Raw genomic sequence first — 71,279 nt, forward strand, 5'->3', positions numbered from 1 at the left:
ACAAACCGAATATTTGTAACGAAAATACGGTTATTATTTTAGTCGTATAATATGTAAATGTTGTCATCGTTACTAAATGTTCAGCTACTAATTATTTGAAATGTAAACATGTATGTTGGTTAGGTACTATGGAAAATTTAGTAGTGTACTATTGGAACGTCTTACGCGACGGTCCTTTCGGGGTGGATGTGTCCTTCTACGAGTCGACTACAGTTGTAGTGAGAGACATGGTCAACGTGGGTTACGCAGCAGTTAGAAGGTGCATCCGAGCGGTGTTTGGCCCAGGGATGCAGGGGGAAAAATGACAATGGAGACCTTCGTCGTTGACGGAGGAAATGATGGGACAGTTGCCCGTTGGAGTTTGCGGCCTGTCACAGGTGATCAGTCGTGGGGGTCGTACATGAGGTTTGCAAGCAATCCCAATAACTCAATGTATGGTCAGCTGATGGTGTATGTGGAGTTCATTTCAGTCACTGATGTTGCCGGATGCAGTAGCAGGGGTGGTGAGGTCGAGTTGGCCATCACATCAGCCCCTAGCGTCGGCCCATCGGAACCGACGGGCGGCTAGCCTGTGTATGACACATGATATTGGTCTGCGGCCGAACACGTGGAGGGATTGCCGGAGGCGCTAGATGATGATGATCATTCTTCTGCGTCTTCCGAGTCAAGCAAAGAAGAAGATGTTCCTCCTCAGAGGGCGGTCGCGGCGGCACTGCAACCTGGGTTTTTACAGGATATGAGCATCACCAATTAATTTCACTCTGCTTCTGGCCTAGGAGCGGGGAGCCTGGAGGTTCGGCAAGTTTTCCCAGACAAGAAGTCTGCTTACCAGGCAATGGGTAGCTATGCAATCGGCATCCACCGCCAGCATAGAGTGAAGCAGTCTGATAAAACAGAGTTGAAGGTCATATGCATCCACACCGTGAAAGGTTGCCGCGGAAGAGTTCTCGCTAGACTGAAGCCTGGGGTATGTCAGTCATGGCATATCACAAAAATAGTGGAGCATACCTGTGAGCAAACTGGGACTCTTTCAAATCACTGCAATGTGAAAGCAAGATATGTGGCACAGACGATGGAAACGATTGTGCAGGGAAGTCTCAACATTAGTGTTAGGGCTCTACAAAAAGATGCAGAAGATCAAATTGGCTTCCCTGTCAGCTACAGCAAGGCTAGGCGTGCAAAGGAAAATATATTCAAGAACTTGTATGGTACCTATAAGGAGGCCTATTCTTATGCCCCCAGAATGCTTCATCAGATAGCAAGTGCTAATAGGGGGACTCAAGTTTGGCGGAGAGAACGTCCAAACCCAATGAACCCAGGTGAGCTAATCCTGGACCGCTTATTCTGGGCATTCACCCAGACTATACAAGCCTTTAGGCACTGTCGCCCGGTATTATCAGTTGATGGTACCTTTCTCACTGGAAAGTACAAGGGCACACTATTGGTGGCAATTGCAGCGGATGCAAATAATCAGCTTCTTCCTATTGCATATGCACTGGTCGAGAGCGAGAACAAAGATAGCTGGTTGTGGTTCCTGAGCTGCGTGAAGATGGGTGCCGTGAAAGAGTGTGAAGGTGTTTGCATCATCTCTGATCGCAACACTGAATTATTAAGCGCTCTTGACATAATTAAGGCGTCGGAAGAAGAGTGGGGCTGGCCCGATCTAGAGGGAAGGTGGTGCATGAGGCATTTGGCAGCAAACTTTTACTCCAAATTCAAAAACAAGAATTGGTTCAAGTTATTCAAGAGGATGTGCATGCAAAAAACTGAAGCCAAAATGAATGCGATCTGGGTAGGTATCAATAGTGAGATCGAACGCGCGGCCTTGCCGCAGTGAGAAGACCGGAAGGGTCGTAGGACGCCCATAAATTTGAGCCAGTGGATCTGCAAGAATTACCCTCATTTGGACAAGTGGGCGCAGGCTCACAACACCGGGGCTCGGTATGGAATAATGACTAGCAACATGCCAGAGGTGTACAATGGTGTTCTTAAAGGGGTGCGAGCACTGCCTATCACAACCCTAATTGAAGAAACTTGGAACCGGACCCTGTCATACTTTGCAGATAGGGTCACCGTCGCCAAAGCACAAGTTGAATTGAACAAGCCATAGTCCGAGAAGATGCAAAGACATTTGGACGAGAAAGCAAAGAAGTCCCAAAGTCATGGTTGCAGGAAAGTGGACGCACTTAGGAATAAGTGGGAGGTCAATGTGCGAGCCAAGTACGTTAAGGGTCACAACAGAGGATCAAAAAAGCAAGCTGTCATCCTCGTCCCAACGTCTTGTGAGTGCACTTGTAACAAGCCCAAGCTTGAGGGCTACCCTTGCAGTCATGTGCTCCGGGCGGCTGTTGATCAAAAAATCAGTGTCAAGCCATACATATCGCCGTACTTCAACATGTACAATCTGTACAACACTTGGAACGGTGAGTTCTGGGCTTGGGGCATTGATATGAACTACAAAATGTTGTGGCGAGATGGGCCGAAATAGGTTCCGAACGCCGATTTGATGAGAACCGCAAAGGGACGACGTCAGTCTAGGCGTCATCGCAATGACATGGACCATAGCCAGATGGGAGAACCAAGGCGATGCCGCGTTTGCAAGTGTCCTGGACATTCACGCAGAGAATGCCCGTATCGAGCCAACAACACCGCATGATGTTGATATATCTGTACTCGCTATGGCTATTTATATTTCTACTCGTTATGTGTACTTATATTAAATTTAAATTGAATTTCTTTGTATTATTGTACTCGTGATGTTAACTTCAAATAATTAATGTAAATTGTATCTTTTTGTATTTTTTAAGTTAATTTTGATTTGCATTTGTATTTGTGTCTTTCTCATAATTTATATTTGTATGTTTGTGTGCAGGTTATGGCTGAAGTGCCAGTGCTTTTGCAGGGGCCCCATGACGCCGGCCACCGTTGCCACCTATTTTTGAACCCAAATACTAAGCATGATTATCGGCCTTTCGGACTTTGAACCATAAAGAAAACATGGCCAATACACAATTATTTCCTTGCTCATCTTGACGCTTATGGACTACAAGGTTTTGCTAGGCTCACATCATGCGATGACCAATTACGTTCAGACCCATCCCTTTTGATATCCCTCGTTGACAGGTGGAGACCTGAAACCCACACCTTTCACTTTCGTTTTGGGGAGCTTGCACCTACACTGAAAGATGTTTCTATGATCACTGCTCTACCAATTAGAGGTGAGCCGTTAGTCTCTCCACGAGTGTCTCCATCTTGGGCATTAGATATAACAGCCCGTCTTGGGATGGCAATGCCAGAATCACAACGTTCTGGTGGCCCTCGGGGCATCCCACTCGTCTGGCTTCGTGATAACTTTCGTATTTTATCTAGCTTCGCCAATGAGGAGACGAGAAAAAGACATATGTTTGCGTATTTGTTGTGGCTCCTCAGAACTCTGTTTCCAAATTCACACGGAGACATAGTTCTCCCTGGTCTCATCTACATTGCAGAGAATATGGTAGATGAACCTTTACCCGAGCAGCCAAAATACAGCTTCGATTCTGCCATGCTATGTCATACATATAGAGGCTTGTGTGATGCCACACAAAAAACCTCTTTCGCACAAAAAGCTCCATTACTTTGTGTCGCCTACGAGTTTCTACAGTTGTGGTCCTGAGAATACCTCCCTGTAGGACGACCTCGTATAGTAAATCCCGTACACCCATACGACTTTAGCGAGGGCAGCAGTGCAACTATGGCCACCAGGTGGACAAAGGCACGAAAACGTTGGTCTCCAGATATTGCGAAAAATTGTTACCCTATGTACCACCAGCAGTTTGAGATACTTGATGAGGCAGAAGGCACATGGAACCCGTGGACTCAGGACCAGATACAAATGGTCTTTGATATTCGACCCATCACATCAGGCATCTTGAGCGATAGTGCATTCTGGCTGACTCACTGCAACTTATTGTTCCTGTGGTGTGTTGAGCCTTACAACCCAGAGCGTGTAATGAGACAGTTCGGTCTTTATCAAGAGATTCCACCACCTTTTCCAAGACGTATCGATGAGGAAACCCATAAGTAAGATGTGACCTCCCTAAATAGTTAGCGTCTTTTTTAATTTACTAAACTCACACTTTGTTACATAATTTGCAGGCTGACCAATATGGGCAGGGGTTGGAGTTTATACGATTGGAGGGAACACAACATTCAATGGGTACACAAGTGGGAAAATGAAGCGCTAGCAGATATAGTGCATGAACTTAGGTATATTTTATTTGCATTATTTTATTACGATGATCATACGATGCGTGAAGATGCTTTGCTTTCATCACAACGGTTTATGTAATTATTTAATTTTGCAGACCGTACGATGAAAATACAGATCAAGCGTACAAGCAGTGGTACTGCATCAACACACGTACTAGCCTGGCCAGTCAGCCAGCTACTATACCAACACATCTCACACAGGAGGAGCAGGCACAGAGACATATTGAGCTGCATGCAGCTTACTATCGTGACCAGATGTAATCACTTGTAACTATTTTAGGTCCATCATTTCATAACCATTTGAACCAAATAACATCCAAATATTGTTTAGCTTGAAAGTTGCAACTAAGTAGGGCAGATGGCTGCGGAAAGCATGCCGGCCCAGGGCCCAGCTCGCAAGTCATTCCAGAAATGTTTTCAAGAATACATGGCGACAAAGTTCAGATGCGGTAGAGGCGACGACATTGTCACTGGAGCATACAACATGCCGGTAGCGAGGTCAGCTAGACCGAGTGCGGCGCTGTCGTCTAGACCGAGCGAGGCGCGTACGAGCCATGGGCAGTGGGGGAGGTTCCGAGTACTAGAACGACATTGCCACGACATGACTCATCTGCCACTGCATCGCTCTTCTTCGGTGCAGTTTCGTCAGGGGCAGACATCTCAGGACCATGGCACGGGCTTGGATTCGATGCCCGAGCAGACTCTTTCCCCTAACCATATGCGTACACAGGATATGACGCACACACCCAAGGTGAGGGATCTCAGTCGTATCTCTCCACGCGAGGGATCTCCATGCCCGAGGAGACTCGTGTACCAGATTTAAACCAATACCATGTACAATGGCCAGACAGTACAGGCGAGGGATCTGATCAGGTAGTCATGTTTACATTTTAATGCATTTACAATGATATCATATATTATCCTCTAACATTTTGTTTACAATGTTTCTATGTGCAGGACATACCTGATGTTAATTGGGGCGATGAGGACACCCAACGTGGCCTCAACACAGGCGTCCGGGGAGCATCACATGATCATGGCGACATGGTTACATCATTAGTTACAGAGTTCTTCGGAGCGGACGTTATTGGCCCATCTTTTATCCCCGCGGAGTCACAACCATACGCCTACAATTACGCTTCAGGTTCACAACAAGGATTCCTGACTCCACCACCTACGCAGGAGTCGCAGACACATGAAGCCGGATTGGAGTACGGCCGCGGTCTTCGTGTAACTCAGCCACCTAATCACTTGTCGCTTTCTGGTCATAAGGAAAGGCCAGGTGGTCATCGTTGAAAGATCGTGGATGTCGCCTAGAGGGGGGTGAATAGGCGCTTTAAAATAATTACGGTTGAGGCTTGAACAAATGCGGAATAAACCTAGCGGTTAATTTGTCAACCACAAAACCTACAACTACTAGGCTCACCTATGTGCACCAACAACTTATGCTAAGCAAGAAAAACTACTTAGGTGATAGCAAGATATATGACAAGAAACAATATGGCTATCACAAAGTAAAGTGCATAAGTAAAGGGCTCGGGTAAGAGATAACCGAGGCACGCGGAGACGACGATGTATCCCGAAGTTCACACCCTTGCGGATGCTAATCTCCGTTTGGAGCGGTGTGGAGGCACAATGCTCCCCAAGAAGCCACTAGGGCCACCGTAATCTCCTCACGCCCTCGCACAATGCAAGATGCCGTGATTCCACTAAGGGACCCTTGAGGGCGGTCACCGAACCCGTACAAATGGCAACCCTTGGGGGCGGTCACCGAACCCGTCAAATTGCTCGGGGCGATCTCCACAACCTAATTGGAGACCCCGACGCTTGCCCGGAGCTTTACACCACAATGATTGAGCTCCGAACACCACCAACCGTCTAGGGCGCCCAAGCACCCAAGAGGAACAAGCTCAAGGGTACCAAGCACCCACGAGTAATAAGCTTCTCAACTTGTAACTTCCACGTATCACCGTGGAGAACTCAAACCGATGCATCAAATGCAATGGCAAGGACACACCGAGTGCCCAAGTCCTTCTCTCTCAAATCCCACCGAAGCAACTAATGCTAGGGAGGAAAATGAGAGGAAGAACAAGAAGGAGAACACCAAGAACTTCAAGATCTAGATCCAAGGGGTTCCCCTCACATAGAGGAGAAAGTGATTGGTGGAAATGTGGATCTAGATCTCCTCTCTCTTTTCCCTCAAAAACTAGCAAGAATCCATGGAGGGATTGAGAGTCAGCAAGCTCGAAGAAGGTCAACAATGGGGGAAGAACACGAGCTCAAAGGATAAGGTTCGTTGGGGAAGAAGACCCCCTTTTATAGGAGGGGGGAAATCCAACCGTTATGTGCTCAGCCCGCACACGAGCGGTACTACCGCTCCACGAGCGGTACTACCGCTCGGGCGGAAGAAGCAGGGAAACAGATCAACAAAACATGAACCTTGGGGCGGTAGTACCGCTTATAAGTGGTACTACCGCTCACCCCAGCGGTACTACCGCTCGACCGGAGCGGTACTACCGCTTATAGGCGGAACTACCGTGTCTTACTGCCGCGCGACTACCGCTGAACCCGACACGAAAAATGACCCCTCGAGTCGACGCGGTAGGGGCCTGGTACCGTAGCGGTACTACTGCTGAGGACCCACCAGCGGTACTACCGCTGCGGAGCGGTACTGCCGCTTGTGACCCCTAAGCGGTACTACCGCTGGGTACCGCGGTACTACCGCTGGGACCATCCTAAAGCCACTTCCACGAAAACAAGAATACTCCACGGGAAACCAAAACTGCCATAACTTCTGCATATGAGCTCCGAATTGAGCAAACTCAAGCTTGTTGGATACAAGACGATGAGTAGCATCAAAACAGCGAAGGTATGCCAACAAAATAGAGGAGTGAAACCTCCAACCGAGAAGAACCGGCATAACCTTCCAACATCGAAAACATCATAGAAGATGCGAGTGAACTCCGCTTTCGATGAACTCGAGCTTGTCATCAAGCTGACCATAAGCTCCAAAACTCACAAAGAGAAAAACCAAACAAGAACCAAGAAAGATGATGCAAGGATGCAATGGTTTGAGATCTCTACGAATGATACGATCAAGCTACTCATCGAGAGCCCCCCTTGATAGTACGGCAATCGATCCTATAACTCGGTCTCCCAACTACCATCATGAGACCGGTAAAATAGAAAACCTATCAAGGGCAAACCTTTGCCTTGCACATGGTCCACTTGAGCTAGATGATGACGATCTTGACTCCCTCAAGTTGGACCACCTTTCTTGGTTGCGTTGGCTCGATGAAGACTAGTTGATTGCTCCCCCATACTCCACTATGGGTGAGCCACTCTTCTGCACATCTTCACAAGTCCATTGTCACCACAATGGACGGCAAGCTTCAAGCATTTGATCTCTTCATGATGCTTCACTTGAACTTGCACACCGCAACATCTTCACAAGTCCATTGTCACCACAATGGACGGCAAGCTTCAAGCATTTGATTTCTTCATGATGCTTCACTTGAACTTGCACACCGCAACCTAACCCCACAAAGAACTCTCACGAAGATCATGGGTTAGTACACAAAGCGTAATTGACAACGCTTACCACACCATGGGATCGCTTGATCCCTCTCGGTACATCTTCTACGCTTTGTGAGTTGATCAAGTTGATTCACTCTTGACTTAGTCTTGATCAACCTTGAATCTTTTCAACTCTCTTCATTTGGATGATGTCTTGAAGATATACATGAATGATCACACAATCTTCTTCTCCAAGACATGCTTGCAATAAGCTCAACTCTCACATGACCAATCTTTGGATAATTCCTTAATAACACCTTGGTCACCACATAAACTCCTTGAAACCAACACATGAACTTCAAGAAATGCCTATGGACAAATCCTTCAAATATAACTCAAGGCAACCATTAGTCCATAGAGATTGTCATCAATTACCAAAACCAAACATGGGGGCACCGCATGTTCTTTCAGTCGTAAACTAGGGTGATTCATCTATCCACGTGCGCGACCCATTGTATCTACATATGTCAGTATCAGACTTTTCGATTTAAACATCTATGTATGCTGGAAAAAAAATGCACCAGTGAGCAATTTTCCCGCCTATATCTCCCGCCATACTATCCCGCTTCACTCTTCGGCTTATGTTAGGCTGAAATGATTTTTTTTAATTTTGGCTGATGAATATTGTGAAACCATTGCCCATCTTAGACATTGAAAAAAAATATTTTTGCGCAACCCTTTCCCCTTAATATTTTCCCGCCAACGCTTTCCCTTCATATGTTCCCGCCACCCGTTTCCCGCCAACCCCTTCCCACCATATCTTCCCGCCAACCCCTTCCCGCCATATGTTCCTGCCAACCCTTTCCCGCCATACCGCAGTCGTTCTTTCCCACCATTTTCTCCTCTCTACCTATAAAACCCCCTTCAAACGGAGGTGGATAAGCATTCGAGTGTAGTGTAGTCGAGATGTCCCATTATCCTTTCGATCGTAGTTTTCACCCTGAGATGAGCAGGACTCTTCTGAGGCTAGCTACCGATTTCAGGATGGACAATAGGATAATTCCATGGGACGAACTCACCGGTAGTGACACCATAATGAATGAGTTGGCTCACGAATTACGTAGGTCTGGGTGGCCTGAAAGGACCTATGAGGAGGAACGTAAAGAACTTCTTAGGTTGCATGCAAGGTGGAAGAAGGTAGTGGAGCCGAAGAGTGAAACTTTCAGAAGGACTGCAGAAAAGCATCCATTTTTATGGACTGAGGAGAGCGAGGACGAAGATGGTATCTTCATGCCGCCGCTTCCGGGTTCTGCATCGTCCAAGGGCAAGAGTTCTGCATCGTCCAAGGGCAAGAGTACTGCATCCTCGAAGGGCAAGAGTTCTGCATCGTCCAAGGGTAAGAGTTCTGCATCCTCGAAGGGCAAGAGTTCTGCATCGACGGAGGATGACGATGATGCCTTCATGTAGTTTTTAAGCTGTATTCCAGTTCTACCATTTAATTCAGATGTACTTGCATTATTAGTTTGTACTCTCTTATTGTAGGGCATTATGTTCTATCTTAATTTTATTTTGTAGTTGTTGCACGATGTTCGATAATTAATGGAGGGAAAGAAAATGCCACTACTTTATTCTAAAACTATACATTTTTTCCATTACGACACGGTACAACTGAAAATAAGATACATCGTAGAATTGAAATAAAGCTACATTTAACTACTGAAATAAAGCTACATTAAACTGCAGAAATAAAGATACAAATGATTGCGAAATTTAAAATACTACCACAGGAATCTACTGAGTCCATCGTGGATATTTTCCTTTTCCATCGCCAGCTTCTTCTGCTGCCTTGGCCCGACGAGCCCTTTCTTTCTTTCTCTGTCTCTCCGCCTCACGAGCCTCCTTTCGCTGTCGTGCCTGCTCCTCCATGCGATGAGCCTCTTCCCTGTTTTTCTTTCCTAAATCCTGAAAAAAACGGTGTTGCTCCGCATAGTATTCTTTTAACTCTCTCTCTCTCTTGCTCTGCTTTCTCCTCAGCTTCCGCCTTCTCACGCCGCTCTTCCGCATAGAAACTATTCCACGCACGGCGACTTCTTTCATGAATCTCAGTCACTGCCCAAGCCGGCATCTCCGTGTCAATCCAACGATAGTACATGCACAGAGGCAGAGGAGACTACAACAAGAAACAAGAATGTTATTAAAGAATCAATCAAAATACCAACAATATCTATTCGTGATGGTTAAAGCATACCGGAGGCTTGTCGTACTCTGAAATAGCTACGGGTGGATCTTCTTCATAATTGGCGCACATGAAAAACTTCATGCCCAACCAATCTGAAAAATCCGTAACCTCCTTCACCTTGCAAAGATCGCCACACCAACACCCAGGACTGCCACCCCCGGAGGCAAACTTGCATTCTTCATTTTCCTCGGCCTAATGCTTTGATCCGAGCAAGGCAAACTCATACCGACTGAAAAAATGTGTTACACACTTTGCGCAGTGGCGATTTCGAGGATGGCTGGACGAGAGCCTCATAGGCTCAGACGATAAATGATGGCGAGAAAATAAGCGCGAACAGACGAAATTAGGCGGGAAATTTTAGGATCCCTGTAGTGTCGGCACAACAGGTTCCCGCAGCGAGTGACTGATTACCGCAGTGCGTCGCATCCGCTCAAGCAATAGCCAGAGCGATTCTCGCAGTGCCGTCGCATCCTATGATGCAAAAGTAGCAAAAGCAGGACTGGTTCCCGGGCGAAAGAACCAAAAGCAGGCATCAGCGTCCATATTCCCGCGCGTGGGAATCACCGCCGTCAGCGTCACTGTCGAGCCTGGGAATCAGGGCCGTCAGCGTGGTGTCGCTGTCGCGCCAGAGAGGCCGCCTGGAGCAGTGGCGGCGTGGCCCATCGGCTGGGCCCGCAAGCAGCAGGGCTTGTCGGCCAGGGAGGGGCAGCCGCAGCGCTCGCCGCCTCGCCCGGTGACGGCATGGCCCACCAGGCCTGGCCCGTTACGTCCCGGCTGCTGCCGCTGTACCTAATCCGTTATACCCCGCCCGGCCGCCTCCTGCTGTGGCGGCAGGTGCCACGTGTCGCCTGCTGCGCCTGCCGCCACGGCGCAGGAGGTCCTTTTTGTCAAATATATTCATGGGTAGTCCTTTTTGACAATTCTATTGGTCAGGGGGTTTTTTTGGACAAAAAATCCGGCAGACGCCTCTCGGACGGACCACGACGACGATGGCCATGGGCATGTGAGCTCGACGGAGTAACTGCGATGGTATTGTGTGGTGTGTGCATGAATATGTGGTTGTCGTTGCTCGATACTGCAACAGGTATTGTGCTGCACAACATATGCTTGCAACAACGCCTATGTTGCAAAACGGCTGGTCAAGTCGAATTGCGTTGCCCGCCGTACGATCGTGCACGAGTCATCATCCTGCAGGGTGGAATCATTTCCCTATATATTTTGGCTACACCAAACGTACCCAAAGTTTTCATGAACGCTGATGCATCCTGCCAAAATGCCACGTTACGTATTGGCCTCGGATGGATTCAGGACGGGAATTTTTGCTCTGTTTGCTCTTAGAATTGTTGAATCCGACCCGGATTCCTCAGAGACCGATGCGGCTATATCCAACGTTCCTGTACTCCCTGATCAGCGGGCCGGGGAAGAAGGCCCGCGATGCCTCCGCCGTTGTGGGACATGCTGCCGCTGGCCGCGGCGGCGTCCGAGTGCTGGCTCACCGGATCAGGCACGATCAAGAGACGCACCAACCAAAGCAAACGCCACCCGTGCACAGTGCGCGTGCACGGCCACCTCACCGTCGTCTACGGGCTGCTGGAGCTGGGGGGTTCTTCATGCACCAGCCAGCCCCTCCACCGCCTCCAGGCCCAGCACGACGAGGACGCGCCCCGGAGCTTCGACCGCACGTTCCTGCTCGACGGCCCCAGGGCCTTCTTCCGGAGCCGCTCGGCCTGCCGCGACGAGATCCACCGGATGCTCACGCGGACGCCGGCCCTCCGCGACTTCGACCTCGCCGCCGCCCACTGGGACGGCGGCTTCCTGCCCGACGACCTCGCCGGAACAATCACGGAGAGGGCCCGGCTCGGCGAGGAGGATCACGGCGGCGACGCGCCGCGCTTCACCCTCGAGTTTTCCCTGGCCGTCTTCGTGCGGGCCGTCTGCAGCGAGGCCAGGCTGCTGGCGCTCGCGTGCCGGGAGGCCACCGCCCAGTGTGGGCTGTCCGTGGCGGACCGCTGTTGCTGCTGCATATGTCAGGAACTCAGGATCAGGATATCGCGGCTGCTGAGGGCGGCGGCGACGACGACGGCACCGTGAGGCTGCCATGCTCACACACCTTCCTCGTCCGCTGCCTTGCGCGGTGGTTCGAGACGGTGACGACGTGCCCCCTGTGCCGCCGCGACATGGGCGTCCACCTTGAGGCCGTCTACACACACGATCGAGAGCAAGGCCGTAACCGGGAAACTAAAGGCCCTATACAAGTATCAAATTAGGCCCTGATTACTACAAGAACAAGTAATAAGTTTTTGTTCATTCAGCATATAGACATTTCAGTTAAAAAAAGCATATAGATATCACAGTTTTCTCTTAGTAACGGGGAAATGGCAATATAATCATATACTTATAAAAGAAACTTTTTCATGTACATTTGCTTGGTTTCATTCCATCATCTGCCAAACTAACCAGCCAATATTTCCAGCATCTCTCTTCGAGTGTGTATGACGCTTCTGTTCACACACAAAAGAACAATGACAAAATCAAGAAGAAAAAAAAGGCCTGCACCAGACATAGCCGGAGGGGCTCAGTCGGAGTCGTCGCGGTCGTGCCAGCAGAGGAGCATGGACACGCACCGCCCGAGGATGTACAGCCTCGTCTTGTGCTGCTTCAGCATGGCGCAGCACCTGCCCTGCCGCGGGCGCGGCGGCGGCCGCCGCGTGCGCCGATGCTGCGCCGCCGCCGCCGTCGTCGTGACGAGGTTGCTGTACGCCGTGCAGACGGAGTGGGGGACGGAGGCGGCCGGGAGCTCCATGTTTTCAGACGAGCGGGCGTCGCGGCCTAACGAACGCGGGGATGCTTCGACACGTGTAGAGAGTTTTGAGAGGCACTGGCACGGGGAGTCTTGGTCTGGAGGAGAGCGATGAAGAAAGATCGATGCCGGTAGTTAAATAGGCCCGGTCGGGTGGATGGATCAGCTGGTCCAGGGCCGGGCCCTAGTGAGGTGGGGTGCATGTCAGCACGTGGCGGTGGGCCGGATTCGGTGGACTGGATGGTTACTGGGCACTGACGATTTTGCCCTCTCGCATGTTGTTTTTCTCTCATATAAAAATCTCTCGCCCCCTAAAAAAGAAAATCTCTCGCAAGGGGGTACTATTATTTTTAGTGTCATGCAACCTTATGCAATGGCAACTAAACGTAATGTTACCATCACATGACATTAATTGAGAGAAGATGGGCTACTACAGATTATTCAAAACAATAAATAAGGTCATGTAAAATACTAACAGTTTTTCATGGAAAGATACTGAAATATTACTATGAATTATAGAGCCAGGTATTGTATACATACATTACTCTTATGTGCATGATACTAGTATATGATACGCCCTACTATGAGCAACCTAACACGTGAGCCTAACTATAAACACTATCTGATAACCAGGCCCCAAACCCTGTCTGATCTAGAGAAACTTATTCGACTTTGCTACGTGATGTTGTTGGTTATTTGCCCACCTCCAACCCACTGGCGGAGCTTAGGCAAGGCCGAATGAGCCATGTCCTGCTCAGTTCTGGAGCTCCTCCTCGCATTTATAGCCAGACCATGAGTCATAAAATACTAGCTAGTAACAATCTCTTATTGCCGGCCCGCCCAGCTTTTTGGTGCAAGCTTCGCCATTGCTCTAACCAATTTGAATAAAAGAACTATTGCCCTTCATCTGAGTCCATTTGCTCCACTGTGGTGACTAATGTTTGTGTCAGCCTTTTCTTGGTGGGGGCCAGGAAGGCGAGGCACTCAAGCTTATTGGTTCGATATCAATTGTCGTTGCCTTTCTCGTGTCACTCACCATTGTTGTGTATTTCGCCTCTTAACACAATCGTCAAAAAATTCGCCGCCCTCCTCTATTGGCGAGCTCGAGCATAGACCATCGGTCAATGCTTTCTCCTCCACCTCGTACCTTTGATTCATACAAGCTCCAAACTCCTTATGCTTCTCCAACTTGGGTGTTGACCAGTAGCTGATCGTCACCCTGCTCCTCCAGCCCCGACCTTTGACATGCATGACCTCGGTGAGGCGCTACAGAAATGGTGTTCACTTACCAATGTTTAAATGATACTTTAGTGTTCTATTTGAACCTAGCAAAGTGGCAAAATCTTGATTTATCAATGAATTAAAAGCTTTAGCTACAACATGATCATTCATGGCTAACTCAATATAATGAGACAATTATCATGGAACAACATGTATTCGGTCTCTCAGCTCTGTCCACATGAACAATTTAGACGTACGCCCTCGTAACCAACATCCGGTTTGCCACAAGACTCACAACCACTTTCCACAACCGAGATTGGTTTGCGATGTGAAGCAAGGGCGAAATGGTAAACTGACTTCATGAGACCAAAAAAAATTTAGAAGGAGGAAAGACTCTCGCCCTCTGCAGCAGATGGTGCACACAGCCATATATATAGAAATTATTAGTCATTGATAGTGCCAAAATAGATTGGCTTACACAGAGAACAAAAAAAAAACGTAAGGCCATACTTAAAGGACATGCCTTGCGAGCATCTCTGGATCAAACCACCGAATCTAATGATTATTTTTCTGGAAAAAATACATGAATATCGATGAGATACCGGTTACATCGTTACAAGTCGAGCTACCTGCCTAGGTAGCTCGACCGCACGCTCGCGGTCCACCGACGGTGGAAGGCCGGCCGACCGGCTGGCCGGCGCTCTTCCATGCTAGCCCCACAGGCATCCCGCGTCGACCACCTCTCCGTCGGCGTCCACGCGCGCACGGGCACACGTACGATGCCGTCGTGCCCACGAACGTACGTGCCTGTACGCCAACGACGCGCACCAAGGCTTCCGCGAGCTACCGCGCGCGCGGGCGGTGGCGTCGTCTTCCTCCTCCGCGAGCCCCGGACACACCACGTTCCCGCACCGCACGCAGGTCCCTTTCCCATCATCGCCTCACTGTGGGCGCGCGCCCACGCCGCTACGTTCATACGCGTACGCGCCGCGCGGTGTCCTTGTCCCTCGTGCATGCATTTTCTCCTCAAACACACACAGAGAGACACGTACACTAGGGCTAATACCGAGGTGGCCCATGGCGTCGACACTATAGATAGATGAGATGATAACACTGACTAGGATCGGCCAATGCACACACGTAGCTCTCGGCGTTCAGGCAGACAGCCAGTCCACGCACGTACGGGGGTCGCCCACTGGCGCTCGTGGGCTGTCCCTCACACGAACCTAACTGCACTCGCGTATGGGATGGATGCTTCCGCCAGCAAAATTTGACACGGCGCGCGCGAGAGAGAGATGTTAGAGAGGAGGAACAGACGCCGGGAATGGCTGCCGATTGGCGCCAGCTGTGCTGTCTGCACAGCGTGGGAGCAAACAAAAGAGAGGTAAGAGCAACTCCAACGCACGGACCCAAACGCGCGTTTTGTCCTTCTTTATCTGTTTGGGTCAACTCGTCCGCCCCCTCTGTGTCTGGGTCGGCCGTGCGCCAACACGCGGACCTATTTCTTTCCTCGCGGCCGGTTTGCGTCCATTTTTTTAGCTCTCTTCGCAAACATACGAAAATTTGGCCATAATTCAAACAAAATACAAATATCTCATAGTTTCACAACCAAATAAATAAGATAGCCATACATCTATTGGTTGCCAACGTGAGCCCACGTATACTCAACCAAATAATCTTGCAGTTGAATGTGAGTTTTCCAATCACGCATTTGATGACGAAATTCGGTGAACTGTACAAACGTTGCCGCTCCTCCATGCTCAGGCACAATATGTTCACCCTGAAACTGAAACTCTTGGTCATAGATACGTTCCGAGCGCTCATCCTCTGCAATCATATTGTGCATGATCACGCAAGCAGTCATCATCTCCCACAACTTCTTGGTGCTTCAAGTTTTAGCAGGATACCGAACGATGCTCCATCGAGATTGAAGAACACCAAATGCACGCTCCACATCCTTCCTAACACTCTCTTGCTCTCCTTGGAAAAATCTCTTCCTCTTCTCTCCTACAGGGTTGGGAATTGTCTTCACAAGAGTAGTCCACTAAGGATATATACCTTTAGCTAGGTAGTATCCTTTGTTGTAGTGGTGGCCATTGATCTCGGCATTGACCTCCGGGCAGTTACCTTCTGCAAGCCTTGCAAACACCAGAGAGCGTTGAAGCATGTCGATATCTTTGTGAGATCCGGCCATGCCGAAGAAAGAGTGTCAAATCTAGAGATCTTGTGAAGCCACAGCCTCGAGTATGATAGTGCAAGCTTTGACATGGCCCCTATACTGCCCCTGCCAAGCAGAAGGGCAGTTCTTCCACTCTCAGTGCATACAATCTATGCTACCAAGCATCCCGGCAAAGCCCCCGCTGGTATTGATCGCCAACAACCGGGTTGTATTTGTAGCATTTGGCTCTCTCAAGTACTCTGGCCAAACACTACTACCATAGCCTTGCAGAACCTATACATGGAGTCTAGGCACGTGGACTCGCTCATTCGGACATACTCATCAATGAGATCACCGGGAACTCCATATGCAAGCATCCGAATAGTTGTGGTGCATTTTTGATAAGAGGAGAAGCCAATCTTTCCGAGGGCATCCTCCTTGCACTCGAAATACTTATCGTATGCCACTTCCCCCTCTCGGATACGGTTGAACACATGTCTAGCCATACAGAAACGGCGCCGAAATAGGTGATGCTTGAAGAGTGGGTTAGGGGACTCGAAGTAGTCCTTCCAGAGTAGGAAATGACCGCTCTCTCGGTTACGATTCAACGCCGGAGTGTGCCTCGGGATCAAGACCCTGAACATCGGTCGTTGCCTACTAAGGTGGTCATGGACGACCACCACAGCAGCCACAAGCTCCTCATCGTTGGATGAAGAATCATCTGAATCGCAAATGAAATTGTGGAAAAAGAACTCATCGCCGGAGTCCATTTGTACCTTGCGAGCAAACCGTCGAACAGCTTGCGGGCGTCGTGGAAGAAGCTGGCCGGTGAAGAGCCTCGCGCCTCCCCTGGACCAGGTAGCAGGTTTGTCGGTGTCCGGCAAGCGATGTTGCCGCACTTGGGTACTGCATGCAGGGGGTAGGGGCGAGGGGGTGGTGGCGGCGACGTCGGGCTGCTGCAGCGGCGGTGGGGCGAGGCAAGCCGATGGTGGCGGCAACATTGGAAGGTGGCGTGCTACGGGGGAGGGGGTACGTGGGTGCGGACGGCTGGCCTGGGCACCAAAACTGGGTGACGGCGACGACGGGTGGGGCGGTCGGGTGTGCTGGCTGTCGATTGGAGGAAGATGGAATGGCCAATGTGTCATCAACTGGCGGGCCAGGCGAGGACAAGGGCGGGTGTCGCGTGCATCTGTTTCGTGTCCGCACCGATGCAAACGCGGCGCAAATTTGGGACGGAACTGGGTCGCGCGGCGGACAAAACGCGAACGCGCGTACGTTTGGGTCGTCGTGTTAGGCTGATTTTTGTGTCTATTTCGACCCAGATGGACATGCGCGGACAGTTTTGCTCGGAGCATTGGAGTTGCTCTAACATGAACAAGACTTGGCCAATAATTGCAGATCTTCCTCTCTCTCTCTCTCCCAGTCTTTCATCCCTAGCATGCAAGCTCCAAGGACAGATAAGATGGAACAGCCACCAGACTCTCTGTATGGTTTCAATAATGCGGTCAATGAGTAACGCTTTGCAGCTCATACTACGTAGTACGTAGGAGGAGGACAACACAGGTTGTTGGATACTTGGATCTGCAACTGCATGTGTGCTAAATACAATATAAACGTGTGGATTTACACATCGCTCCGTCCCTCGCACTCACCCAACGAATGATTGTAGCCTTCTAGTAGGAATCCGTATGACTCTCGAATGGTCATATTCACACCTCGATTTACACATTATGCAGTCCCTTGTGCTCATCCAGACAGGTTGGTCACTGATAAAGCTTATGTTGCTTGTGAGTGCATTCATTGTATCGAGAAAAGTTTTTGGTGCCTATAAGCTTGATCCTATCAAAGGATTATGATCGGATGGACAGGGGTTACCTTAAGCAGATGATGCAAAAAACTGGCTTCGCTCGGATTGACTGGGTCATGACATGTCTCATCATTGTGAGATGCCCCATATATAAAATATAATGGAACAACCTCGGATTCATTTGCACCGTCGTATGGGCTTCGACAATGTGATCCACTTTCCCTGTGTTTGCTTCTCTTTTTTCATTTATGGCCTTTCTGCTGTTCTGCATTTAATAATAAAGAGACAACTCTGAATAATTTTTCACCGGTGAAGGCGCGCGCGTCGAAGAGCACTGGGAATTCCTTACTTGTTTTTTGCGGATGACACCCACTTTTTTTTCCTAGGAAAATCAAACACAGGCTCTCCGAGTTAGAGGTATCCTTAATACTTATGTCGAAGCCACTGGACAATTTGATAAACCCAAGCAAGTGCTCCATTTTGTTTGGGGAATCTTGCCCTTCGGCAGACCAGATAGCTGTTCGAGCAGTCTTACAAATTGAAGTTGCAGGATTCGAGGAAAGGTACTTTGGGTTGCCAACCCCGGATGGTCGTTTGGTGAAAGGAAAATTGTAGATTTTGCAGGTGAAGCTCACCAAAAGCGCTAATCAAATATATTGCATAGCCAGTCCCTACCTATCTAATGAGTGTGTTTAAACTTCCCTTGGGGTTGTGTGATGACCTCAATTAATGGTGGGCTTCTGAGGAAGGGGAGAGGAAAACACACCGGAAGGCGTGGGATGCACTACAAGCTCAGTTAGCTGCACTGGATAAGGGTTTGTCCCTAGCCTTCAGTGGAGTAATTTATTTATTTATTTATTTTAGGACGAACGGCAGGTGCTCTGCCTTCGCACTATAGATAAAGAATGTACAAGAGGCATACAACAAAAAAAGAGGCCTGACCATCAGTCTGGTTCAAGTGTGGGTCTATGGAAGGCTATCCGTACGTGGTTTAGGTCTGGAGTAATTTCCGAATTCTGATAGAGACGGATTGTTTGGAAGCATTTAATCTTCCAAAGGCCAGCGACACTGATAGATCAAGATACACTTCCATGGTGGATGAAATAAATGTGAAGCTGGAGGAACGAAATACTTGTATTACTCATGTGCGTCGAACTCAAAATCATGGAAGCCTTTGTTGGCGAACTTCGGTACTACCTCTGTCCCGATTTATTAGACCCCTCTATTTTAGGCTAAAGTTTGATTATAAAGTTAATTCATAAAATGTAAATTATATGTCACAAAAATTATATGGAAAAGCTCTTTCAACTATGAATCCAACAATATACTTTTTGTATCATATAATTTATAATTTGTTAGTTTTATAGGGGTTTAGAAACGCACTGTCATTTGGTTAGAGTCATGAGCTTTCTGCATTCACCGGAAACGTTCTGTTAGTCCAGATGTGGTCGTAAATCGCTGTAACAAGGAATGTAACCCTGATATTTGAGTAATACAAAGTATTTTCCCGCAAAAACAAGTAAGACTCTCGAATGGACACAAGTGCGGCATTAATTAGTTACAGGGTCATGAGCTTTCTGCTTTGGAATTTCACATGAAACAGTTCAATTTCTGCATGATTTGGAGACAATTCCAGTGCTCCAACCACTGCTTCCGGTGAATGCCACATTTGACAAATACTGAGTATGATCACTAGCTAAGCAGGTGTGGGTATTTACAATATATGCGAGACAATTCCGCCAGAATGGGAGAAATGGACTTGCGTCCTACTTATAGCTTTGTCACGTAAAATCAGGAGTTGGTCAGTGTGCACCACACCGAAAGGGCGTGTTCCATCCATCCTCATGCCCATGCTCATGGGACCAAGCAGAAGAACAGCTACCGCTGTGACTCGACATCGCCTCCTTCCCTGTTCCCATTCTGTTGGTGTTGGCCCTCGGGGCCAGCCTCGGGAGATGCTGCCGTTGAGCCGCCCAGCTCGGACTTGCAGAGAGGGCACAGCGCGTTGATCTTGAGCCATTTGTCGATGCATTCCATGTGGAAGACGTGCCCGCAGGGAAGCTCTCGCAGATCTTCGTTGTTCGAGAACCTTGACAAACAGATGCAGCAAACCTGAAAGAGCCCAGAGGATCACAGGTATCAACTAGCCGTGGACATGGTGTGCACAAGATCATCCCACACTTGATGAGCGTAAACGGAAAACAGGTGGAAACTCACGGCGTCTTCCGCGGAAATAGTCCGCTCCTTGTCGGTTCCAGATGCCAGGACCCCGCCATTGTCTTCCCCCACTTCTCCTCCATCGCGGATCCTCATCGACTTGTACTTGTAGGCCACCAGCGTGTTGATTACTTCCGCGGTAGCGCCTTTGTTCATATCCAGATCCTCGTGGAAGCCTACCATGGAGATTATGCAGGGCAGGCAACAGCATATCATCGTGCACAGGATGAAAGGCAGTGCATAGCCGATGAAGCCGAATGCAAGGAACACTATACACAGCCTGAAAAATGGTTACAAACAAATAAGCGAGGTACATCCGATGTGAAAGGAACGTGGCATGGGCAGCACCTAGCAACACACACACCTGTACAAGTTAGGAGCGTCGTGGACAGAAGAGCGGCCGCCGAATATCCACACATTCCCCACAACAAACCACACGGCGAAGAAACAATCCAAGGCCAACTTCAAGCACGCAACCAATGCGTAGACCCTACAGTAAAAAGAAAAAATCTTGTTACTTCGGAACTTCAAACACCAGGTAGAATTCAAAACATTGCATCTCATCCAGGAGCAGAGTAAAATGATCTAATGTACGTATTAGGCAATCCTGAAAGACCTAATGTTTACTCTCATTATTAGTTATGCAGAAGCTGCCAAATCATCATAGCTAAACTGCTCGTGGAGGTGGTTCAGTCGAAGAGGTTATTTTTTCACGGGGAAGAAAATGTTACCTTGGACTTGCAATCGGGAAATTGTTTCTTGGGACTCCAGTATTGTTATCTTCGTTTACAGCTTCCGACGCATGAGCAGATGAAATTGCTGCAAAAGAATCAGACTCGGATATGTTCCTTTGAGATGAACCCTGCGCTGATGGTTCTTGCTCGATATTCTGGCAATTGCGATGGAGATAGCGCCAATAAAGATGTGGAATTGTAGCAACACAGCCTATTATATAGCCAACAACCCACTCAAATAGTGGAGCCCGTGGATGCTCATTCCTTGATACCGATAGGACAGTAACAGCTGCTATAATCTGACTAACATTTACAATAAGCTCGATTGAGATCCATAAGCCAGAATTCAGAGGATTCTGCTGACGATTGACTTGATCCCTTCTCACGAAAGATGCGCTTTGAAAGTCAGGCATACCGGTTGTGCCAGAACTTTCTGGGACAGGAGGAACTTCATTTGAAGGACCTCTGTTGCGGTTCAATTCATCCAACTGATTATGACTGTCCGGACGGGATGTTGACGGCGACATCAGATCATTCCTTGGTATGTCGATTGTGTGATCATGACGAGTGACATTTCCAGGGTGATCCATCAGTAAAGGATGCTAATCTGGTGCACCTTCACACTGCGATTCAACAGGAGCGGCTGTAGACTGGAAAGCAACCCAGCACCTTAGCTTGACATTTTCCTTGGTATGCAGCAGTTTCCGACAGAATGCTCTATATCTTTCTCACACACTCTGAACCGATGTGTTTCCCCCCTACACCACCTTCAGGTGACTTTTAGTGTACCTGAAGGAAAGGAAAGTTAATTGGAAACTTCAGTTCACTGCAAATCTCTGTCACTAAATTATGAAAGCCTTTGTATAAGGTAAGACATCATATATCAATAGACACGATTGCACTTGAAGGAAAGACCATAGCCTGACTTTATGAAAGATTACAATGATCATATTTAGGGTAAGCCTCATTTACCATCCCCAATTCCAATGTAATGTTGCAAATTTTGGCATTATAGAATCAATTTTTTCATCAATAGTTTTCCGCAATCCTACAGCTTGACCACAAACCAATTATGCAAGGAAGAGAAAAGGATCAATCTACATTCCGAAGGCACGCCAGAAGTGAATGCCTTTTCCCAGTGGCATGCAACAAGTAGGAACTTAGGAATGATAGGATTGGTGGATCCAATGTAACATCTACCAACCGTAGAAACAAAGATCAATTGTGACAGACCAAGATACTAGTTCAAACGCCACGTCGACACATTTAGCTCAAATGAGCATTACAATGAAAACGGAGGAAACAAAAAAAATGCTGCAATAATGCCCCTCCTAATCATCAACGCTCGCCATTACCCCAAATCACCTGGCCGTCTGATACGCATGGAGAGCAGCAGAAACAGGGAAACCAAATCCAACGGGCATTACTCATAAAAGCAGCATCCATCTCAACCCAACAATGTGGCTAAGCGAATTCAATATTCCGCATAAACACAACCACAAGATCAATCCAGTAGCTCACAACAATTCAAATCGGACCAGCAAACCCTGAACGCGAATCAGCAAGCCCAGAGGTAAACAGAACCACACCCAATTCCGACAATCGGGGCAATGCGGTCTTTGTATGAGGTAAGACATCCTTTTTTTCGAAAAGAGGTAAGGCATCATATATCGTTCCACAGGACTACACCTGACTTTATGAAAGATCGCGAAGGATCAGGGCATTTGTGCAAGGTAAGCATCGGTCACCATCCAAAGTTCCAAATCTTTTTGTCTAAAAACTTGGCATCACAGAATGTTTCATCAAATAAAAAAAATGCAATCCTAGAACTTGACCGCGGACCAATCATGGAAAACAGACTAATCGGAAATTCCAAAGGTAAACTACAAGTTAATACACAATCTTTTTTTCAAGTGGTGTGCATTGGATTAGTAGCGGACCCAATGTGAGTAATACACCTACCAATACCAGAAACAAAGGCCAATTCTGGCAGCTACCAAATCCTACTAACTCAAACGGAAAGAAGCAAAAGAAACGCTCCTCCTAATCGTCAACGCCGCCAAATCACCGGTGTCGTTCCAAAAAAAAAAAGATGCATGTGGAGAACAGCAGCTACAGGGAAACCAAATCCAACGGGCATATATTTCTCACGGCCATCTCAACCCAACTACGTACGTACGTGGCTACGAGAATCCGATACCCGGCACGAACACGCCGACGGGAGCAGCCCGGAAGCTCGCAGCCGGTTTCAATCGAGCCGGCGAACCCTGCGGCGAACGGCGCCGCCCCCCGACCCGATCCTGGAGCAAGGAAGGGAAGGGAAGGGACGCACGTACCGGGCAGGGCGGGGGAAGGGGCGGGGCGTGGGCCGAAGCTTGGAGCTATAGGCTTCGTCCTCCTCTGGTCGTCGTCGTCGTCGCGGTCCTGGCGGAAAAATTTATCCTCTCTCCTCCATTTTTGTCTGCTCCGTCGGTGCTTTGCCTTATGTAGGTCAGCGGTCAGGGACGAACAGGTCAAGCGGGGGTCAAGCGGGGGCAGCTCGGTAATTACGGACGGAACGCATCGCGGCCGCTGGTGCGGCCAGCGGGGCGGGATCGGACGGCCGGGGGGAGGTGGGCGGGTAGGCCGTTGGCGCGTGCAGGATTAGAAACTTCTTTGTTTGAAAACGGAGTCGTTTTGCTCGTAGAAACCGTGTGGGATTAGGTAGAGTAACAGTAGGGGCAAAGGATTATTAAGCCTTTATTTCTTTCTTTTTCTTTTTGGCTTCGACTAATGTTAGGTAAAACAGACAAATGGCCAGTGCACAACACATTTTCCCTCTCGCAAATATAGCAAGCGCACATTTCAGGTGTGCAATTGTTCTATTTTTAGCAGAGTGGCTAGTTAATAAATCTTTAAAATTGTTTACCTTTTCTAAGAAGCAGCCCTTTGTTATGTCATTGAATCATGACCATTTAAGGACATAAATTCCTTCTTTTTTCCTCACGAAATGTGGTTTTGCGTTTCTGGTACGTATTGTTGCCCTTTCTACACTTTCCACCCATGTATACAAGTGACAAGTTCAAATTGAATGCAGAAATTTGCAACAACAAAAAAATTCTCAAGGGCTTGACCACTAAAAAATAGTCAATTGACACTGACACTCGAAGATAAACATCATTTACAAAAGTAAGGCATATGTGGGAAATTGGAGTCTCATTGCTCCATTTGAATTTTCTGTAAATGTGATCACAGCACCACCATCCGCAAAAAACTGTGCAGTACATCAGCTTCGAAACAAAAATGCCATTAGTTTCCAAAATCAATAGAAACAGAGAGCTGACTCAAGCATTGCCAGTTTACGCATCTAGTTTCTTCTCAGCTTCACCAATCACCCGCAGTTGCTCGAAAAAGGCGGTGAGTTTCCTCATGTCCTCCTCTTGGACGCTGGGCGGGGCCTTCTCTCTGTAACCGGACGCTTCCATCTTCTGAGACAGGGCATGCTGTAGCCTGCGCGCATGGATAACAAGAAACCACGTTACGTGCGATAACACTGGGACTAACGACGACAACCATACACGAGGATCTTTAGCGGGAGAGAACAATTAGATGGCATATCAGGCTTACTTTTGGATTTCATCCCTCTTTTTCCTTAGCTTTTCGAGCTCCACTTCCGCGTTTAGAGCTCCTTGAAGCTGAAGGTATACGGACAGATCTTTGTTTACAACAGCAGTCGAACAGTCAGGTGGAGTTTCGTCACTCTCTGCCAGGATCTGGAAATTGTCCAACATCAAATCAGTGTTTTTCATCGAACAGATGAAAAAGGATAAAAACAACTATGAAAATTGATTATTCTGCGATAGACAGTCACTTGAGATGATATGCTCCACTCCAGGTTTTAGCAAAACATTAGATCCGTAAAGGAAGTTTTCAGATAATAAAACACATAATACAGCTAAGGAAATGCAAGGCAAAACCTTAAGTGACGATACAGAAGAAAGAGACACCACTAGAGATTGATAGCACTGAACAGTGGCAGCAATATCTTCGCCTCGACAAAGTGCAAAAGCAGGTCGCCTGTTCATGAAAAAGATAAGAAATAAGATGTCGATTTGGCAAGCCAACTGTAGAACAAGAAGAATCAAGCAACCATATATATCATGCACAGTACATTGTGAACACAAAGCCCAGGTACATGACCATATATACACACCTTTCATTTGTATCTGTCGGTGGCTTCAGAGATCTTAGTTTGTTCACAGTATCCAAGATAATACCAAATTCACTTTCAAGTTTATCATCTGCCCATTCCTGTGATAAAGAACAATTGTTTTCCACTAAGAAAAGGATATTGCGACATGAAGTTCTCTGTATTTAAAGTCTTCCGTTAGACATGAGTATTACCTTAACAACAGATGGATATTCTGATATCATAATGGAAGTTTTTCTGCAAGAATCTTTGGGCTGAGGAAGGCGCTGCCAGAGTTCTTCTGTTACATAAGGCATGAATGGGTGGAGCAGACGCAAACCATTGTCGAGGCAAACCCATAGGGCATCTCTACAAGCAGCTCTTGCTGAATCGAACTCTTGAGAGTCATTGAAGAAGTAAGGTTTTACAGCTTCTATAAATACATCACATAGCTGGTATTGCCACCATGAGTAAATAGCAGATGTTGCATCAGCGAACTTGTATGCTTCTAATGAGGTCACAGTCTTGCCAATAGCCTTGTTGAGTACCGAGAGTATCCATTTGCAGACCGGGGGCATTGAAGACACAACAATGGTTGCTGGTGGAGCATAATGATCACCAAGCTTGCCCATTGCAAAACGAATGGCATTCCACAATTTATTGCACCATTGGCGATATCCAACAACCCTCTTGATATCAAGATTTATCTTGTCAGACTGCAAAACAAGAGAGATTCTATAAAAAGATGAATTGGAAGCTTATAATACTACAACAGAAACTCAAATGGGTGTGACTATAACCTGAGAAGTGTAAGAAATCAGTGCGAAACGGAGTGCATCAGTGCCACATTCAGCAATGCCATCAGGAAAATCTTTCTTCTTCCCTTCTCTTGCAACACTTAACTCATTTGGATCCAGGTTGCCTTCTTCCAAACGTTTTAGGAGATCTTCAAGTGTCGTACCGTTTATCACCTCAAGGGGATCAACAACATTACCAAGTGACTTCGACATTTTGCGGCCATGTGCATCACGGATCATAGGATGCAAATACACCTGCAAAAGAGGGTGCAATCATGACTCAGTATGCGAGACAATTAAAGCATATCTTCAACTAGAAAAGAATTGAAGCTCAATACGGTTGGTTAAATAAGTAGTTTCGGAATTTAAAGAGAAGCACCTTCCATCCAGAAAAGAAAAGGGTGAGTTAATGAGTTTAAGCATTTAACACTACATGATAGTCTCAATCAAGCACACAGTACAATATGACAAAGGACGATGATGACAGAAATGTAACTTGTGTTCAAAATTAACTAAGAACAGAGTTCATGCAGGAAGATGACCCGTTGACACAAATGACAGATCGCGGAATAATAATTGAAAAAGGGCGGAAGTTTCTCCAACGAGTATCTGGAAAACTTATAGTGCACTATATTGTCTAACAATTACGCTCTCATTTTTTGAACTGAACCTTGTCTGTAACATCCACATACTCCAACTACCAAGGTTTAAGGTAGATTGCCGTGAGTAACATATCTTCAGAGTTCAATCAGGACAACACTGGGATGGCATGTAGAGGCAAATGGCAGAGCAGCAAATAGTGCAAAATGGACAACCTCATTAATCCATTCAGCAAATGTCTGTAGAATTCATAATGCATGATTTTGTGAAACAATGGTGGTTATGCACTGCCACTATTAAATGTAGATTGCTTCAGTTTTTGGACATTTGGGCATAGCTACTGTTACACTAAAGCAAAGTTTCACTATGTCCAGGCCTATGGAGACAGAAGGAAGAGGTAGCTATAAGCTAAAGAGTGCGCACAAGGAATTAGATTATTTATGTATAATGGATTATTAGAACTGTAGAATACAGTTTAATTGGCAGAGAAAAACATTTGTGTCGTTACCTTCTGAAATGGCACATCACCACCAAGTTGCATACCCATCATCACCATACGTGCCACCCAGAAGAAGAGAATATCAAGTCCAGTTTCAAGTACTGAAGTAGGGTAGAAAGCACGAAGATCAGCAGTATCATCTGGCCAACCAAGCACTGTCAATGGGAAGAGACCAGATGAAAACCAAGTATCCAAAACGTCAGGATCTTGATTTAACTGGAATTTCTTCCCCGGATACTTTTTCTGTGCCTCAAGCATTGCATCACATTCATTCCTTGCGACTATCCAACGGTCATTGTTTGATCCCAGATCATTCAATTGCTCATCCTCTAGTGTCACATACCACGCAGGTACACGATGTCCCCACCAGAGTTGCCTTGAAACACACCAATCGCGTATATTTTCAAGCCATCTGCAAGAATGGTGGATGGATCATGTTTCTTGATATTTCATTACTTTCACCTGAAGTCTGCAAGAGGTGGCACTTGTAACTAGGCAAAAGAAGATACCTGTACCAGTCTTGTTCATATTGTTGCGGAATAATCTCAATTTTTTTGGACCTTACAGCATCAAGACCTGCCTTTGCCATCGTATGGCAATTAACAAACCATTGAGGCTTTATCATAGGTTCCACTACATCATTACTTCTTGAACAAATGCCCAAATTCATTTCATTCTTTTTTGTGTCCTTGTACAACCCCTTAATTGGCAGAATAAAACATTGTTAGTCCAAAACTCAGAACTACGTACTTAATTAAACCCAAATGAAATAAATTGGAAAAGGCAAAAAACAAACAAAGATCAGTCTAAAGTGATTAGTAAAGGTAAATAGTTGGTCACTGGATTCCACAGGCATGCAAATTATATTTCTAATAAGAAATGAGAATCCGTTACGATGGATACCCAACCAAAATGGGATAACATGAAGAAGCCTTGAAGCAACATATACATAAACTACCAAAACACATATTTCTCATAAAAAGAACGCTGTACTGAGAGACTCATTAACTAGATTAATCAGAACGGGTGAAGGACAACCATGTAAGAGGTAGAAATGTTTATCAAGAATCAATATTGCTTAAGGCTAGCAAGTTCCAATTTGTTTTTTGTAGTAAGTGTTAACAAAATAGAAATGTGAATATTACATTACATAGTTCATGATATTTCACTGTATAGTCTCTCTTTGTATGACATCACCTAAATTTATACTAATCCAGCGCAATAACCCAACAACCATTCTTCAAATACTACATCATAAACGTTATGCACCAATAGCTAAATGAAACCAGTAATACCTTTTCCTTCAGTGCATCAATAACTGCAACCCGAGCAGCAAATCTTGCCATTCCTTCAAATTGTGCACCTCCATTGCTGTTTATCTTCCCATCATCTGTGAAGATATTGATGAACTCTAGGTTGTGTCGTTTTCCAACCTCAAAGTCATTTGGGTCATGGGCAGGTGTAATCTGCAAAACGAGCACACAACAATAAAAGCTGAGGTGGGTGTGTGTGTGTGTGGGGGGGGGGGGGGGGGGGGGGGGGGTTATATGCAGAAGGTTCAACTAGGTAAGCTGAAATAAAAATAAATTAGGTCAGTCCTAGGCATATTATAACATACCTTGACAGCCCCAGTACCGAAAGTGGGATCCACTAACACAGCATCACAGATTATTTTGAGTTTTCGGCCATTGAACGGGTGAATGGCATGCTTTCCATGCAGATGCTTATACCTTTTATCCTCAGGATGAACAGCTATTGCCGTATCACCGAGCATTGTTTCAATTCTTGTTGTTGCGACAATAATTTCACCTAGTCCTTCTTCAAGAGGATAGGCAAAGGATATCAACACACCAAACTGTACAGGACTACTATAACCAGGGACCTTCAGCATAGTTTCCTCTTTAAGCTCTAGATGATCCACCTGAGAAAACAGCATTTTTAATAAAGTTGATCTTAGTCATGGGTGTGGAATCAAACTGTACAGTGTAGACAATATAATAAGCTTTATTAACCTCTATGTCAGATATTGCTGTTAAAAGTGTGCAGTCCCAATTCACAAGGCGGTAATCCCTGTAAAGGACCAAATCATACATAAGAGGTAAGAAAACTAGGTCGGTCATTGAATGACATAGAGATGATAGTTAAAAATATGTTAACACTTACAGCAACAGAAGGAGAGGAAACTAACCTATAAATTAGGCCATCTTTGTGCAACCTAACAAATGCTTCAGTTACAGCTTTCGATCGTTGATCATCCATTGTGAAACACTGATACACGAGTTAAGATCAAGTTGGTAATTTCAAAGAAATATAAAAGTAAAAAAACAAGTGCATGTGTTTTTTTCTCAACTAAAGAAAACAGGAATTTTACCTCACGGGACCAATCAAGCGAAGCCCCAAGCCTACGTAATTGACCCAGTATGGTACCACCGTACTGATCTTTCCATTTCAGAACCTGACCGAAAGATGATGACAAAAAATAGAATAAGCAAGAAAATGATTACCACAATGGAATCAAATTAAGCCCAGTGTGAAGCTATGCTCACTGCGATTTTCATGACTACATCGGATGTTGAGCCCGATTATTAATATTCCATAGTATAAAGGTGATGATTAAATGAACTATGATCTGACACAGGAGAAGATGAACAACAAACATAACCATGTATTAAGGGGAATAGGTGCTTACTTCAGATATAAATTTGTCACGGCCTATGTCATGCCTTGTCAGCTTCCTTTCACGCATTAGCTTCTTTTCCACTACAACCTGGCTTAGGAGAACAGATTATTAAATCAAACAGAGGGTGTAGAATATAATGCAGGTTGAAGTCTATACAAAATAACTACATTCGGCAACACCATACAAGATTTAGTTTCATTTGCTAAAAGGAAAAAGTAAAGTCTGATAAAGAGAAAGTACATCATTCTGCCAAAACTAAAATATCCATGTGGCCATTTCTTCTACTTAGGTGCATGCAAAATTGGCAAGTCTACCAGTAAGGCAGTAACACGGTAAGAAACATCTGGTCTATGGAAATAGTGTTCCAAATATTTTTGCCAATATTACAAAGAAGATATACTAACTGGGCCTAGAACCCCTGTTGGCAGCTTTATTTTAGTGGTGGCACACGAACTACAGACACGGTATTTTTTCATAAGTTGAGTGACAGCAAGTGCCACCAAAGAAGATATGAGTAACTTTGTACTATATGTGTATGTCATTCACAAGATGAACTTAATCAAGTCCAAGATACAGACCTGTGTAGCAATGCCAGCATGGTCCACTCCTGGGACCCACAGAGCATTATATCCCGACATTCTCCTCCACCTTATCATAGCGTCCTGCATTGTTGAAACAAAATAAAAGCAAAGAGCTTAGAATGTCTCGTGAATGACCAGGGAATGGCAAATAGGTCTCACATCTCTACAAGCATAAAATTTACACCTCTATAGCCACAGTAAGTGCATGACCAATATGAAGCGCTCCAGTCACATTCGGAGGTGGTAGAACCTGAAATGAAATGACTTAGCACTTTTGCTGGAAGGAAATCCAAATCCACATTTGTACAAAAACACTAGTGATCCCATAAGATGACAGTATGCTAACCCAGCTCCCAGTGCACATCTTGCATGAAGCTCATAAGAAGTGGGTCACTTACTATAACAAAAGGTGGTTTTGTGCTTGCGGGGTCTGCCCCAAAATATCCTGCTGACTCCCACCAGGAGTACCACCTACATTGTGGGGAAAAAAGGTATTCAGTTCAGGTAGGCGTTTCAGATGCTATGAATTACAAATACGAGAAAAGCAGACTAGCATCTTACGATTTTTCAACTGCGCTCGGGCTATACTGCTTAGCCATTTGAGGTGCAAGCGATTTCTTCTCCCCGCTAGGGGTCTCAGGGTCAATGAAATCCTCGGGGTTTTCATCCCCCGCAGCCTTCTTCTTTTGCTTCTTCTCACTTTTCTTAGGTCCATCCGAAGTTGCCTGAGCCTGCAGACGACGAAGTCAGCACAAACCCATCTCCACCAAGCAATTTCAGCACCAAACTCATTTAAGAATGTTGCAACCTGGAGCCTAGCAGTCTCCTTTTGCTTTGCCTTGAGCTTTTTCTCCTCTTTCTCTCTAGCCTGCAAGTAGAACAACACTCAACCCATAAGCGATCTTTTCCCATAAACATAACGAATAATTTTACCTTACCACTGAACCTGTAGTTTCTAACATCAGCACAATTCACAGATGGCCACACAACCAATTCGGGAGAACTGGTTGTCAATTACCAATGCGCGTCAAAACGAACAACAACACAAGGACGAAATTCGCGAAAGCAAGTAATCACGGGGCTCGGCCAAGCATACCTTCTGCTCTTTCTTCAGTTTCCGCTCCCGCTCTAGCTCCAGCTCCTTGTCGTCAAGCTGCTGCTCGCATCACCACCAAAAGAGAGAGGAGAGAAATCGGGTGAGCCGCTGATAATAAACAGAGCGCAGAATTGAACTGCCGTCGCGGCAACTTCCGCACAAACCTTCTCCTCTGAAGCCGCCTTCCCCGGTGCCTGCGCCGCGGGCTGCACGAGGCCAGCAAAACTCGAATCAGAGGCGCGCGAGCGAAGAGATCCATCGATGGGAGCGGACGAGCGCGGGGTTACCTTCTCCATGGTGAGAGATCGGGTGGTGCGGCTGGTCGCGCCGCCGGCGCCTGCTTGGACGTTGCGGAGCACGGCGAGAGCAGAGGGTCCCTGAGAGGTTAGGGTTTTGCGGGATTTCTTTTGGTTTTCGAGGATGGTGAAAGGGATTAGAGGATACCGTGCCCAAGTGTGACACTGACATGTGGGTTTATCAGATGGGCCGGGATGCCATCGCTTTGTGGCCCGGGATGCCTCTCCCTGAATGGGGCGGCCTAGGAAAACCCATATATCTGGCCCAGCAGGGCAGCACTTGTTCCTAAGCCCAATAAACCGTTCCCCCTTGAGTTTTTTTTTTAAACAACTCCCTCCTTGAGCCCTTAATTTTACCATTCTCAGCCACGGCACGGCCCCCTTTCGCAAAAACCCTAATACCTAAACTCCATTGCGGCCACGTCCCATACTCGGTTGAGATCACATCCGTAGCCTCTAATCTAACCAAATCGAAGAAAGAGGAGAAGCGCAAATCCAAGGATGCCTCCGGTTTTTTTTCCCGAGAACCAAGGATGCCTCCGTTAACCCTATTGACGTCGTCGATACCTCGTCGCGGAAGAGGCTGGGGAAAAGATCGATGGCTACATGATCAAGGCCCAGTCCCTGGTCGCTCCCCTAGACACCTGCACTTGGTCACGCCTCATCGAGAACTATGATTGTCTCAACATCTACGTCGGTCGCTACACCTCCGCCAAGAGCCTTCCTCCCGGGCACCAAGTTGGCCATCCTGCTCATCGGCCGCCGTTCCCAAGCACCACTACGTGAAGGTCAAACACCCTGACCATGGAGCACCATGGTGAGCTCTGATTTTTTTTATGTGCAATTTGATGTTCTGACACCGCCACCCCAGCCAGTCCTCTGCCTCAAACACTTCAGCAGCTGGTCTGTAGGTTCGTGTGGCCGGAGGACCGTGGACAGTGATGTGGTTGCTTGATGTCCATGTGGAGTGTGGCTCGGCATGAGGTGAGATTCCTATATATGATAACCTAGTTGTATACTACAATTTCTTCAAAGAGAATTAAGATTGGCAACATAGTTGGTATTTGCAATGTGTTAAAATTGCTACTTAAATTGGTTTAAAGCTACTGAAATTTCCTTTTTTTAGATTTTTCCTGCAAATACTGATTGTTACAAATTTAACTCGCTACTTAAATTTCGTACAAATGAGGGTCTCAAGGGAGCAACAGGAAGCACAGATCACAACAATCACCAACAGCAAATGTTTGCTCTTCATGCTTTGTTTTGATGTACAAATACAAGCTTCATGGTAGGCATGGTAAGCTTGCCTCTTCTTTTCTTCAACATGCGTTGCTTCATTTGTTGGGTTGGAGAGTGAGGGAGAGAAAATTGACGTACTTTTGTTCCAAGCATCCTGTTGCAAATGAAGAAAGTGCAAAGTCGCTAGATTACTTCCATTTTTCTCTATATATCATGATATGCATGTGGTAGTTCTCTAAATCTTGTACATATGTTTTCTCTAAATCATGTGGTAGTTCTAAATTCTCTACATGTGTCATGATGGTGAGGGTAGCAGAGGTGACAACAAACGGCGGTTCTGTATGCACCGCTGTGGTGGACTGGCCAGGGAGCAATTAACTTGTACTTGTATTTGGTCAAGGATGGAGATGGATTCGAGAGAGATGTCGCTGGGAGCACCATTTTTGTACCAGCCATTTTTCCGTCCTCTCTCGGTTATCCCTCTCGTTGGGAGGAGGATGACACTACTAGGGAAAAGGCTAGCAGTAGCGCGGGGTTTTGCCTTAGCAGTAGCGGGGCCCAGCGCTACTACTAACAATACATAGCAGTAGTGTGCTTGCTAAGCACCGCGCTACTGCTAATAGCAGCAGCGCCTCTTTCAAGAGCACGTTGCTGCTAAAAGCACGCTGCTACTCCGTGCATTCCCGCGCTATTGCTAATTTTTTCTGTATTTTTTTCTGCAGCATATTGGCGTTGTATTTGTACAGGTTTTATACAGTAGTCTGATCATATGATTTTATGATCATGATGAGTTATTATATATATATATATATCAGTGGGTGAAAGAGATGTGGATTAGATCGAAATGGAGGCAACATGATACAGATCCAAAGTACTACTAATCCAAACTTGATCACTTTAGTTTGGATAAGTAGTACTTTCGATCTGCACCATGTTGCCTCCACTTGAATCTAATCAACGTTTATTTCACCCACTGATATAGATATATATATATATATATATATATATATATATATATATATATATATATATATATAATAACTCATCATGTTCATAATGATACTCCCTCCTTTTCGGTTTATAGGGCTCAATTCAGAAATCTCACCAACCAAGGTAGATGGTGAGTGGTGGAATACTTTTTGTAGTTTGCAAAAGCACCCAATTAATGCTCTTGTTTTTCTCAAAAAAATATGTTTACCAATGCATTAATTGCAATGCATACATGCATAAAGTACATGCATTGGTCAATTTTCTCTTAATACTTGCATGCGATGATTTAATGCACCTTGAAATCTGAACTTGTGATGGGGAACAACCAAATTGAGCCTTATAAAGTGGAAAAACTAAAATTTCGAGATAAGCCTTATAAACCGAAAAGGAGGGAGTATAACAACTCAACATCATCGTCATAATAACTAGATCGTTGACGGCGCGCGTTGCCGCATCCATCTACTTTAAATGTTGTAGCATAGTGTTACGAATTTGTGTAAAAACATGGAGTCCAAATTTAGGAAGAATGGTAGTAAAACACATGGAGTCCAAATTCATATATAAATTGGGGTTTAGAACTATCCAGTTAGAATGAACTGAAATAATCGATGCATAAAAACTAAAAAAACTGCCTAAGAGGGGGGAGTAAATCTCTAGTTCCAATCGGAAGTGCAATACAAGGGAAGAAGGAAACGAAGACATGGCAAAGAATGAGATAGGGATATCCGAAAATCATAGTACGCCAACGAAGTTGTAAGTATTTCTCCTTGCATTCTATAAAGTACCAAATTGATTCGAGGATCCATGTCTCAAATTCAGGACACCTATAAGGCTGAGTTTAGATTGAAAATACATATAGCTAATTAATGGGCCTTGGCTAAATGGAAACAGCCAAAATAGTTGAATGTCAACAAATGAAAGTACCCAGGAGAAGCAAATGTTGCTATCCTTATTCTGAGTCAGCTGCAATTTGTGTCTCTTGAGAAACATGCATTTTATCTGATAAAAAGCACACACTATGAGCCTAACGATATTAATTTGTTGATCCATCTTCTAATGCATTGACGCAAAAGTAATTGGAAAAATACTTCATTTTAGTGAAAAAATAGGGTTTACCATATCAAGGAAAAAGAAGCAACATTAAGAATACATGCAAATATGGAGGAGCAGAAGAAAATGAATCAGTGGGCAGAGACGAGGAAACAGAGGCTATAGGAATAAGTATGGGACCATAAAAGAAAAACACCATGTCTAGCTTCAAGAATGTATAAACAACAATTGTTATAATGCTATTTACAACCCATCTCACATCAGAATGATCTACCCAGATCTAAATAATAATGTCTTGAACAACACTGTACAGTGTATGCAGTTCCGAATCCTTATGTTGCTTCAAATTAAGTAAATTTGAATCCCAAATAACTGTTCCATCAAATATAAAGTTCAGAATTGAACTATTCTCTTTCGTGACACTGCTCTTTACTCTGTTTATGCAAAAACTGGGAACTGCCATTGTTCTGATTTTATTATTGTATCAGTGCATCAATTATGTTCACTGCGTTCTTCCTAGATGCTCACTCCCTGCAGATTACCATGTCCATTGTGTCGGATGTGGGGTTCCGCCAAACCCTTAAGATTCGAACATTGGGGTGCGCGCGAAGTCTCTCCCTCCTACCGATCTACGCTCTAGCTCGCTACGATCTCGCGGATGAACTCGACGAACTCGCAACACAGAAAGACACACGGTTTATACTGGTTCGGGCCACCGTTGTGGTGTAATACCCTACTCCAGTGTGGTGGTGGTGGATTGCCTCTCGGGCTGATGATGAACAGTACAAGGGAAGAACAACCTCCTGAGGTTGAGGTGTTCTTGTGCTTGTGAACTTGTGGCGTGAGGATTAGATCAGTTCTGATCCGATCTGATCCGATGCCCCCCAACGGTGGTGGCTAGCTCTACTTATATAAGCCCTGGTCCTCTCCCCAAATACTGAGCGGGAAGGGAGCCAACAACGGCGGGCAAATTTGAAGGGGGACAGCTAGTACAAGCTATCCTGACAAAAGCGGTCTTCGCCTGCGAAAAGCCCTGGGGTGACGCCGTCTTGGGCTCCACGATGACCTCTGCCTGGCCGTCCCCCTGGTCTTGGTCTCGTTGCACCAATATGGCAACCTTTGCCTGATGCCTCGGTACTCTTCGCTGTGCTGGCCTCCTTAGCACCAAAGAGGAAATAAGGACGTTGTGCGCACTGGCGCCCGCCTGGCACCCGCCTAGTACCGTTCGTCATGGCTCACGTCACGAGAGCCTCGTGAGGTTTGCCTTGCCTTGATATCTCCGCTCCTCGTGAGCCTGCCTGGCTAGGCCACTCCAGAGGAGGTCTTGCGTCGTCCGCCTCGCGAGGCTTGGATCCTCGCGAGGGTCTTGGGTGTCTCATTGACGAAGATGGGCCGTACGGCCCGCTGCCTGGCCATGCAGTGGGCCGTAGGCAGGCAAGTCTGGGGACCCCCATTCCCAGAACGCTGACAGTAGCCCCCGGGCCCAAGGTGCGCTCGGGCTTGGCTTCGCGGCGAAGCCAAGGGTCAAGTTCGGAGCACCGCGGGCCCCAAAAGCCTGCGGCCTCGGTCGACGCGTGGCGGTTGATTGGACGTGGGCGTCTCCGCTTCCCCACGCTGCCTCGGCAACTGCTTGCCCTGACAAAGGCTGGCGCGGGCAGTTCTTTCCTTCATTGCCTCTTCCTTGTCTCGCTCCAGATCCCCTTTCTCGCTCTTTGCCGCCGCTATCTCCAGATCTGCTCCATCCTTGCTCTGCATCTGCCGCCCATGGCGCCGCGCAAGGTCAAGACTTCCTCAACACCAGCTTGGTATGAGCCGGCCCTCGAGGCGCCCACCGTCACGGAGAAGAGCCTCGCCTCCGTGCGCCTGCTGACAGCGGGCGAGAGCAATGAGTGGGGGAAGACGGAGCTCCGGCTCGCGTCCGACGAGCCAGAGCCTGAGGGGAGCACCTTCTTCCCCTTCTTCTCGAGCAGCGTCGCCGTCGGGTTGGTTCCTCCCTTCTCTGATTTCTTTTATGAAGTCCTCGACCACTACCGGCTGCAGGCGTTGCATCTCCATCCCAACTCTGTCCTCCTCCTGTCCATCTTTGCCTACTACTGCGAGGCGTACCTGGGCGTTATGCCGTCCGTGGCGCTCCTTCGCCATTTTTTCTTCCTCCACGTCAGCGGCGAGCACACCTCCGGGTGTGCTAATTTCGTTGCGTGCGGCAAGGCCAACTCGATCTCGAGCACCGGGAAGAGGGCCGACAACATCCGATCCAAATGGGTCATGATGGATGCCCAGCGCGCCGACCCACGTCTGGCATTGCCAACAGCGGCGCCCCCTCCCAACGGGGGGTGGCCCAAGGCGGAGCTTGTCGACAAGCGGGCATCGCTGGTGTTGGGGCAGATGATGACTGACCTGAGGCAGGGCAACGCGAGGGCGGCCAAGGTAACGGGGCGATGCTCCTGAGGGAGTTCTTGACGCTGCGGGTTGCCCCACTCCAGGCGCGTGCGCGCCCCCTCTGGGAGCTTGAAGAAGAGGAGAACAAGACCCGCCTGAGGCCAGGGGACCTGCCTGGCGATAAATTGGACACCATCCCGCACCTCATAGTCGGGGACAACCAGGAGTACCCGCCTAGCGCTTTCGTTCCCCTGTTCCAACGCAGGGACCGGGAGGAATTTGTCGCCTCTAGGCCGACCTTTGATGCGCGTGGGCTGGTGCCGCCAACGCCTCCGGGAGTTCCTGCGGCGCAGAAACCGGTGGAGGTGTCTTCTGGTGAGTCTCGCGGAGAGGGAGAAGAGGAGGAGGACTCGGAGAAGACCCTGGAGGAGGTGGGGGAGACTTCCCCCCTGAGCAAGGCCGAGATTCTCCGCGCCCTTCCTGATGATGCCGAAGCCGACGCCTTCCAAGGGGAGAGAGAGCAACCCTTCATCCCGACGGAGGGTAGGTCGTCGCTGGTAGCCCGTGGTGCTGCCCCCATCCTGGCACCTCCTGGGGCTGGCTCCGGCTCTGCCTCTGCTCCGCCTGGTGCCGCCGGAGCCCGAACGCCTGCTCCTTAGGTCCCGAAGCTGTCAGGCTTCAAGCCTCTCAAGTGGTCAGTGGAATACGTCGCGGTGGATCGGTAAGTGTCTTAAGCTTCGCCTTGCCCTTGCTTGTACTCGTCGTTTCCTGATACTCGCCCTTGGTTGATCAGGCCGACATCTTCGGCGAAGAAGAGGAAGGAAGACGCAGTGGCCGTGCCTCCCGCGGAGAAAGGAGGCAACAGCGCCCGCATCTCCCCGGCCCGATCGTCCTCGCGAGGCCAAGAGGAGCCTCGCCGCGTGGAGTCAGCCCCCATGGCCCTGCTGGCTCCGGAGGTGCCGGTACTTGGCGCGGCTGACGAGGTCCCAGCCGCTCCGGAACCCGCGGTCTCTCAAACCCTGGTGATGATGTCGCTTCCTCCCACCACTTCATCTCCACTCCCTGGTCCTTCTGCTCCTGCTGCCGTCTTGGAGCGTGCCCTTGCAGAGATGACCCAGCTGCAAGTGGATGTCCTGAGCGCAGACCCGCGCCTGGTGGCCGAGCGTCTGGAGCTGGCCTCTGGTTGGCTTCACTCCGACCTGGCAGTTCGCGCGGCGCTGGGTCAGGCTGCTGCGGCTTCCGAGAAGGAGAAGTAAGGAGCCGCCAACACTTCGGCCGATCGTGAGGTGGCGCTAAAGGACGCCAAGGCCGCCCGTGACCACTGCTAAGTGCTGGAGGGCGAGCTGCAGAGCCTGCGCGACAAGCACGCCGAAGAGGTGCGCTGCCGCCAAGCGAAGGATGAGGAGATGAAGGCCCGGGAGGAAGCCATCAAGAATCGTGATGCAGAGTTGGCGGAGCTAGGGAAGAAGCAGGCCGCCGAGCGCAACCGGTTGGAGGAGCTGGAGCGGAAGATGAGGACGAGGGAGGTCGATGACGCCAAGGCGCGAGTCCTGGCGGAAGACCGCGTGGCCTTTGCCGATCTCGAGAAGAGGTCTCGCAAGGCGCTGAAGACGCTCTACGAGCACGGCCTGGAGAAGCCTCTGGATACCGACGAGGACGGCCCCGCCCAGCTGCTTCCTCTCGTGGTGAAGGCGCTTGAGGAGGTCATTGATGGTCTCGGTCCCATGGCGGAGGCAGAAGCTCGCGTCCTGTCTTCAGCCGCGCTGACTCGCGTCTTTAGCCACCTACACCTTCGCGACCCCAACACTTGCCTTGACGAGCTGCTGGAGCCTCTAGCTGAAGATCAGTACGAGGCGGCTGCAGCGGCCGTGCAGGATCAGGTGGGGGCCTTGCTGAGGAGGTTCCGCGACTTTGTCTCCGCTCCTCTGTCCGGCGTCGTCGACCTTGCGGCTGGTGGTGAAGACAAAACCGATCACGAGGGAGCGCCTTCCGCTGGCGACGGCGACGTCTAGAGGTGACCCACGGCCATTCTTCCCATTTCGTTCCTGCGACATGTAACAGGCCTCGTGGAGGCGTTTAGACTTTTATTTGGTATTGTGAGGACAATATGCTTGTAATATTTGCTTCGAGATTTTGCGATTTCCTTCCTATTTGCTTTGCGTTCTGCGTCGGTAGAGCCCGACCCCGCGCATACCTCAACCGCCATTGGGCCGACCGGAGACTAGGACGGACCAAGGAGTGAGGGGCTATGTGACTAGTTAGGCTCCTGAGTCGCGATGCTCAGAAGTCCCCCTTGACGCGCAAACATCATATAGGGAGAGTTCGTGGGGTAGATTAATGTTCTACGTCGGCAGGGCCCGGCCCCGCGCATACCTCAACCGCCATTGGGCCGACCGGAGACCAGGACAAACCAAGGAGTGAGGGGCTACGTGACCAGTTAGGCTCCTGAGTCGCGATGCTCAGGAGTCCCCCTTGACGTGCAAACAATTCCCATACCTGCCCTCGCCGAGGCCTCGGGAGGGGCGCGCGATGCCCAGGTCCGGGGACCTGGTTAGGTGGCGTGCGCTTGGGCGTGACCCGGGCGCAGCCCCCATGCCCAGCCCCCATGCGCGGCTTTCCCGAGGGGAGGTGTTGCGGTAAGGTTGGGCGCTGAGCTCTGGGCTCCCTGAGGTTGGCACGATCGTGGGGTCGCCCTCAGTTGTTTATCACCAGCGCGGAGCATAGTGCTTCCGCTTGTGCATGGGCATAGCCGCTCCTCGGCAGTGTCGACAGCCAGCACGGAGCATGATGCTTCCACTTGGGCGTGGGATGGGGGCCCCCCTCCGGGAGGAGCCCCCGGGGCGTGTACAGCCCCGCGCTGACACGTGGCTTGCACGACAGGGCTGCGAGGTGTATCTGGGCACTCATGAGCCAGCACGGGACTCACGAGGCCCTACCTCAAGGCGGGTTGCGCCTGGTCTTGAGTCTTGGTGACTGTGTGTTCCTGCAAGGCAGTTAGATAGAAGCACTCTACGTCCTCAGGTCCCGGCCCTCGAGCAAGCTCAGCCGCCGCTGGTATGCCAGGTCGCGATGCCGTGGTCAAGGCCAGGGGGTGAGGGCTGGAGAGCCAGTAAGATCTCCTGAGTCGCGATGCTCAGGAGCCCCCCTTTTAACGTGCAAGCGAATTGCATGGGAAGAACGGGTCCGCGGCGGGCGGCAATCGAGCGGGCGATAGCCGCTGGCAGGTTAAGCATGAAGAGCAGATCAACTTGGTAAATGCAGGAAGATACACGCCACCGGGTCTGGCCCGAGCGGCTTGGGGATGATGCAGCCTGAGGGGCGCCCCCAGCAAGGTAAGCTAAAGACTTAAACAAGAGGGATACATGCCACAGGGACGGACCCATGTGGCATGGGAATAATGCAGCCCGAGGGGCGCTCCCAGCTTAAACGAACTTGGAAGATGTCACCTAGTTCTGTAGACGAAGTAGAGTTGGTGCAGCTGAAGCCGTGCGTTGAAGGAATGGCTCCTCATGAGCCACCGGGGCCTGAGCCTCGGGAGGCTCTGGGGGTTCAGGAGGTTCTCTGAAGGCCATCTCCATCTCCTTCAGGACGGCGTGGAACCTGGCCTCCTGAGCCGCCAGGACCTGCCGCACGTTGCGCTGATAGGCCGACGCCACGCCCGGCAAGCTGAAGGGCATGTGAACGTAGCTGTGTGGCGGGCCCTCGCAGCGGCCCGCACGCGATGGCCAGAAGCGCTCCTGAGATGCGGCCCTGTTGAGCCCTGGGACGTCGACGCAGACACGCAGCCCGGCATCCTTGCCTGGATGGGGAGCCGCGCCATGTGTGCGGCTGTGGCCGCGCATGGCTCTTGCTTCTCGCAGTTCCTGGGTGGTCTTGGTGATGAACTCCTGAGTGGTGGGCACCCCTTGCCCTGTGCTCTCCTGAGGAAAGTGTGCCGTGAGGCACGCTTCCAAGTGGTGCCCAAGCGCCTCCCTCGTGAGGTTGGCAAGGTCTGAGGCTCTCTAGAAGAGAGCCCCCGAGCCCTGCCCGAGGAGGGCGCCGGGCGCGCCTTCCTATGCGACAGAGGGAGGCGCCCCTGGAGCTGGCGCTGATCCTGACGAGGCTCCAGCTGCGTCGCCGCCCTCCTGAGATCCTGCTCGGCGTAGCTGCTTCTTCTTGGGGATGGCTTCCGGAGGGCCTTCACTCCTGCTGTCAGGGTCGTCGATTGCTGCGGCTTGAAAGGTGCGCTCAAGGGAGCACACCGCATCCCTCTCTTCACACGGGACCGTGATGATTCCTCCGCTTCCTGGCATCTTGAGAACGTTGTAGCCGTGATGAGTGACTGCCATGAACTTGGCCAGGGCTGGATACCCGAGGATGGCATTGTACGGCAGGCGGATGTGCGCGACGTTGAAGTCGATGAGCTCGGTGCGATAGTTCTTGCGCTCCCCGAAGGTGACAGGCAGGCGGACCTGCCCTATCGGTGTGGTGGAACCATCGGTCACTCCTGAGAAAGGCTTGGTTGGCTGGAGCTGCTCATATGGCACTTGGAGGTTGTCGAACGTGTCGACGGACAGGACGTTGAGCCCTGCGCCGCCGTGGATGAGAGTCTTGGTGACTTGCACATTGCTGATGACTGGGGAGCACAGCATAGGGAGGGCGCCAGCGGTGGCTGCGCACTTGAGCTGGTCTGCCGAGTTGAAGGTGATGGCACACTGGGACCACCTGAGCGGGCGCGTGGCCTCGAGCTTGGGGAGAACCGCGTTCAGCTCGCGAGCGAACTGTTTGAAGATGCGCTGAGAGGCTGGGGCCTGGGCACCGCCCAAGATGCAGGTGATCGCACGCGGCTCCTGGAAGCCCCCAGCCCCGTCGTCCTGGTGGTGGTCGTCGTTCCTCCTTGGCCGCGGCAGCGGAGGAAGACCGGCGTTGCCCTGGGGGCAATCCTCACGAGGTTGGTCCCTCTAGGCACCCTCGCGAGGTTGGTCCTGCCAGCGGTCCTCGCGAGGCCAGTCGCGCCACTCCTGGCGTGGGCCACGGTCGTCCCAGCGTCCGCCTCCGCGTCCTCCTCCGCGGCCGTATCCCCGGTCGTTGCGCTTGAGGCGTCGACCATAGCGTCCTTCTCGTATGGCTCTGAGCTCTTGGCAGTCACTGGTGTTGTGGGTGTTCAGGTTGTTGAAGGCGCAGAATGGTCGGCCGTTCTTGGATGACTCGGGCTGATCTCTGCCTCGCTTGGTGTCGGGCTCCGCTGCGAGCACCACTGCCTCTTTGCGCTTCACGTCCTTGGCCCTGGCCTTCTTCTCCTCCGCTCCTGCAGCTGGCAGCTCAAGGAGAGAGAGGCGCCCCTCCTCAGCTCTTGCACACTTGGTCGCCAGGTTGAACAGCTCTTGAGATGTGCAGAGCTCCTCGTGGATAGCGAGCTCTTCCTTCATCTTGACGTCACGGACGCTGTCCGAGAACGCAGAGATGATGGCTTTGTCAGTGACCTTGGGGATCTTGAGGCGGGTGTTGTTGAAGCGCTGGATGTACTTCTGGAGGGTCTCCCCTGGTTGCTGCTTGATACGGCGTAGATCACCCGCGGCCGGTGGGCGGTCGCGAGTGCCCTGGAAGTTGGCGACGAAACAGTCGCGCATCTCGTCCCAGGAGGAGATCGGGCCATGCTGCAAGTTCAGGAGTCAGGAGCAGGCCCCATCCTTGAGAGCCATGGGAAACCAGTTCGCCATGACTTTTTCGTCGCCGTTGGCCGCTTCGATGCTCAGCTCATAAAGCTGCAGGAACTCCGCGGGGGCGGCGGTGCTGTCGTAGCGAGGAGGCAGATCTAGTTTGAACTTGCCTGGCCAGGCGACGCTACGCAGCTCGGGGGTGAAGGCGCGGCAGCCGGCCGTGGTCGCCGGGGCCCGCTTCTGAGGTGGAGCTTGGTCTTGGCGAGGTCCACGCTGCGCCACTGCAGGCGGCACGCGGTCTTGACGAGGTGGCGCGGGGAGCGCCGGCGCAGCTTCTCGCGGCCGCGGGATTTCTTGGCAGCTTCTTTCTTCACGCGCGGGCGCCGGGCGCGGTGGATCACGCCGCGGAGGCGCGCGCCTTGGTGCCAAGGCATCGTCTTGGGGTTGAGGTGGTGGAGGCATGCCATGAGCCCCGTCCCCCGCGGCTGGTTGAGGGGGAGGCAGAGAGTGGGACGGCGCCGGAGAGCCCCTTACGGCGCAGACGAGCTGGGCGACGCGGTCGAGCCACTCCTCATAGAGGTCGTCGACGGGGCGGTAACGCAGGAGCTCGTTCGCCACGATGAGCGCGGCCCGTGCCTCCATGGGAGCGCGGTGCGCATGAGACGAAGAACCGGCAGGGGTAAGTGATGGAGTAGCGGTGCGGCCGTCTTGCCGCACCGAAGGATGCAGCAAGGACGCTTGCTGCTTGTTCCCCGCCAGGCCGGTGGCAGCGTTGGCGGCGGGAGACGGAGAACGACGAGGTGGCCCACCTACGGGAGTCGTCTGAGCGACGCGGGCAGAGAGGGCAGCCCGACGCTCAGCTCGAGCACGGCAAGCGTCCGCCATGGAAACGACGGAGCGATGGAGCAGCAAACTGATGGAAGGGAAACTACGGCGCACCCCTACCTGGCGCGCCAAATGTCGGATGTGGGTGTGACGCCCCCAATTTGACCGTACACTAATCATGCACGCAAATGTGTACGACCAAGATCAGGGACTCACGGGAAGATATCACAACACAACTCTAAAACATAAATAAGTCATACAAGCATCATAATACAAGCCAGGGGCCTCGAGGGCTCGAATACAAGTGCTCGATCACAGACGAGTCAGTGGAAGCAACAATATCTGAGTACAGACATAAGTTAAACAAGTTTGCCTTAAGAAGGCTAGCACAAACTGAGATACAAATCGAACGAGGCGCAGGCCTCCTGCCTGGGATCCTCCTAACTACTCCTGGTCGTCGTCAGCGGCCTGCACGTAGTAGTAGGCACCTCCAGCGTCGTAGGTGTCGTCGTCGACGGTGGCGTCTGGCTCCTGGGCTCCAGCATCTGGTTGTGACAACCAGATAGAAAAGAAAAGGGGAAAAGAGCGAGAGAAGCAACCGTGAGTACTCATCCAAAGTACTCGCAAGCAAGGAGCTACACTACATATGCATGGGTATATGTGTAAAGGGGCATATCAGTGGACTGAACTACAGAATGCCAGAATAAAAGGGAGATAGCTAGTCCTGTCGAAGACTACGCTTCTGGCCATCTCCATCTTGCAGCATGTAGAAGAGAGTAGATTGAAGTTCTCCAAGTAGTATCGCATAGCATAATCCTACCCGGCGATCCCCTCCTCGTCGCCCTGTTAGAGAGCGATCACCAGGTTGTATCTGGCACTTGGAAGGGTGTATTTTATTCAGTATCCAGTTCTAGTTGTCATAAGGTCAAGGTACAACTCCGGGTCGTCCTTTTACCGAGGGACACGGCTATTCGAATAGATAAACTTCCCTGCAGGGGTGCACCACATAACCCAACACGCTCGATCCCATTTGGCCGGACACACTTTTCTGGGTCATGCCCGGCCTCGTAAGATCAACGCGTCGCAGCCCCACCTAAGCACAACAGAGCGGTCAGCACGCCGGTCTAATCCTAAGCGCGCAGGGGTCTGGGCCCATCGCCCTATGCACACCTGCACGTTGCGTACGCGGCCGGAAGCAGACCTAGCCTAGTGGCGTTCCAGTCCAATCCGGCGCGCGCCACTCAGTCGCTGACGTCAAGAAGGCTTCGGCTGATACCACGACGCCGGGATACCCATAACTACTCCCGCGTAGATGGTTAGTGCGTATAGACCAAATGGCCAGACTCAGATCAAATACCAAGATCTCGTTAAGCGTGTTAAGTAACCGCGAACGCCGACCAGGGCCATGCCCACCTCTCACCTGGGTGGTCTCAACCTGCCCTATCGCTCCGCCACAAAGATCCACTTGCGGGTACTCCTACGAGCCGACCCGACTTTAGTCATCACATGTGTCATGTATGTAGTACATAAGTATAAACCCGCGATCACCGCCCAGGTGATCACGACCCGATAGTATAGCACAGCAGACGGACAAGAATGTAGGGGCACTGATGGAAATCTAGCATCCTATACTAAGCATGTAGGATTGCAGGTAAAGGTATCAACAGTAGTAGCAAGGATAGGCTATGCATCAGGATAGGATATCGAAAAGCAGTAACATGCTACACTACTCTAATGCAAGCAGTATAGAGAAGAATAGGCGATATCTGGTGATCAAGGGGGGGGCTTGCCTGGTTGCTCTGGCAAGTAGGAGGGGTCGTCGACTCCGTAGTCGAACTGGGCAGCAGCAGTGTCGGTCTCGTAGTCTACCGGAGAGAAGAGGGGGGAAGAAATAGTAAATACAATGCAAACATAAGCATGACGATGCGTGACATGACAATGAGCGGTGCTAGGTGTGTCCTAACGCGACAGTAGGTGGTACCGGTGAAGGGGGGAACATCCGGGAGGTATTCCCGATGTTTCGCGTTTTCGGACAGACGGACCGGAGGGGGAAAGTTGCTAGTTCGATAGGTTAGGGAGGTGTGGTGGACGAACGGACTGCGTATTCGGATTCGTCTCGTCGTTCTGAGCGACTTTCATATAGAAAACATTTTCATCCGAGTTACGGTTTAAAAGATATGAATTTTCAAAGTTTATTTGAATTTCTGGAATTATTTGAATTAAGCAAAAATGAATTATGACGTCAGCATGAGGCAATGCTGACGTCAGCAGGTCAACAGAGCGGCTGACCAGGTCAAGCTGACCAGTGGCCCCATCTGTCATAGACAGTGGGCTAACAGAAGATTAAACTAATTAATTTTTAGTTAATTAACTATTGGGCCCACCTGTCAGTGAGTGATTAGATCAATTAATTAGTTTTAATTATAAAAACATTTTTGTTTAAATTTTTGAAAACTTTTATTTTCCACTTTAAATTTAATTGAAGTTTGAATTAGGAGTTTGAAAAGAAATGTGTTCCAAATGTGATCAAGCCCTGTTTAGCAACATGATTAGCTTAATCACAGAGGGTTACTGTAGCATGATTCTCGGGGTGTTACAAATCTCCTCCACTACAAGAAATCTCGTCCCAAGATTTAGGAGGTAGAAGGAAACAGTGCGGGGTATTCTTCGTGCAGACGATCCTCTCGTTCCCAAGTGGCCTCATCTTCAGAATGGTGCGACCACTGGACTTTGAGAAACTTGATCGCCTTCTGACGTGTGCGGCGTTCAGCTTGGTCGAGAATGCGGACCGGATGCTCCTTATAGGAGAGGTCTTGCTGCAATTCGAGCACTTCATGATCCACAGCTCGGATTGGGTCCTTGAAGCAACGGCGGAGCTGTGACACATGGAACACATCGTGAACCTGAGAAAGGTTCGGCGGTAGCTCCAGTTGGTATGCCACTTTTCCACGCTTTTCGAGAATAGTGAATGGGCCAATATAGCGAGGAGCTAGTTTGCCCTTGATCCCGAAGCGGTGAGCACCCTTCATAGGTGTGACTCGAAGATAAGCCTTTTCGCCAGGTTGATAGACCATGTCCTTATGATGACGGTCATACTAACTCTTCTGACGTGACTGAGCAGTCTTGAGATTCTCGCGAATAATGCGGACTTGTTCTTCGGCATCTTGGATAATATCCGGGCCAAAGAGTGGACGTTCCCCAGTTTCTGACCAGTTCAGAGGGGTTCGGCACTTTCTTCCATATAACACTTCGAAGGGGGCCATCTTCAGACTAGCTTGATAGCCATTATTATAAGAGAACTCAGCATACGGGAGGGATTCCTCCCATTTCTTGCCGAAGGAAATAACGCAAGCTCGTAGCATGTCTTCGAGAACTTGGTTGACGCGTTCAACTTGTCCTTGCGATTGAGGATGAAACGCAGTACTGAATGACAGATGAGTTCCCATAGCTTCTTGGAAACTTGCCCAGAATCTTGAAGTGAATAAGCTGCCACGGTCTGAGCTGATAACCAATGGAATACCGTGGAGTGAAACAATCCTGGACATATAGAGCGTTGCCAACTGGCTAGCAGTGATCGTTTCTTTGACTGCCAGGAAATGTGCAACTTTGGAAAGTCGGTCAATGACGACAAGAATAGCATCATTACCTTTCTGTGATTTGGGAAATCCAGTGACGAAGTCCATCTCAACATGGTCCCATTTCCATTCAGGAATAGAGATAGGTTGCAGAGTTCCAGCAGGCCTTTGATGTTCTGCTTTGATACGACGGCAAACGTCACACTCAGCAACATAACGAGCAATGGCTTGCTTCATATTAGACCACTAGAATCTCTGACGGATGTCTTGGTACATCTTTGTACTACCAGGATGGATACATAGAGGCGTATCATGAGCTTCTTTCATAACTTCCTGTGTCATATCCAGGTTTTTCTCTGCACATGGCACCACTAGGCGGCCCTTGAAGTATAGGGTGCCATCTTCAGCAATGGTGAAGAATGAGGGCTTTCCTTCTGCGAGGTAGCGCTTAATCTTGTGGGCTTCAGAGTCATACTTCTGTAGCCTTTTGATGCTGTCCTCGAGATCTGGTTTAGCAACTAGGGTATTGAGGGAACCCTGGGTAACAACGTGGAGGTTCACCTTGCCAAACTCCTTAGGAGGGGGAGCGAGTGCACCCGGAGGAACAATATGGAGGTTCAGCTTCCTGAATTCTTCAACAAGCGAGGGCTGAACTTTGTGAACCTGGAGGTGGTTGCAGTAAGACTTGCGGCTCAAGGCATCAACCATTACATTAGCCTTGCCTGGCGTATAGGAAATACCCAAGTCAAAGTCTGCAACAAGCTCCATCCATCTCTGCTGACGGAGGTTCAGATCTGGCTGAGTAAACAGATACTTCAGACTTTGGTGGTCAGTGAAGATCTCGCAACGATTACCGAGAAGGTAATGTCGCCACTGCTTCAGCGCATGAATGACAGCAGCAAGTTCGAGGTCGTGAACTGGGTAGTTCTCTTCGTGAGGGCGCAATTGCCGAGAGGCATAAGCAATCACTTTGCGGTCTTGCATTAGGACACAGCCTAATCCTTGACGGGAAGCGTCGCAGTAAATGACAAAGTCCTTCTTAGTATCAGGTGGAGCTAGAACTGGAGCAGAAGTCAACTTGTCTTTGAGTGCCTGGAAACTTTCCTGACATTTGTCTGTCCATTGGAACTTGACACCCTTATGCAACAGGTTAGTCAGAGGCCTGGCGATCTTAGAGAAGTTCTCGACAAATCGACGGCAATAGCTGGCGAGACCGAGAAAACTTCTGACTTGCTTAACGTTCTTGGGAGGAGTCCAATCAAGAATAGCCTGAACTCGCTCGGGGTTGACGGCAATACCATCCTTAGAGATGACATGACCAAGATAGGTTACTTCCGGTAGCCAGAATTCACATTTGGAGAACTTGGCATATAGTTGATGCTCTCGTAGCTTTTCCAGCACAAGTCGAAGATGTTCGGCATGTTCTTCTTCGTTCTTGGAAAATACCAGGATATCATCCAGATAAACCACGACGAACTTGTCGAGGTAATCCATGAATATATAGTTCATCAGACGAGAGAAGGTGGCTGGAGCATTGGTTAAACCGAAAGACATGACGGTGTACTCGTATGAACCATAGCGAGTCACGAAGGCGGTCTTTGGGATATCCTCTTCTCGAACACGGATCTGGTGGTAGCCCAACCTCAAGTCGAGCTTAGAGAACACTGACGAACCCGCCAGTTGATCATACAGATCATTGATCCGAGGAAGAGGGTATTTATTCTGAATGGTAGCTTGGTTTATAGGACGGTAGTCTTTAACTAACCGGTTTGTCCCATCCTTCTTCTTGACAAAGAGAGAAGGTGCTCCCCAAGGAGAGCAACTTGGGCGAATGAATCCTTTGCGAAGAGATTTGTCGATTTCCTCCTTAAGCTCAAGGAGTTCATGCGGCGGCATTTTGTAGGGTCGCTTGGCTATAGGAGTGGTGCCTGGTTTCAAGTCGATGATGAATTCGACAGCTCTAGCAGGGGGAATCCCTGGAAGTTCTTCAGGGAAGACGTCGAGGAATTCACGCACAACGGGAATGTTTTCAATGCCCTCGAGTGGTGCAGCGTTCAGTGCATTCAATGCATAGAGCCTTGCCTCGGCATTTTGCACCAGATGAGCTTGGTAAGCAACTATTTCATCTGAAGGGTGTAGCAGATGGACGGTCTTAGTGGCGCAAACTATAGAAGCAGTATGCGCTTTCAACCAATCCATACCCAAAATGAGGTCGATGTTAGACGACTTCAGGATAATGGGAGAGGCATAGAATTCCAGCCCTTCGATTTCCACGGGGACATCGATGCCAACCAAGGAGGTTTGACACTGTCCCACGGGGGTTTTGACCAATATAGAGGTGTTCATCTCCTCACATTTAACGTCGTGCTTGTATGCAAAATCTTCTGACATGAATGAATGCGATGCACCTGTATCAAATAAAATGGATGCTGGTACTGAATTTACGAGGAGTGTACCCATCACAGTAGCAGGCTGGTCTTGAGCTTCGTTGAGATCAACGTGGTTGGCATGAGCACGACCATAAGACTTAGCATTGTTGTTGCGGGGCTGATTGTTACCACGACCAGTTGCTGGAAGGGCCAGTTGATTCTGGTTCTGGTTGCATTCTTTAGCACGGTGCCCTGGTTGACCACACCTGAAGCACAAGCCATTATTCGGAGTGGGAACAGGAGCTTGGGATGGTGGAGCTGGAAGTCTTGACTGCCTAGACGGTGGTGGAGGCAGACGAGGTGCAGCATAGGTCTGCCTTGGGGCAGATGCATTTGGACGGTACATGCTATTCGGGATCCATATCTTATGCTTCTGTGAGGGCGGGCCCGAAGATGAGCCTGTGTCACGATTGCGCCTGTGAGAGCTCTGGTATTCCTGCAGACCAGTTTCGACATTGATGGCCTTGTTCACCAAGGTGGCGAAATCAGCAAAGTCATGCACTAGAAGTGCGAGCTTGATGTCAGCTTGAAGGCCATCACGGAACTTCTCCTGTCTGCGTGCATCAGTTGCAATGTCTTCTTCAGCATAGCGGGACAAGTCCAGAAACTCCCGCTGATAAGCTTCGACAGTTTTGTTGCCTTGGGTGAGGTTGCGGAACTCACGCTTCTTCCGGTCCATGACTCCCTGAGGAATGAAGCGGGCACGGAAAGCTGCTTGGAAGTCTGGCCATGTGATGATTGTTCCAGCTGGCAGGGTACGCCTGTGGCTGTCCCACCATTGAGCTGCGGGTCCCTTCAAGAAGAAGGAAGCAAAAGTGACATAGCTGGCAGGGGCTACATCAGCAGACTCCATCTCATAGGTGATGTCACGGAGCCAGTCATCAGCATCCAGAGGCTGAGTTGAGCTGCGGTAGATGGTTGGGTTGAGGCGTATGAAATCTTGAAGAGTCACTTGAGCTGGCTGCTGGTTCATATTGGGGCGAGGAAACTGAGCCATCATATTTTCCATGAACTGGCGGTTCAGTTCAAACTGTTGGATCATACCAGCCATGTACTCAGGTGGTGGTGGGGCATCGCCACCACGACCACGACCACCTGGTCTAACCATCCTGCTAATATATAACAGGGGTAGTTCAACATTGAGAAATTTGCAATGACAAGAATCATTCATGATGAAACATGCATAATGAAAGGAGCACGATAGCTACTACATAGTAGTCGGCATAACTTACAAAAGGGGTCATGCATAGAGTTCAGCACATAGAGTTCAGTACATAGACTAAAACATCATAGGCGGCACACAGGCTCGCGGCGAATGCATCTAACACTACAAGCAAGCCTACATCAGTCCCAAGAGGTACTGTGGAGGTAATCGTAGCCCGACAGCTGGTAGTGAGGCAACGGATAGCCCTCCACGTCAGCAGACTGGGGGCCGCGGATACTCAGGTGTAGAGCCCGACGCTCAGGTGGCAGAAGAGGACCAAGTGCGGGAGAGTAGCCTCCCACCTCTGACCAACCGACACCGTGGGGCATCACGGTCCTGGCTGGGTAGATCGCAGTACGTGGTACCTGTCCAGACCGGACAAAGGGGTGCAGCAGCGTCAGAGCACGATAAAGGTGCTGACGGGTGGTGTACATCTCGTGGCGAAGAGCTCGGTTAGCTCGATCCAGCCCATCAGCATGCAGAACCAGGTGCTGATGGTAGAAGGGCTCTCGGGTGACAGTGGAGTAGGCAGCAGTATAGTATCCCTCCGCACCAACATCAGAGGCGATAGCAATGTGCCTGAAAGGGGAGGTGTCCAACTCCTGATACTCTCCACGAAGACGTGTCAGAGCAGCATAGGCAGCATCGTGGACAGCCATATCGATGGTCACACCAACACCATGTGCGGTGTGCAGCACAGTAGTGGAGTCGTACTCCCGAGAGTAGAGGTGGACGATGGCACGGTACTGCTCCTGGTTAAAGTCCTGGTACTCCTCGTAGACGGTGTACTCAGGGTGCCAGCGATAACCCAGATAGGTCATCATCTCAGCTAGCACCGCAGGTGATCCCGAGGCACCAATGGCCATCGTGTGGCGAACGACCTGCCTCGTGGGTTCCATCTGAAAGCAAAGACGTTTCAAAGGAGTCAAATGAGAGTGTGTGAATTGTTCAAAATACTATTCTAAGAAACAACTATGGCTTATCCAACTTTGGGGTGAATACGGTCACGGGATCCTAGTGTTAGAGTTAGTAAATTCGTTTAACCCGAGTAGAAGAGAGTTCAGAGTCCCAGAGTAAAGGTCGAGGAGTAAAAGATCCTAGTACCACCCAATGGCGACGTGGGCCCGTAAGACACACAGCCATGTTAGTAAAAGTTTTCGTAATGTCTAGACTCGACTTCGGCCAAGGAGTGTGGAAAGGGGGATTCCTACAGGCAGTCGGATCTGATACCAACTTGTGACGCCCCCAATTTGACCGTACACTAATCATGCACGCAAATGTGTACGACCAAGATCAGGGACTCACGGGAAGATATCACAACACAACTCTAAAACATAAATAAGTCATACAAGCATCATAATACAAGCCAGGGGCCTCGAGGGCTCGAATACAAGTGCTCGATCATAGACGAGTCAGCAGAAGCAACAATATCTGAGTACAGACATAAGTTAAACAAGTTTGCCTTAAGAAGGCTAGCACAAACTGAGATACAGATCGAACGAGGCGCAGGCCTCCTGCCTGGGATCCTCCTAACTACTCCTGGTCGTCGTCAGCGGCCTGCACGTAGTAGTAGGCACCTCCAGCGTCGTAGGTGTCGTCGTCGACGGTGGCGTCTGGCTCCTGGGCTCCAGCATCTGGTTGTGACAACCAGATAGAAAAGAAAAGGGGAAAAGAGGGAGAGAAGCAACCGTGAGTACTCATCCAAAGTACTCGCAAGCAAGGAGCTACACTACATATGCATGGGTATATGTGTAAAGGGGCATATCAGTCGACTGAACTATAGAATGCCAGAATAAAAGGGAGATAGCTAGTCCTGTCGAAGACTACACTTCTGGCCATCTCCATCTTGCAGCATGTAGAAGAGAGTAGATTGAAGTTCTCCAAGTAGTATCGCATAGCATAATCCTACCCGGCGATCCCCTCCTCGTCGCCCTGTTAGAGAGCGATCACCAGGTTGTATCTGGCACTTGGAAGGGTGTATTTTATTCAGTATCCAGTTCTAGTTGTCATAAGGTCAAGGTACAACTCCGGGTCGTCCTTTTACCGAGGGACACGGCTATTCGAATAGATAAACTTCCCTGCAGGGGTGCACCACATAACCCAACACGCTCGATCCCATTTGGCCAGACACACTTTTCTGGGTCATGCCCGGCCTCGTAAGATCAACGCGTCGCAGCCCCACCTAAGCACAACAGAGCGGTCAGCACGCCGGTCTAATCCTAAGCGCGCAGGGGTCTGGGCCCATCGCCCTATGCACACCTGCACGTTGCGTACGCGGCCGGAAGCAGACCTAGCCTAGTGGCGTTCCAGTCCAATCCGGCGCGCGCCACTCAGTCGCTGACGTCAAGAAGGCTTCGGCTGATACCACGACGCCGGGATACCCATAACTACTCCCGCGTAGATGGTTAGTGCGTATAGACCAAATGGCCAGACTCAGATCAAATACCAAGATCTCGTTAAGCGTGTTAAGTAACCGCGAACGCCGACCAGGGCCATGCCCACCTCTCACCTGGGTGGTCTCAACCTGCCCTATCGCTCCGCCACAAAGATCCACTTGCGGGTACTCCTACGAGCCGACCCGACTTTAGTCATCACATGTGTCATGTATGTAGTACATAAGTATAAACCCGCGATCACCGCCCAGGTGATCACGACCCGATAGTATAGCACAGCAGACGGACAAGAATGTAGGGCCACTGATGGAAATCTAGCATCCTATACTAAGCATGTAGGATTGCAGGTAAAGGTATCAACAGTAGTAGCAAGGATAGGCTATGCATCAGGATAGGATATCGAAAAGCAGTAACATGCTACACTACTCTAATGCAAGCAGTATAGAGAAGAATAGGCGATATCTGGTGATCAAGGGGGGGGCTTGCCTGGTTGCTCTGGCAAGTAGGAGGGGTCGTCGACTCCGTAGTCGAACTGGGCAGCAGCAGTGTCGGTCTCGTAGTCTACCGGAGAGAAGAGGGGGGAAGAAATAGTAAATACAATGCAAACATAAGCATGACGATGCGTGACATGACAATGAGCGGTGCTAGGTGTGTCCTAACGCGACAGTAGGTGGTACCGGTGAAGGGGGGAACATCCGGGAGGTATTCCCGATGTTTCGCGTTTTCGGACAGACGGACCGGAGGGGGAAAGTTGCTAGTTCGATAGGTTAGGGAGGTGTGGTGGACGAACGGACTGCGTATTCGGATTCGTCTCGTCGTTCTGAGCGACTTTCATATAGAAAACATTTTCATCCGAGTTACGGTTTAAAAGATATGAATTTTCAAAGTTTATTTGAATTTCTGGAATTATTTGAATTAAGCAAAAATGAATTATGACGTCAGCATGAGGCAATGCTGACGTCAGCAGGTCAACAGAGCGGCTGACCAGGTCAAGCTGACCAGTGGCCCCATCTGTCATAGACAGTGGGCTAACAGAAGATTAAACTAATTAATTTTTAGTTAATTAACTATTGGGCCCACCTGTCAGTGAGTGATTAGATTAATTAATTAGTTTTAATTATAAAAACATTTTTGTTTAAATTTTTGAAAACTTTTATTTTCCACTTTAAATTTAATTGAAGTTTGAATTAGGAGTTTGAAAAGAAATGTGTTCCAAATGTGATCAAGCCCTGTTTAGCAACATGATTAGCTTAATCACAGAGGGTTACTGTAGCATGATTCTCGGGGTGTTACAAATCTCCTCCACTACAAGAAATCTCGTCCCAAGATTTAGGAGGTAGAAGGAAACAGTGCGGGGTATTCTTCGTGCAGACGATCCTCTCGTTCCCAAGTGGCCTCATCTTCAGAATGGTGCGACCACTGGACTTTGAGAAACTTGATCGCCTTCTGACGTGTGCGGCGTTCAGCTTGGTCGAGAATGCGGACCGGATGCTCCTTATAGGAGAGGTCTTGCTGCAATTCGAGCACTTCATGATCCACAGCTCGGATTGGGTCCTTGAAGCAACGGCGGAGCTGTGACACATGGAACACATCGTGAACCTGAGAAAGGTTCGGCGGTAGCTCCAGTTGGTATGCCACTTTTCCACGCTTTTCGAGAATAGTGAATGGGCCAATATAGCGAGGAGCTAGTTTGCCCTTGATCCCGAAGCGGTGAGCACCCTTCATAGGTGTGACTCGAAGATAAGCCTTTTCGCCAGGTTGATAGACCATGTCCTTATGATGACGGTCATACTAACTCTTCTGACGTGACTGAGCAGTCTTGAGATTCTCGCGAATAATGCGGACTTGTTCTTCGGCATCTTGGATAATATCCGGGCCAAAGAGTGGACGTTCCCCAGTTTCTGACCAGTTCAGAGGGGTTCGGCACTTTCTTCCATATAACACTTCGAAGGGGGCCATCTTCAGACTAGCTTGATAGCCATTATTATAAGAGAACTCAGCATACGGGAGGGATTCCTCCCATTTCTTGCCGAAGGAAATAACGCAAGCTCGTAGCATGTCTTCGAGAACTTGGTTGACGCGTTCAACTTGTCCTTGCGATTGAGGATGAAACGCAGTACTGAATGACAGATGAGTTCCCATAGCTTCTTGGAAACTTGCCCAGAATCTTGAAGTGAATAAGCTGCCACGGTCTGAGCTGATAACCAATGGAATACCGTGGAGTGAAACAATCCTGGACATATAGAGCGTTGCCAACTGGCTAGCAGTGATCGTTTCTTTGACTGCCAGGAAATGTGCAACTTTGGAAAGTCGGTCAATGACGACAAGAATAGCATCATTACCTTTCTGTGATTTGGGAAATCCAGTGACGAAGTCCATCTCAACATGGTCCCATTTCCATTCAGGAATAGAGATAGGTTGCAGAGTTCCAGCAGGCCTTTGATGTTCTGCTTTGATACGACGGCAAACGTCACACTCAGCAACATAACGAGCAATGGCTTGCTTCATATTAGACCACTAGAATCTCTGACGGATGTCTTGGTACATCTTTGTACTACCAGGATGGATACATAGAGGCGTATCATGAGCTTCTTTCATAACTTCCTGTGTCATATCCAGGTTTTTCTCTGCACATGGCACCACTAGGCGGCCCTTGAAGTATAGGGTGCCATCTTCAGCAATGGTGAAGAATGAGGGCTTTCCTTCTGCGAGGTAGCGCTTAATCTTGTGGGCTTCAGAGTCATACTTCTGTAGCCTTTTGATGCTGTCCTCGAGATCTGGTTTAGCAACTAGGGTATTGAGGGAACCCTGGGTAACAACGTGGAGGTTCACCTTGCCAAACTCCTTAGGAGGGGGAGCGAGTGCACCCGGAGGAACAATATGGAGGTTCAGCTTCCTGAATTCTTCAACAAGCGAGGGCTGAACTTTGTGAACCTGGAGGTGGTTGCAGTAAGACTTGCGGCTCAAGGCATCAACCATTACATTAGCCTTGCCTGGCGTATAGGAAATACCCAAGTCAAAGTCTGCAACAAGCTCCATCCATCTCTGCTGACGGAGGTTCAGATCTGGCTGAGTAAACAGATACTTCAGACTTTGGTGGTCAGTGAAGATCTCGCAACGATTACCGAGAAGGTAATGTCGCCACTGCTTCAGCGCATGAATGACAGCAGCAAGTTCGAGGTCGTGAACTGGGTAGTTCTCTTCGTGAGGGCGCAATTGCCGAGAGGCATAAGCAATCACTTTGCGGTCTTGCATTAGGACACAGCCTAATCCTTGACGGGAAGCGTCGCAGTAAATGACAAAGTCCTTCTTAGTATCAGGTGGAGCTAGAACTGGAGCAGAAGTCAACTTGTCTTTGAGTGCCTGGAAACTTTCCTGACATTTGTCTGTCCATTGGAACTTGACACCCTTATGCAACAGGTTAGTCAGAGGCCTGGCGATCTTAGAGAAGTTCTCGACAAATCGACGGCAATAGCTGGCGAGACCGAGAAAACTTCTGACTTGCTTAACGTTCTTGGGAGGAGTCCAATCAAGAATAGCCTGAACTCGCTCGGGGTTGACGGCAATACCATCCTTAGAGATGACATGACCAAGATAGGTTACTTCCGGTAGCCAGAATTCACATTTGGAGAACTTGGCATATAGTTGATGCTCTCGTAGCTTTTCCAGCACAAGTCGAAGATGTTCGGCATGTTCTTCTTCGTTCTTGGAAAATACCAGGATATCATCCAGATAAACCACGACGAACTTGTCGAGGTAATCCATGAATATATAGTTCATCAGACGAGAGAAGGTGGCTGGAGCATTGGTTAAACCGAAAGACATGACGGTGTACTCGTATGAACCATAGCGAGTCACGAAGGCGGTCTTTGGGATATCCTCTTCTCGAACACGGATCTGGTGGTAGCCCAACCTCAAGTCGAGCTTAGAGAACACTGACGAACCCGCCAGTTGATCATACAGATCATTGATCCGAGGAAGAGGGTATTTATTCTGAATGGTAGCTTGGTTTATAGGACGGTAGTCTTTAACTAACCGGTTTGTCCCATCCTTCTTCTTGACAAAGAGAGAAGGTGCTCCCCAAGGAGAGCAACTTGGGCGAATGAATCCTTTGCGAAGAGATTTGTCGATTTCCTCCTTAAGCTCAAGGAGTTCATGCGGCGGCATTTTGTAGGGTCGCTTGGCTATAGGAGTGGTGCCTGGTTTCAAGTCGATGATGAATTCGACAGCTCTAGCAGGGGGAATCCCTGGAAGTTCTTCAGGGAAGACGTCGAGGAATTCACGCACAACGGGAATGTTTTCAATGCCCTCGAGTGGTGCAGCGTTCAGTGCATTCAATGCATAGAGCCTTGCCTCGGCATTTTGCACCAGATGAGCTTGGTAAGCAACTATTTCATCTGAAGGGTGTAGCAGATGGACGGTCTTAGTGGCGCAAACTATAGAAGCAGTATGCGCTTTCAACCAATCCATACCCAAAATGAGGTCGATGTTAGACGACTTCAGGATAATGGGAGAGGCATAGAATTCCAGCCCTTCGATTTCCACGGGGACATCGATGCCAACCAAGGAGGTTTGACACTGTCCCACGGGGGTTTTGACCAATATAGAGGTGTTCATCTCCTCACATTTAACGTCGTGCTTGTATGCAAAATCTTCTGACATGAATGAATGCGATGCACCTGTATCAAATAAAATGGATGCTGGTACTGAATTTACGAGGAGTGTACCCATCACAGTAGCAGGCTGGTCTTGAGCTTCGTTGAGATCAACGTGGTTGGCATGAGCACGACCATAAGACTTAGCATTGTTGTTGCGGGGCTGATTGTTACCACGACCAGTTGCTAGAAGGGCCAGTTGATTCTGGTTCTGGTTGCATTCTTTAGCACGGTGCCCTGGTTGACCACACCTGAAGCACAAGCCATTATTCGGAGTGGGAACAGGAGCTTGGGATGGTGGAGCTGGAAGTCTTGACTGCCTAGACGGTGGTGGAGGCAGACGAGGTGCAGCATAGGTCTGCCTTGGGGCAGATGCATTTGGACGGTACATGCTATTCGGGATCCATATCTTATGCTTCTGTGAGGGCGGGCCCGAAGATGAGCCTGTGTCACGATTGCGCCTGTGAGAGCTCTGGTATTCCTGCAGACCAGTTTCGACATTGATGGCCTTGTTCACCAAGGTGGCGAAATCAGCAAAGTCATGCACTAGAAGTGCGAGCTTGATGTCAGCTTGAAGGCCATCACGGAACTTCTCCTGTCTGCGTGCATCAGTTGCAATGTCTTCTTCAGCATAGCGGGACAAGTCCAGAAACTCCCGCTGATAAGCTTCGACAGTTTTGTTGCCTTGGGTGAGGTTGCGGAACTCACGCTTCTTCCGGTCCATGACTCCCTGAGGAATGAAGCGGGCACGGAAAGCTGCTTGGAAGTCTGGCCATGTGATGATTGTTCCAGCTGGCAGGGTACGCCTGTGGCTGTCCCACCATTGAGCTGCGGGTCCCTTCAAGAAGAAGGAAGCAAAAGTGACATAGCTGGCAGGGGCTACATCAGCAGACTCCATCTCATAGGTGATGTCACGGAGCCAGTCATCAGCATCCAGAGGCTGAGTTGAGCTGCGGTAGATGGTTGGGTTGAGGCGTATGAAATCTTGAAGAGTCACTTGAGCTGGCTGCTGGTTCATATTGGGGCGAGGAAACTGAGCCATCATATTTTCCATGAACTGGCGGTTCAGTTCAAACTGTTGGATCATACCAGCCATGTACTCAGGTGGTGGTGGGGCATCGCCACCACGACCACGACCACCTGGTCTAACCATCCTGCTAATATATAACAGGGGTAGTTCAACATTGAGAAATTTGCAATGACAAGAATCATTCATGATGAAACATGCATAATGAAAGGAGCACGATAGCTACTACATAGTAGTCGGCATAACTTACAAAAGGGGTCATGCATAGAGTTCAGCACATAGAGTTCAGTACATAGACTAAAACATCATAGGCGGCACACAGGCTCGCGGCGAATGCATCTAACACTACAAGCAAGCCTACATCAGTCCCAAGAGGTACTGTGGAGGTAATCGTAGCCCGACAGCTGGTAGTGAGGCAACGGATAGCCCTCCACGTCAGCAGACTGGGGGCCGCGGATACTCAGGTGTAGAGCCCGACGCTCAGGTGGCAGAAGAGGACCAAGTGCGGGAGAGTAGCCTCCCACCTCTGACCAACCGACACCGTGGGGCATCACGGTCCTGGCTGGGTAGATCGCAGTACGTGGTACCTGTCCAGACCGGACAAAGGGGTGCAGCAGCGTCAGAGCACGATAAAGGTGCTGACGGGTGGTGTACATCTCGTGGCGAAGAGCTCGGTTAGCTCGATCCAGCCCATCAGCATGCAGAACCAGGTGCTGATGGTAGAAGGGCTCTCGGGTGACAGTGGAGTAGGCAGCAGTATAGTATCCCTCCGCACCAACATCAGAGGCGATAGCAATGTGCCTGAAAGGGGAGGTGTCCAACTCCTGATACTCTCCACGAAGACGTGTCAGAGCAGCATAGGCAGCATCGTGGACAGCCATATCGATGGTCACACCAACACCATGTGCGGTGTGCAGCACAGTAGTGGAGTCGTACTCCCGAGAGTAGAGGTGGACGATGGCACGGTACTGCTCCTGGTTAAAGTCCTGGTACTCCTCGTAGACGGTGTACTCAGGGTGCCAGCGATAACCCAGATAGGTCATCATCTCAGCTAGCACCGCAGGTGATCCCGAGGCACCAATGGCCATCGTGTGGCGAACGACCTGCCTTGTGGGTTCCATCTGAAAGCAAAGACGTTTCAAAGGAGTCAAATGACAGTGTGTGAATTGTTCAAAATACTATTCTAAGAAACAACTATGGCTTATCCAACTTTGGGGTGAATACGGTCACGGGATCCTAGTGTTAGAGTTAGTAAATTCGTTTAACCCGAGTAGAAGAGAGTTCAGAGTCCCAGAGTAAAGGTCGAGGAGTAAAAGATCCTAGTACCACCCAATGGCGACGTGGGCCCGTAAGACACACAGCCATGTTAGTAAAAGTTTTCGTAATGTCTAGACTCGACTTCGGCCAAGGAGTGTGGAAAGGGGGATTCCTACAGGCAGTCGGATCTGATACCAACTTGTGACGCCCCCAATTTGACCGTACACTAATCATGCACGCAAATGTGTACGACCAAGATCAGGGACTCACGGGAAGATATCACAACACAACTCTAAAACATAAATAAGTCATACAAGCATCATAATACAAGCCAGGGGCCTCGAGGGCTCGAATACAAGTGCTCGATCACAGACGAGTCAGCAGAAGCAACAATATCTGAGTACAGACATAAGTTAAACAAGTTTGCCTTAAGAAGGCTAGCACAAACTGAGATACAGATCGAACGAGGCGCAGGCCTCCTGCCTGGGATCCTCCTAACTACTCCTGGTCGTCGTCAGCGGCCTGCACGTAGTAGTAGGCACCTCCAGCGTCGTAGGTGTCGTCGTCGACGGTGGCGTCTGGCTCCTGGGCTCCAGCATCTGGTTGTGACAACCAGATAGAAAAGAAAAGGGGAAAAGAGGGAGAGAAGCAACCGTGAGTACTCATCCAAAGTACTCGCAAGCAAGGAGCTACACTACATATGCATGGGTATATGTGTAAAGGGGCATATCAGTCGACTGAACTATAGAATGCCAGAATAAAAGGGAGATAGCTAGTCCTGTCGAAGACTACACTTCTGGCCATCTCCATCTTGCAGCATGTAGAAGAGAGTAGATTGAAGTTCTCCAAGTAGTATCGCATAGCATAATCCTACCCGGCGATCCCCTCCTCGTCGCCCTGTTAGAGAGCGATCACCAGGTTGTATCTGGCACTTGGAAGGGTGTATTTTGTTCAGTATCCAGTTCTAGTTGTCATAAGGTCAAGGTACAACTCCGGGTCGTCCTTTTACCGAGGGACACGGCTATTCGAATAGATAAACTTCCCTGCAGGGGTGCACCACATAACCCAACACGCTCGATCCCATTTGGCCGGACACACTTTTCTGGGTCATGCCCGGCCTCGTAAGATCAACGCGTCGCAGCCCCACCTAAGCACAACAGAGCGGTCAGCACGCCGGTCTAATCCTAAGCGCGCAGGGGTCTGGGCCCATCGCCCTATGCACACCTGCACGTTGCGTACGCGGCCGGAAGCAGACCTAGCCTAGTGGCGTTCCAGTCCAATCCGGCGCGCGCCACTCAGTCGCTGACGTCAAGAAGGCTTCGGCTGATACCACGACGCCGGGATACCCATAACTACTCCCGCGTAGATGGTTAGTGCGTATAGACCAAATGGCCAGACTCAGATCAAATACCAAGATCTCGTTAAGCGTGTTAAGTAACCGCGAACGCCGACCAGGGCCAGGCCCACCTCTCACCTGGGTGGTCTCAACCTGCCCTATCGCTCCGCCACAAAGATCCACTTGCGGGTACTCCTACGAGCCGACCCGACTTTAGTCATCACATGTGTCATGTATGTAGTACATAAGTATAAACCCGCGATCACCGCCCAAGTGATCACGGCCCGATAGTATAGCACAGCAGACGGACAAGAATGTAGGGCCACTGATGGAAATCTAGCATCCTATACTAAGCATGTATGATTGCAGGTAAAGGTATCAACAGTAGTAGCAAGGATAGGCTATGCATCAGGATAGGATATCGAAAAGCAGTAACATGCTACACTACTCTAATGGAAGCAGTATAGAGAAGAATAGGCGATATCTGGTGATCAAGGGGGGGGGGCTTGCCTGGTTGCTCTGGCAAGTAGGAGGGGTCGTCGACTCCGTAGTCGAACTGGGCAGCAGCAGTGTCGGTCTCATAGTCTACCGGAGAGAAGAGGGGGGAAGAAACAGTAAATACAATGCAAACATAAGCATGACGACGCGTGACATGACAATGAGCGGTGCTAGGTGTGTCCTAACGCGACAGTAGGTGGTACCGGTGAAGGGGGGAACATCCGGGAGGTATTCCCGATGTTTCGCGTTTTCGGACAGACGGACCGGAGGGGGAAAGTTGCTAGTTCGATAGGTTAGGGAGGTGTGGTGGACGAACGGACTGTGTATTCGGATTCGTCTCGTCGTTCTGAGCGACTTTCATATAGAAAACATTTTCATCCGAGTTACCGTTTAAAAGATATGAATTTTCAAAGTTTATTTGAATTTCTGGAATTATTTGAATTAAGCAAAAATGAATTATGACGTCAGCATGAGGCAATGCTGACGTCAGCAGGTCAACAGAGCGGCTGACCAGGTCAAACTGACCAGTGGGCCCCATCTGTCATAGACAGTGGGCTAACAGAAGATTAAACTAATTAATTTTTAGTTAATTAACTACTGGGCCCACCTGTCAGTGAGTGATTAGATTAATTAATTAGTTTTAATTATAAAAACATTTTTGTTTAAATTTTTGAAAACTTTTATTTTCCACTTTAAATTTAATTGAAGTTTGAATTAGGAGTTTGAAAAGAAATGTGTTCCAAATGTGATCAAGCCCTGTTTAGCAACATGATTAGCTTAATCACAGAGGGTTACTGTAGCATGATTCTCGGGGTGTTACAGTGGGGTTCCAGCAAACCCTTAAGGTTCGAACACTGGGGTGCGCGCGAAGTCTCTCCCTCCTACCGATCTACGCTCTAGCTCGCTACGATCTCGCGGATGAACTCGACGAACTCACAACACAGAAAGACACACGGTTTATACTGGTTCGGGCCACCGTTGTGGTGTAATACCCTACTCCAGTGTGGTGGTGGTGGATTGCCTCTCGGGTTGATGATGAACAGTACAAGGGAAGAACAGCCTCCTGAGGTTGAGGTGTTCTTGTGCTTGTGAACTTGTGGCGTGAGGATTCGATCAGTTCTAGATCAGTTCTGATCCGATATGATCCGATGCCCCGTACGGTGGTGGCTAGCTCTACTTATATAAGCCCTGGTCCTCTCCCCAAATACTGAGCGGGAAGGGAGCCAACAACGGCGGGCAAATTTGAAGGGGGGCAGCTAGTACAAGCTATCCTGACAAAAGCGGTCTTCGCCTGCGAAAAGCCCTGGGGTGACGCCGTCTTGGGCTCCACGATGACCTCCGCCTGGCCGTCCTCCTGGTCTTGGTCTCGTTGCACCAATATGGCAATCTTTGCCTGATGCCTCGGTACTCTTCGCCTGCGCTGGCCTCCTTAGCACCAAAGAGGAAATAAGGACGCTGTGCGCACTGGCGCCCGCCTGGTACCGTTCGTCATGGCTCACGTCATGAGAGCCTCGTGAGGTTTGCCTTGCCTTGATATCTTCGCTCCTCGTGAGCCTGCCTGGCTAGGCCACTCCAGAGGAGGTCTTGCGTCGTCCGCCTCGCGAGGCTTGGATCCTCGCGAGGGTCTTGGATGTCTCGTTGACGAAGATGGGCCGTACGGCCCGCTGCCTGGCCACACTGTGGGCCGCAGGCAGGCAAGTCTGGGGACCCCCGTTCCCAGAACGCCGACACATTGGTACAAAGAAATTAATGGCACCAATGAATGAACAGTAACATTAGAGATTCACTGCAGCGCCCATGTATCTTGTAAAACAACTCAGGTCTTGTAAAACGGAGATTGACCGGTAGCCTTTCTAAATTGGAAGGGATGCAGTACTCAGTTCTTACTACGATGACTATATAATCTAGATTCAAGTTGGAGCTTGTCAAGTTAAGTTATTTGCATATGTATCATCGTGTCCATCGCTGGTAATGGAGGAGGCCAGGAGTGAAAGAACCAACAATGGCGGACGTATAATCCATAGAATGAATAAATAGTAACTAATGCGCTTAATGCAGCTGTGCAAAAAAACCAAAACTAATTGTCAATAGAAATGTTGAATTACACAATATAATTAGGAATGTGTTTGTGATTAAGGCCATAAGATATGACCATATTAAGATCAACTACGCAACCTTGCTTTTAGAAGTGTGAATACAAATCCCAGGTGAATTAAGGGGTGTTCATAAAGAAATAAACCAAAATCATATTTGATATACCCGAGGACGGGGCGTCGACCCGTTGGCTGGGCAGCTGGGGTTGCTGCCAGCCCACCCGAGTTCGAGTCCCGGATCGGACGTGCGGTGCTCGCGGGGTTTCTCCTATAAAAAATGCCAACGAGGGTTAGCCCTTGGGTTAGTCTTTTTTTCTTCATATTTGATATACCCGAGGCTTACTGCCTTATGTGCTTGTTAGTAAAACTAAGAAAATTGTTGATGTAGATACATATATTGTTGTCATGTCTAGAGAGTACCTGCACTAGAAAGAAAAGTCCGTGAAATTCAATTGCATATTAATTACCATGATAAGGTTTAGTTTTACATACTACTTGGTTGAAGAGTCGGTTTGAATTCATGCATAAATGCTCAGAATATTGCAGCACTTAGTAATATGTACCTTTCACATCATTTCAGCAGTTCATCGATCTGCACCAGATACTGCTCCTCGCATTGCTGCTCATGTAGACGTGTACAACTACACCTCTGTTCCCAATTAAACCATCGTTCCTTATAGCACTAAAACATCAACTGAACTTATCAACAATGGTCGGCATGAGCGTAGTGAAATTCTATAATTCGTGAGTGCTACTACAATTTATACCAAGAATAGAAGTACTTACATGTGAAGCGGGAGGTCGCCACATCTCTGCTGCTTACGAAACCACACGACGAGGCTGTAGCGCTAGCCACCAACATGAACACCCGCCCCCTATGCCTGCCCGACTCTTTCCCACACGAAGTCGTGGCATTCTCCACCGGGGTTCCACCTGCTCCTCCAGCGCCGCTCGGTCACTGCAATATGAGTTGGATTATGCCTGCTCTTTATCCATAGCCGCTCACGCCATTTCTCCTTCCCGACCCGGGATGTCGCCCCTCCAGCCCGTCCTACGTGATGGGGGAAAGAGGGGATAAGTCTGTCCGGCCACCGCACTATGGCCCGTCCTCCGCGTTGTCGCTGTCGCGGCCAAATCACTACCTCCAAGGAGATGAGAGGGGATGCGGCGACGGGGATGAGGAGAGCAGGGAGGGGCGGCGGCGGCGCATCGCCTAGGGCGTGAGAGATGAGAAAAGTAGGGTAGCAAGCGAACGATTTTTTGTTCTTTCCAGGGGGCCTCGCCCAAAATAGTTTAACAGGCCGACGGTACAGCCCCATGGACCCAGATTAATCACAGGCTTCCAAAAAAGCTACCGGAGTAGCAGCCCATTAGGACATTGGTCCCATTTCGCGATCTGAACAAACATTAGACGACCATGGACATCCCAAACACAAAATCTGACAGCTCACGAGTGAGGATGCGTGAGAGGGCTGGAAAAGTGCTCGGTTATAATGTCTTTAAATAACTTGTCATCGTTATCATAATGATAAGTCATACGCATCATCATCATAGTCATCTAACAACTTCTACTCATTATCATAATAATAAGTCATACTCATCATCATCGTAGTCATCTAACCAACCATAGTTAATTGGTCTTAGCAGATGATCATGAGTATTAGCTAGGACCTGCTACCCTCTCTAAGGTAAAATAGCATAAAACAACATAGCCCCTGACTCTCCATTATGGAGAATGAAGATTTTCCTGTCTCCAATTCGCGGGCTTCGCACAATGTTGCTTTCAAGTAGCTCCCTACGATTATTCATAACTTTTTTCCATTCTTTGATTGTGAGGTCTTCATATGTTCGATAAATATTGTATGAACAACACTGGCCCATAGGCAGACTTGGCTGTAAGCTAACAACATCAATGTGACCTTTCGTATGCATCAGATGAGGCACACAATCCTTCGGGATTTTCCATTGAAGAGCATAATAGTAATGTAGTTAGGAATGTAGTTTAGCTTTAGAAGAATGTATGCAAAAGATGCACTGGTGCCATAATAATAAAAATTCTTACCATGCCATTTCCATGGATGTTGTTGTAATTCAACACATGGACTAGTGGCACGTATTGACCATAATATGGAGGAGTTCCATATCTTATTGAAAGTCTCAACATCAATAATAAAGGAGACAAGGTGATCTTTCTCCTCATAAGTTAGTTCAGAGCCATCAATGTAGTAGGTTTTGTCTACTACTTTCCAAACATTTTTTTTGAAGAATGGAAATAAGCCATCAATGGAAATATATAAGCTGTCAACTATTTTCATAAAAACAATATAAATTACTTAATAAATATGTTTGAGAAACTCACATAAAGGGAGAAGTGGAAGCGTATCAACATCGACCCAAATGCCGATATTAGCTTCGTCGACATTATCCTCGTCGATGTCAACTTCAGGATCACCCAGATCGAAGGTGACATGCATACCCACTTGAAAACCATACGCCTTGCATAGTGCTACCCAATTCGAGCAACCAAAATGGGAGTAGGTCACCACATTGTATAGCTTTACGTCAAAAGCATAACCATGATGGGTCCTCAGGTTAACTCTCTTCATCTCCATATTCCCATGATCTTCAAAATCCAGCTTCTCCAAGACATAACGTCTTGCATGGCAGGGGATGCACTAGTCGAATTGTAGAAAACAGAAATTACACGTTGAAGAAGCAAAAGTCATGCTTAATTACGAAAAAAGACTTGTCGTCGTTGCATACCGTATAAATATCGAAGGTCTCGTCGAGCTTAATATTGAAGCACCAATCGTCTTGTGGGTGAGGCCTGTCACACAGACCCTGGTCGTCGCCGCAGTAGTCGCACTCAGGGATCCTATCATCGTCAGACATCTCCTATGTTCATAATTCAAAGATTAAACTTCTGAAATTCAATATATGTACTACAAAAACTAAATTAGATCATTATTATTCTTGACGGGTTGACTATTGGTCTGTCGAGTCTTTTCTTGAAAACTCTCAGCTCACATGGTGCATATGGCGGGCACTCCCTCTCTGATATATTTGACCGTCGATGATGGTCGCTCCTCCCTTCGTCCCCGAGTGCGTTACACCGAAATGTCTAGCACACGGGAGCGAAGGAGAAGCGACCCCCAACAATAGTCGGGATTCTTCCTCTCGGACATTTTGTGACCGTCGGTGATGGAAGCTCCTACATTCATTTGAAAGTGCATTACACCAAAATGTCTAGCACCTTCAAATGAAGAAAAAGCTCCCCTCACGACAACAGTAGGGATTCTTCCTCTTTGATATTTCGACAGTATATGGTGGACACTCAAGTAGCATCGACAGACTAAAAGTCAACCCGTGAGATTAATAAACACTCCGGCAAAACATAGGCGATTCAGAGTAACAGATAGACCATCTTAATTTACTCACTAGATGACTATCGAGGATGCCGGTGATCTTCTGTGTGTCGTCGAGCGGCACGTCGGTGATCTTCCCTGCACACAAATAAAATAACTATATGAGCTATGCTTTATGCAAATCTTTATTATTATTCATCACGATTGACTTTCGGTCTGTCGAGTCTTCCTTGAAAACTCTCATCTCACATGGTGTATATGGTGGGCACTCCCTCTTTGATATATTCGAGCGTCGGTGATGGTAGCTCCTCCATTCGTTCCCGAGTGCATTACACCAAAATGTCTAGCACATGGGAACGAAGGAGAAGCTACCCCCACGACAACAGTCGGGATTCTTCTTCCTCTCTCATATATGGTGGACACTCCCTCACTGATTTTTCGACCGTCGGTGATGGTCGCTACTCCTCCTTCCCCTAGTGCATAACAAAGGTCTAGCACAAGGAGAATAAGGAGAAGTGACCCCCACGACAACAGTCGGCATTCTTCTTCTCTCATATATGGTGGAGACTCTCCCTCACTAATTTTTGGACTGTCATGTATGGAGCCTCGACAGAATTGAAGTCAACCCGAAATCCGGGGCAGTCGATATTTCCTACATATTCTAGCACAAGTCATACTAAAATTCACGGAAAAATTTGGCATGACCTTTGCTAAAATAGGACATATTGAGCGCCTGAAATTTGCCGGAACGGAACTGAATCAACATTCCGGCAAAACATAGGCCACTCGGATTTTCCCTGCGATACAAAGATGTCCATACACACACAATGATTCTTAAACTTGAAATTCTATCCGGATCAATTATCACAAGCATTCGCACAAGAGCATTCAAACGGGTGCTCATTGCATTTCAATGGTTCTATTCAACACCGAGGAGCAGAGAAGGAGGAGGTGGAGTTTTAGCTCACCGACTTAGGTGCAGAGGAAGTAGAGGTAGCTCCGACGACGATCACTCCACGGAGATGTGACTCTACAAAGCCTGCATATTCCACCGAGTGAAAAATTTAGATCATCAAATCTCATATAGCATTCTTTGATGACGAAGTGATAATGACATAAAAATAGTTAAATTGTCCAATACGTTTCTATATTCAAAAACAAAATTACTAAAAAATTCTATACCTAAATTTTCTTACTAAATTTTTTTATTACTAAATTTGATACCTAAAAATTTCTCATATAGCATTCCAATACATTTCTACAATTAAAATTTTTCTATACCTAAAAGTTTATATTACTAAACTTTTTATATTAAAAAAGCATATTTACTAGTTTCCTATTCTATTCAAAAGACCATTCTACGTGACCACCTACATTCTACAACAAAATTCTACCTATCTATTCTATTCATAAAACCTTCATTCTAATTTATTTTCTATTTTATTCTATCCAAAATACCTACATTCTGTCCATATAACCTATATTTTCTATTTTATTCAAAATAACATAGATTAGGGAGGGAGGAAGGGAGGGAGGGACGAAGGAGGGAGAGAGGAGGGGAGGGAGGAGAGAGGGAGGCGGCCGGGATGGGGAGGGAGGGAGGAGAGAAGGAGAGAGGAGAGAGGAAGGGAGAAGGACGATAACGAGAGGAGGAGGGAGAAGGGCGTGGACGGTGGACAACCGACAGTGAGGGTGGCGAGAGGAGGGAGGAAGGGAGTGATGTCTACTACGCAACCTTCTTCTTGTAGACGTTGTTGGGCCTCCAGGTGCAGAGGTATGTAGGCCAGTAGCAAATTTCCCTCAAGTGGATGACCTAAGGTTTATCAATCCGTGGGAGGCGTAGGTTGAAGATGGTCTCTCTCAAACAACCCTGCAACCAAATAACAAAGAGTCTCTTGTGTCCCCAACACACCCAATACAATGGTGAATTGTATAGGTGCACTAGTTCGGCGAAGAGATGGTGATACAAGTGCAATATGGATGGTAGATATAGGTTTTTGTAATCTGAAAATATAAAAACAACAAGGTAACTAATGATAAACGTGAGCACAAACGGTATTGCAATGCTAGGAAACAAGGCCTAGGGTTCATACTTTCACTAGTGCAAGTTCTCTCAACAATAATAACATAATTGGATCATATAACTATCCCTCAACATGCGACAAAGAGTCACTCCAAAGTCACTAATAGCAGAGAACAAACGAAGAGATTATGGTAGGGTACGAAACCACCTCAGAGTTATTCTTTCTGATTGATCTATTCAAGAGTTCGTACTAGAATAACACCTTAAGACACAAATCAACCAAAACCCTAATGTCACCTAGATACTCCAATGTCACCTCAAGTATCCATGGGTATGATTATACGATATGCATCACACAATCTCAGATTCATCTATTCAAACCAACACAAAGTACTTCAAAGAGTGCCCCAAAGTTTCTACCGGAGAGTCAAGACAAAAACGTGTGCCAACCCCTATGCATAAGTTCACGAGGTCACGGAACTCGCAAGTTGATCACCAAAACATACATCAAGTGGATCACGTGAATATCACATTGTCACCACAGATAAGCACATGCAAGACATACATCAAATGTTCTCAATTCCTTAAAGACTCAATCCGATAAGATAACTTCAAAGGGAAAACTCAATCCATCATAAGAGAGTAGAGGGGGAGAAACATCCTAAGATCCAACTATAATAGCAAAGCTCGCGATACATCAAGATCATACCACCTCAAGAACACGAGAGAGAGAGATCAAACACATAGCTACTGGTACATACCCTCAGCCCCGAGGGTGAACTACTCCCTCCTCATCATGGAGAGCGCCGGGATGATGAAGATGGCCACCGGTGAAGGATTGCCCCTCCGGCAGGGTGCCGGAACGGGTCTAGATTGGTTTTTGGTGGCTATAGAGGCTTGCGGAGGCGGAACTCCCGATCTAGGTTATGTTCTGGGGGTTTCTGTATATGTAAGAGGTTTTGGCGTTGAGAACAAGTCAGGGGGTCTCCGGGCTGTCCACGAGGTAGGGAGGCGCGCCCAGGGGGTGGGCGCCCCCCACCCTCGTGGGCAGCCCGGGACTCTTCTGGCCCAACTCTTTTCCTTCATGGCCTTCTTCTGGTCCAAAAATAAGTTCCGTGAAGTTTCAAGTCAATTGGACTCCGTTTGGTTTTCCTTTTCTGCGATACTCAAAAACAAGGAAAAAACAGAAACTGGCACTGCGCTCCAGGTTAATAGGTTAGTCCCAAAAATCATATAAAATAGCATATAAATGCATATAAAACATCCACGATGGATAATATAATAGCATGGAACAATAAAAAATTATAGATACGTTGGAGATGTATCATGCAGCCCCAAGCAAAATTCCTGCTCATCCTCTAGTAGGTAAATGATAAAAACAGAATTTTTGATGTGGAATGCTACCTAACATATTTATCAATGTAATCTTCTTTATTGTGGCAAGAATATTCAGATCCATAAGATTCAAGACAAAAGTTTAATATTGACATAAAATAATAATACTTCAAGCATACTAACCAAGCAATTATGTCTTATCAAAATAACATAGCCAAAGAAAGCTTATCCCTAAAAAATCATATAGTTTGGCCATGCTTCATTTTCGTCACACAAAATGCTCCCATCATGCACAACTCTGATGACA

At 48.6% G+C, this 71,279-nt stretch overlaps 3 protein-coding genes across 6 annotated transcripts; 1 reads left to right on the top strand and 2 right to left on the bottom strand.

Annotated features, from left to right (window-relative positions):
• The first annotated feature begins 835 nt into the window (after positions 1 to 835).
• On the top strand, positions 836 to 1,837 carry LOC109770427 (uncharacterized). The gene has a single exon (XM_020329132.1). It carries the CDS (start codon positions 836 to 838, stop codon positions 1,835 to 1,837), a length of 1,002 nt encoding a protein of 333 aa, XP_020184721.1.
• A 17,675-nt stretch (positions 1,838 to 19,512) lies between these two features.
• LOC109770438 (E3 ubiquitin-protein ligase At1g12760) lies at positions 19,513 to 23,439 on the bottom strand. 2 transcript variants are annotated; one of them, XM_020329153.4, is made up of 5 exons: positions 23,280 to 23,439; positions 20,941 to 21,732; positions 20,574 to 20,699; positions 20,210 to 20,489; positions 19,513 to 20,104 (listed from the first exon to the last, which is right to left on the bottom strand). In XM_020329153.4, the coding sequence occupies exons 2-5, from the start codon at positions 21,531 to 21,533 to the stop codon at positions 19,871 to 19,873; spliced, it is 1,233 nt and encodes a 410-aa protein (XP_020184742.1). In that variant the 5' UTR covers positions 21,534 to 21,732; positions 23,280 to 23,439; the 3' UTR covers positions 19,513 to 19,870. The 2 variants fall into 2 exon arrangements, with proteins under 2 accessions (XP_020184742.1, XP_020184732.1); XM_020329143.4 differs by having other exon boundaries at positions 23,123 to 23,402.
• Positions 23,440 to 24,033: 594 nt separating this feature from the next.
• LOC109770459 (valine--tRNA ligase, mitochondrial 1) lies at positions 24,034 to 31,789 on the bottom strand. 3 transcript variants are annotated; one of them, XM_073510043.1, is made up of 22 exons: positions 31,652 to 31,789; positions 31,529 to 31,570; positions 31,365 to 31,421; positions 31,077 to 31,136; positions 30,830 to 30,999; positions 30,667 to 30,739; positions 30,453 to 30,518; positions 30,266 to 30,349; positions 29,697 to 29,774; positions 29,379 to 29,462; positions 29,196 to 29,275; positions 29,020 to 29,077; positions 28,626 to 28,928; positions 28,303 to 28,473; positions 27,517 to 27,707; positions 27,017 to 27,419; positions 25,912 to 26,163; positions 25,327 to 25,827; positions 25,136 to 25,233; positions 24,900 to 24,999; positions 24,550 to 24,695; positions 24,034 to 24,432 (listed from the first exon to the last, which is right to left on the bottom strand). In XM_073510043.1, exons 1-22 carry the CDS (start codon positions 31,658 to 31,660, stop codon positions 24,282 to 24,284), a joined length of 3,177 nt encoding a protein of 1,058 aa, XP_073366144.1. In that variant the 5' UTR covers positions 31,661 to 31,789; the 3' UTR covers positions 24,034 to 24,281. The 3 variants fall into 3 exon arrangements, with proteins under 3 accessions (XP_073366144.1, XP_073366143.1, XP_020184752.1); XM_073510042.1 differs by having other exon boundaries at positions 31,365 to 31,424; XM_020329163.4 differs by having other exon boundaries at positions 31,365 to 31,424; positions 31,529 to 31,764.
• Positions 31,790 to 71,279: the final 39,490 nt, after the last annotated feature.

This window comes from Aegilops tauschii, chromosome 3, assembly GCF_002575655.3.
Source record: "Aegilops tauschii subsp. strangulata cultivar AL8/78 chromosome 3, Aet v6.0, whole genome shotgun sequence".
NCBI classification, from domain to species: Eukaryota; Viridiplantae; Streptophyta; class Magnoliopsida; order Poales; family Poaceae; genus Aegilops; species Aegilops tauschii.

Bases quoted from the DNA above. Each gene is read 5' to 3' on its own strand.
- LOC109770427 (XM_020329132.1), top strand. From the start codon at position 836: ATGGGTAGCTATGCAATCGGCATCCACCGCCAGCATAGAGTGAAGCAG.
- LOC109770438 (XM_020329153.4), bottom strand. From the start codon at position 21,533: ATGGATCACCCTGGAAATGTCACTCGTCATGATCACACAATCGACATA. The intron at 20,700-20,940 runs GTAACATTTTCT...TTTTTACTGTAG, and splicing joins TTCCCGATTGCAAGTCCAAG to GGTCTACGCATTGGTTGCGT. The intron at 20,105-20,209 runs GTGAGTTTCCAC...GGGCTCTTTCAG, and splicing joins CTATTTCCGCGGAAGACGCC to GTTTGCTGCATCTGTTTGTC.
- LOC109770459 (XM_020329163.4), bottom strand. From the start codon at position 31,660: ATGGAGAAGGTAACCCCGCGCTCGTCCGCTCCCATCGATGGATCTCTT. The intron at 27,420-27,516 runs GTATCTTCTTTT...CCATTCTTGCAG, and splicing joins TATGAACAAGACTGGTACAG to ATGGCTTGAAAATATACGCG. The intron at 25,234-25,326 runs GTAATACTCATG...TCTTTATCACAG, and splicing joins AATATCCATCTGTTGTTAAG to GAATGGGCAGATGATAAACT.